General features: G+C 43.9%; 3 protein-coding genes and 1 long non-coding RNA gene across 6 annotated transcripts in view; 2 read left to right on the forward strand and 2 right to left on the reverse strand.

Moving 5' to 3' along the window:
• Positions 1-2973, reverse strand: part of CCDC116 (coiled-coil domain containing 116) — a 7032-nt gene extending 4059 nt beyond the window's left edge. The window contains exons 1-2 of the mRNA XM_081338665.1: positions 2823-2973; positions 1020-1619 (exon numbers count right to left, since the gene is read on the reverse strand). Coding sequence (XP_081194791.1) covers positions 1020-1619; positions 2823-2882 — 660 coding nt within the window. The 5' untranslated portion in view covers positions 2883-2973. The remainder of the gene's footprint in view (positions 1-1019; positions 1620-2822) is intronic.
• Positions 2974-11187: 8214 nt separating this feature from the next.
• YDJC (YdjC chitooligosaccharide deacetylase homolog) lies at positions 11188-17924 on the forward strand. The gene is made up of 5 exons (XM_081339300.1): positions 11188-11557; positions 13876-14035; positions 15009-15108; positions 15232-15409; positions 16148-17924. Exons 1-5 carry the CDS (start codon positions 11394-11396, stop codon positions 16503-16505), a joined length of 960 nt encoding a protein of 319 aa, XP_081195426.1. The 5' UTR covers positions 11188-11393; the 3' UTR covers positions 16506-17924.
• A 214-nt stretch (positions 17925-18138) lies between these two features.
• Positions 18139-21938, forward strand: LOC308674342. The gene is made up of 2 exons (XR_014027866.1): positions 18139-19638; positions 19934-21938. It is a non-coding gene; the product is annotated as an uncharacterized lncRNA (long non-coding RNA).
• UBE2L3 (ubiquitin conjugating enzyme E2 L3) lies at positions 21500-41664 on the reverse strand. Of its 3 annotated transcripts, none has more exons than XM_081338724.1 (4): positions 41571-41664; positions 27156-27251; positions 23512-23698; positions 21500-21919 (listed from the first exon to the last, which is right to left on the reverse strand). In XM_081338724.1, exons 1-4 carry the CDS (start codon positions 41595-41597, stop codon positions 21765-21767), a joined length of 465 nt encoding a protein of 154 aa, XP_081194850.1. In that variant the 5' UTR covers positions 41598-41664; the 3' UTR covers positions 21500-21764. The 3 variants fall into 3 exon arrangements, with proteins under 3 accessions (XP_081194850.1, XP_081194852.1, XP_081194851.1); XM_081338726.1 differs by lacking the exon at positions 41571-41664 and adding an exon at positions 39685-40967; XM_081338725.1 differs by lacking the exon at positions 41571-41664 and adding an exon at positions 32158-32278.
• Positions 41665-70807: the final 29143 nt, after the last annotated feature.

The raw sequence follows: 70807 nt of genomic DNA on the forward strand, positions 1-70807 counted from the left end.
CAAGTGGGAGCGCACTGGACGAAGGGAACTTGATGCTGGCAGCAGGTGTTCCCTAGAAGAGAAGAGAAGAGAAGAGAAGAGAAGAGAAGAGAAGAGAAGAGAAGAGAAGAGAAGAGAAGAGAAGAGAAGAGAAGAGAAGAGAAGCTGGAAGGGACCTTGGAGGTCTTCTAGTCCAGCCCCCTGCTCAAGCAGGAGAACCTAGACCATCTCAGACAAGTGAATGTCTGATAAGAGCCTGATAAAAGACAGAGCCTGTTTCATATATGGGTAGTCCTTGATTTATAGCAATTGGGACCAAAATTTCTCTTGCTAAGAAAGGCTAAGTGAGCCAGACCCAATTTGCCTCTTCATCCCATTCCTCAAGATTATAGGTAGACCTGGACTTACAAACGCTCATTGACTGTTTGAAGTTACAACAGCAGTGGAAAAAGTGACTTATATCTGTTTTTCACACTTAACGACCGTTGCAGCATCCCCATGGTCAGGTGATCAAAATTTTAAGTCTTGGCAACTGGCTCCTATTTATGACAGTTGCCGTGTCCCCGGGAGGGTCACGTGATCCTGTGGCCAGAGAGGTCATAAAATGGGGCAAAACGCACTTCACATCTGACTGGCTTAGCAGCAGAAATTCAGGGCTCCATTGTGGCCGTAAGATGAGGACTGCCAGCATTCCCATTACATCATCTGATTTGCAGACTTACCACCAAACCCAGGCTGATAATGGCCTGGCTCCTCTATGCCAGGAGTCTCCTTTAAGACTTGGGGACTCCAGTTCCCAGAATTCCCAGCCAGCCAGGCATGGGTGGCTGTGGAACTCTGGGAGATGAAGTCCACAAGTCTTAAAACAGCCACGTTCGGATGCCCCTGTTTTTTTTTTTTTTTTTAGTACCAGGGATTGAAAATTTAAGGCCAAAAAAAAAATTCCTTTTCTGGCACTGGGTTCCCTCACACAAATCCGAACCTCAGAACTTTGGGCCCCCAGGACTCTTCTTACAAAATGGCCTCGACTTAGAAAATACCTCCGCATGGATTCTTCCCGACAGCTCCTGACCAGCTTGTTTTCCGACTTTGGGGAGCCTGGAGACGTATTTATCCAAGAGGCAAATTTTGCCCCTTGCCTTTGACGACTCTGAACTCAGGAAGTGCTTGTCCCGGTCATCGTCCGAGCTGGACACGGTGGTGGTGGCTTGGTACTGGATCTGGGAACGCGTGGAAGTGTAGGAATAAGACCAAGTCTCGCTCTCCACGCTCGAGGCGGATTCCTCCTGGAGGTCAAAGATGGGCTCCCCGCTTTGGGACGTCACATCGCGGAGCTTCTTGACGGCGTCCTCCACGATCTGCTGAAGGCTCTCCAGGACGTCCTCATCAGCTAAGAAGTCCACAAATTCGGAAAATTCATTGGCCAGGTCGCTGGTTCTCTGGTTGCTGTGGTGGTGGTTGTTGCTGCTGTTGCTGCTTTGGTGTCGTTTTCGCTTCCCTTGGTCTCCCTGGGAGAAACTGTGGAGGGGCCTGGTGGAGCTGGACGACTCTGGGCTTCGGTCTTGACAGCGAGACGGAGGCCGAAGCATGCTCCTCCAGTCGCAGGGACCTCTTCTAGGACTGGCGTGGTCGTTGCCGTCCTGCAAGGCAGGCAGAACAGCTGGTAGTAAACAAACACAAGCACGGGAAGGTCTCAACTTACAATTATTCCTTTAGTCACCGTTCCAAGTTACAACGGCGCTGGAAAAAAAGGACTTACGACCGTTTCTCACACTTACGACCGTTGCAGCCTCCCCAATGTCACGTGATCAAAACATATCAAAACATAGCAATTGACTCGCATTTATCTTACTTATATATGTCAAATTCCTTTCTCTCTACCTCGTCTTTCTAGCCATTGATCAAAGGTATCCCATCTTCTAAAGTATACCGAATCTTCTTTCTCTTTCATTTTCAATGCCAATCTATCCATTTTTGCACAATCTAAATTTTTTTTAAATTAACTCTTAACTGAAATCTTCATTTTTTCCCACGGTTGAGCAAATAGGATTCTCGCTGCAGTTAATACATGTAATATTAGATATATACACTCTTACTCCTACAAGTATGCCTAACAAAAATAATTCTGGCTTCAAATCTATATGTCCTTTAGTAATTTTCTCTAACTAGATGTGTGTTCTTGACCAATATCTTTTGGTTTGAGGGCACGTCCACCAAAGAGGGTAGTAAGTGCCTGGTTTTGGTCTACGTCTCCAACAGTTGCCGGATATGTTTTAATACACTTTTGCTAACCTCAATTGACTCACTTTTATGAGGATCAGAAGCTGAGGTGCCCACGTGTCCAACCTGGAACCAAAGGCTGTGATGGATTGATAAGATTATTACAGTAAATCTGGGCTTTTCAACCTTGGCAGCTCAGAAGATGTGTGGACTTCAACTCCCAGAATTCTCTGGGAAACGTGCTGGCTGGGCAATTCTGGGAGTCAAAGTCCACACTGCCAAATTGGGAAGAAATGAGAAGGCACGATTGCCGCTGGGGACCAAACTCTTACTGGGTGGGTTGAGTTGGCGACAAACATCTGCAGAAGTTTAGTAGGCTCCTGGCAGAGACTTAAATTCCTGGATCTGGATCTACATTTTTGTTTTGTTTTGTTTTACAGTCAGGAAACTGATTTTCGTGGAGAATTTGGCTTTCCCAAGAAGCTAACGGGTGATTTTTTTTTTCTGTGTTGATGCTGGAGACTTTTATAAGTGCCATCTGCTCCCGTAAGCTCCCAGTTTGGGTAGTCCTGTTTCTACAAAGGCATGTGAAGGGAAGCCCTTGGTCCTTCCTTGGTCCTCACCTGAGGTCTTCTGAAGCTCTCGTCATCAGCTAGATAGCCAGAATATTTGTGACCTTCCATAGTGCTGAAAGAACAGCTCCTTAAAGATCTTCACACCTCCTTCCTGGGGAAAAAAGATCATTTTTAGTGTAGCCCTCTTTCAGCGTGTGAATATTCCCGGGGCCTCTTAATAGGAAAGTCCTTTTTTGGCCTGATCGACATAAAATGGAATTATTTCACAAAGCGAGACACGGAGAGTGAGCAAGCTTTGCAATAAAAAACAACAACAACAGAGAGGTGCTTTTTTTATTTATTTATCAAAAGCTCCTAACGTTTTAAGCTGCTGTAATCACAACCTTTCCCTCTTCTGAGTTTTGCACATTTGAGCGTATATTTGGATTCTTTTAGGCAGAATGATCTGATTTGCTAAAATTGGTGGTCAAAACGATAAACTGATCAATTAGTCGGTTAATTGATAGTGTGTGTGGTTTTTTTTTTTTTTTACAAATAAGAATTTCAAAAGTTGGGAGAAATATCCTGAGAAATATCAGTTCCACCATCCCAGGAAGGTCTTTCCTTCCAAAGAATTGGGAGATGCTGAAGGAATAAAATCTAATGAGAAACAGAAAAAAATTATCCTCTCATTTTCCTTCCTTCCTTCCTTCCTTCCTTCCTTCCTTCCTTCCTTCCTTCCTTCCTTCCTCCCTCCCTCCCTCCCTCCCTCCCTTCGTTCCTCCCTTTCTTTCTTTCCTTCTTTCCTTTCTTCCTTTCCATCTCCTCCCTTCCTTCTTTCATCCCTCCTTCCATCCAAGTATCTCCATAACAAAAGACCGTGGAAAAAAAAATGCCAGCAAAATACCGAAGTACTGAAGCAGAAAATGAACAAAAAAAATGAGAAGATTACACCGTGCCCAACATCAACGGATGAAGTACGTTTAAATGAACAAACCACAACTGTTTGGTTGACTAAACCACCACTGGCTGGGTTCACACAACCAATGCTAAGTCAGAAACCATGGTCTAATACAGACCCACCACTGCCTTCCTATGAATACTTATTGCTAGTCCATGTATGATACGCCACATGCTCAATCCATCAATCAATCAATCAATCAATCAATCCCCCTTTTGAAAAGAATGAAAAGCACCGTGTATCCTCCTTACCAATGGCCTTAAAGAAAGTTAAGGCATTTGAGAATTAAAGAATGGGTGAGGATTTCTAATCTCCGGAGCTCTTCGTCGTGTTGAAGAGTAGTCAAAAGTTTCGCCGAGGAGAACAAATCGATTCAGACTTCAAGCTTTAGAGATGAGACAAAGAGTGACTTACGGCTTGAAAGAAGAAAGAAGAAGAACAAGAAGAAGCAAGAAGGAGAAAAGAATCTTCTTCTCCTTTGTTACATCAGCAGTTTTGTTGAAGCGTTGGCGATTCCACCCATTTGCATAAAACATGCTGTTGATGTCCCAAAGAGGCTTTTTTTTCACGAGGCAACTGAAGAAGCTTCTCGGATGAGAAGCGAAACGTCTTCAAAGAAAAAACAAACAAACAAGGAAGTGCAGTTGCCTCTTTGGAAAAAAAAAAGCCTCTTTGGGATAATTATGACTTGGATGACTTGAGAATCTCCATGGACGTTTACGTTGCTGATGCTTAACCTGTACACAAGACCTCAGAATCCAGAACTTGCAAGTTTTCATTCCAGGTGGCAAATGGTTCGGGGATTTTTTTCAATTGGTTTTTTTTTAAAAAAAGATTGTTTTTGATCTTTGATTGCAGTGTTAACCCATTGTTTTATGGAGTCACGGGACTGGGATAAGGTGATTGAAAATTATGGACCTTCCGATATAGAGATTTTATTGTCTTTTTTTTTACTGTGGGCACACAGGCACACATTAAAAATGAAATTCTGTTGCCTGCTCTCAAAAATGTACACATACATAACACACATGTAGACATAATATATACATACATATGTATATACCTCTGTGTGTGTATATGTATGTATGTATTTATGTATGTAAGGGACGCGGTGGCTCAGTGGGTTAGGATGCTGAGCTTGTCGATCAGAAGGTTGGCAGTTTGGCGGGTCGAATCCCGAGTGCCGCGTAACAGAGTGAGCGCCTGTTACACGTCCCAGCTTCTGCCAACCTAGCAGTTCGAAAGCACATAAAAATGCAAGTAGAAAAATAGGGACCACTCCGGTGGGAAGGTAACGGCGTTCCGTGGGCCTTTGGTGTCTAGTCATGCCGGCCACATGACCACGGAGACGTCCTCGGACAAGCGCTGGCTCTTCGGCTTTGAAACGGAGATGAGCACCGGCCCCTAGAGTTGGAAACGACTAGCACCCGTGTGCGGGGGAACCTTGACCTTTTTATGTATGTATATATTTCCATTATTGAAAAAGCTTTTTAGTTCGGTCAGGACAAGGAGTCCTCAACTTACAACAGATTACTTAGTGACCGTTGGAAGTTACAATAGCACTGAAAACACTGACTTATGACCCCCCCATGGTCACATGATCAAAATTCAGGTGCTTGGCAACTGACTCGTATTTATAATGGTCGGAGAGTCCCGGGGTCATGTGACCCCCTTTTGTGACTTTCCGACAAGCAAAGTCAACGGGGCAAGCCTGAGTCACTTAACCGCCGTGTTGCTAACTCTTCACGAGTGCGGCAAGAAAGGTCACAAAACGGAGCAAAACCCGCTTAACAACTGTCTCGCTTAGCGACAGAAATTCTGGGCTCCATTTGTGGCCGTAAGCCGAGGACTAGCTGTATTGTACCTAAGCTGCCCGGGCTGTCTTAGGTGAGATCAGCTGTATAGCAATGTGATAGACAGATCAATCAATAAGTCAACCAACCAACCAACCAGTCAGTCATCCATCCCTTCCTCCATTCATCCCTCTCTCCATCTACCCATCCATCCATCGCTCCAAACCCCCCTCCCCCTGTGGCTCCAGAACTACAACTCTCAGCAGCCTCCACCCAGCGTGGCTCAAGGCGAGGAATGCTGGGAAATGTAGTCCAGTATCCTCTGCGGTGGGGGAGGGGCGCTGAATCAGAAGCCCGGCGACTCCGGCGCTTCCTTTGGCAGCCGCCCGCAGTTCCCGTCGAGGCCACCAGAGGGCTCCCCCGCGCCTTTGCCGGGTCGCTTTCGCTTTTTCCCGGGGCTGAGCTTGCAAAGGCGCTTCGGGCATGGGAGCTGCGGCCTTTCGTCATGGGTGAGTGCCAGGATCCCTGATTTTTTGGGGGGCGGGATGGGGTCCCTTCCCTTTTTGCAGCCGGGAGAGGCCGTTGCATGGCCCGCCGGGTGCAAATCTTGAAGCAGAGCGGCTCTCCCTTCTTGCCCTTCCTCGCCCGGCCTGGGCACCGAGGCTGACTTCTAGGAAAGAGCCGGTGGGTGGGTGAGTGGGTGGTCGTGGGTGGGGGAGGAGGTGAACGAAGGGAAGGAGTAGGTGCAAAGCAAGCTGCGATCCGATCCTGCTTTCAGCGACTAGCCAGGGCCGGATAGATGCCCCCGGGCTGCCCCCCGCCCCCCGGTGGCAATGCACCGTCCGCGCGGAGGGGGGGGGAAGGCGAGGTTGCAGACCCCGATCGAGTCTCTTTGCACCCCTAGAGCTGCCGGCCCTGCCACCCCCGCCGCCGGTTCAGATGTCCGCCTTCTTCCGTGCCAAAGCGGATGTGTCGAACATCTGGATGCCACGCTGCTTACTCCGGCTTCGCGTTGGAGGCCGGCCCGGAAGGGGTGGCATCCCGGCGGCAGATGGGATTCGGAGTGGTTTGGGAGAAAGCCCGGCAAGTTGGGACGGAATCCGGATCGGGAGACTGGGGTAAGGCTGTTAATCTGGGATGGGATGAGGAAGAGTCTTGAGCTGGGCCGGGCTGGATGACCTCGAAGGTCCCATCCAAGGGAAGATGCAGGAGGGGGGTGATGGGCAGAGGGAGCAGAGGATCCCCTTGGAAAGGTGGGCCTGTTTTCCCACATGCCAGGCTTTTCTCCCCTCCCAAATTAAGCTGAGTCGGGGCTTGGATGGGGCACCACAAGGAAACCTCAGGTCTGGACAGTAGACGAGATCCAGGTAGTCCTCGACTTGCAGCGAGAATTGCGCCCAAAGTTTATGTTGCTACGTGAGACAGGCAAGTAACTTTTGCTCCATTTTTACGACCTTCCTTGCCACAGTTGTTAAGTGAATCACGACAGGTCTTAAGTTTGTAACACGGTTGTTAAGTGAATCTGGCTTTCCCCCATCGACTTTGCTTGTCAGAAGGTCGCTAAAGGAGACCCCTTGACCCTGGGGGCCCAGCGATCGTCATAAAGACGAAGCCAAGCGTGTGACTTTGGATGACCTGGCCGTGAGGATGCTGCAGCGGTTGTAAGTGTGAAAAACAGTCGTGAGTCAACTTTTGTCAGCGCCGTTGTAACTTGGAGCAGTCACTAAATGAACTGTTGTTAAGTCGAGGACTATCTGTAGTAGGAGAAGAAATTTAGCCTGGATACGATTGCCAAGAAAAGCTTGACTTCAGAAAACCAGGGAACGAGAAGAATCAGTTATTTTGTTATATAGACCTTGACATCTTACCCCTTCTGATGCTTAAACCCCACTTTAGAATGACTAACCATAATTAGAACGAATGTAACGAACATCTAAGGCCCTGAGAAGGAAATGGCAATTGCAAGATTCCATAGGATTCAATTTAACGAGAATTGCATTTCAATAGTGGTTTGTGTTCCTGGAGAAGCACCCTTGGATCTTGCTTTAAGCCCAAACCAATTAACAATGGGCTCCCTTCACCCCAAATATGTAACCTATCTTATGGTTTCTAATTGCAAGGTCTGAATTCACACATCGCCCTAAGCCAAACCTGCATGAATCGTTTTCGTGTGCTGTGTGAATTTGACTGTTCTGTTACAGGACACGGAAAGCTAAATTGTTCATTTGTGATTTATCTATGGATCACATTTATATGGCCGCCCGTCTTCGGCAAGAGTACAACGAGCAATCGATATGTAACTGCAAAAACGAAAACAATGGAAAGACATGAAAGAGTCAAATTACGAACGAAAAACAAATGTGTAAAATATACAAAACTGCAAGGGAGAGAGTAAAAAGATCAGCCTGAATGGGGAATTTCTCTGAGAGTCTAGAATTCCCAAGCCTGGTGGTATAATCGGGTCTCAAGGTATTTCCAAAATGATGGTGATGATTTAATAATATAATATAATAATCTCATGCCAGACATTTTGTGGATCATAAAATAATCCACGGTTATGGTCAAGAATCCTCAGCATGAAAAGCAGACAAGCAAGGAATAATAATAATAATAATAATAATAATAACAATAACAATAATAATAATAATAATAATAGTAATAATAATAATAATAATAATGTTGGAAGGGACCTTGGAGGTCATCTAGTCCAACCCCCTGCTCAGGCAGGAAACCTTATACCATTTCAGGCAAATGGCTGTCCAGTCTCTTCTTAAAAACCTCCACTGTTGGAGCATTCACCACTTCTGGAGGCAGGTTGTTCCACTGGTTAATTGTTCTAACTGTCAGGAAGTTTCTCCTTAGTTCCAGGTTGCTTCTCTCCTTGACTAGTTTCCATCCGTTGCTTCTTGTCCTGCCTTCGGGCGCTTTGGAGAATAGCTTGACTCCCTCTTCTTTGGGGCAGCCAAAAAGAATCCAAAAGGCGTAGATTTATTTTCCGGAAAGACCACTGCCTTCAGCTGAACCCATTTTTTTATTTATTTCATTTACTTGTGTGTGTGTGTGTTTTTTTTATCCCACGTTTTTATTACTTTTATAGGTAACTCCAGATGGCGAATGTACCTAATGCTCCTTTGTCCTACTTTCCCCACAATAACCCTGTGAGGTGGGTTGGGCTGAGAAAGAAAAAGGACTGACTCAAAGTCAACCCAGCCAGATTTCATTTCTCAGGTGGGACTAGAATTCCCAGTCTCCTGGCTTCTAGGCCGGCGGCTTTGAAATAATTATTTTGGAAGCATTTGAAAAGAGGGGAAAAATAATGTAGGAAGCCCCCTGCTTCTTTTCTGTTTAAAATCAGTTCAGAATATTTACTAGAAACTTTATATGCAGTGACCTTAACGGACACTTTTAAGGTGTGGCAGCGAAAATATTTCCATTTTAAGGAGCAAAGGAGGAGGCGATGAAAAGGATTCTTTTCGTCAAGGCATAAATTTATATCCTCTGCAGTGATCGGTGTCACTTGTCTATTGCAGTTGATTTTTGTAAGGGCTTTTTTTTAAAAAAAAAAATGCTCCGCTGATCTCTTTCTGGCTTTCCTTTATGAAAACCCAGCTTCCTAAACTTGCTAGAACACGTCTGAATTGTTTTCTAGCCTTGCTTTTCACTATTTGGGGTGGGGGGTTGGATGAAGATTAAAGATAAGATAGAATGAAAGAAAGAAGATAGATAAGTTTGAAAATTAAACCTATCATCTTGTGTTGGCTTGCAACCGACACTGGAGAACGGGAGTTCCTGCCAACCGTTTCCAGTGTTGCACCGTTTCTGGATTTTCAGTTGGTTACTTCCTGATAGCACCCGGATATCTTCAAGAAAAACCAGTATTTGTAGACAGCCTGTGATCTCAGCTCTGGAAGCCAAAGGAGACCTGGTCAGTTTTTGCTAGAGAAAATTCCCTGGTTAAAAAAAAAATAAAAATAAAAATTGGTCGGTCAGTTGCATCTTTCTCAGATCAGAATTCTGCCTTTCCCCGCAGCCCAAAGACTAAACTTGGGAAGAAATTGTCAGTATGGCTTTCCTTCACCCGTGAACACATTGTAGGAAAGGAGAAGTGTGAGGACGAAAATTCAGGCAATTCACCTTTTTTTAATTCAAATATTAGCTCTTGAATTCACGGCCTTGGACGAAGCCACCTGTAGCTAACTAACTGGGTTAGTTAGTTAGTCTGGGTTAGCGTAGCCTCTTTCCACCGGATCTGTTAAGATTTCTACATGCAGGAGTGTTTGAAAGTTTCTGTGAGTTTTCTGGACGCTGCCCGTTTTTCAAACCCGGATTGAGCCGAGTGCGATTTTACGAGAACTGAATCCTTAGAAGCCTTAGCCCTGTTTAAGAAGTTGTAGTTAGATTGGAAAAAATGGGAGGAGCGGGAATTTTTAATATTGGCTTTAAACCTGTCCTTGTTCTGTTTCTTTTTCTGCCCAAATCCGTCAGTATACGGAGTTCATTTAAATCAGGTATTATTTATTTGATTTTATTTGATTTTATTTAATTTTATTTCCTGCCCTTATTACTTTTATAAACAACTTGCAATGGGGAACACACTTAATCCTCCTTCCCCCCTCCTATTTTCCCCACAGCAACAACCCTGTGAGGTGGGTTGGGCTTAGAGGGAGCGACTGGCCCAAAGTCACCCAGTTGGCTTTTATGCCTAAGTCGGGACTAGAACTCACCGTCTCCTGCTGATTGGCTCAAACTCACCCGGTTGGGTTTCATGCCTAAGGCGGGACTAGAACTCACCGTCTCCTGCTGATTGGCTCAAACTCACCCGGTTGGGTTTCATGCCTAAGGCGGGACTAGAACTCACCGTCTCCTGCTGATTGGCTCAAACTCACCCGGTTGGGTTTCATGCCTAAGGCGGGACTAGAACTCACCGTCTCCTGCTGATTGGCTCAAACTCACCTGGTTGGGTTTCATGCCTAAGGCGGGACTAGAACTCACTGTCTCCTGCTGATTGGCTCAAACTCACCTGGTTGGGTTTCATGCCTAAGGAGGGACTAGAACTCACCGTCTTCCTGGTGATTGGCCCAAAGTCACTCAGCTGCTTCCATGCCTAAGGTGGAGCTTTTTCACTGTTTCTTCCTTGCTTGATCTTTTACAACAGCCCTTTGAGGCAGGCTAAGCTGAAAGAGGGCAAAATCCGTGCCAAAATCAGGTTGGTTTAAAAGTCACCAATTCAGCATTTCCTCCCCCATTTTGTTAACGGCCTCTGCTAAGGTGTTAGAGCTCACTCCCTAAAGCTTCTGGGTTTTTTTTATTTTTATTTTTTTTAGGACAGGACATTTTATTGTTCTCCCATCTCCCCCCCCTCCCCCCCACACCTCTTGAGTTAAAAATTTTGGTGCCCGAACTGTACAATTCCCCACCTGTTCCAAATGACCTTGCCTTAGTTGAAACGGGCTGGGCTGAGTTATAGGACACCTTTCTTTGGTGTCCATTCTCTGCTGCACAAATTGTTCCCACGAACAATTCCCCCGTGTCGAGGGTTAAAAAAACCAAACCAACCCCAACTCAAACCCCAACCACTGTGCTTTTCTTGCTTCATCCAGAAAGGCGAGTTTGGCTAATCCTCTTAAGTTACGTTGCCTGTGGCGGTACTTACTTCCCACACACCCCTGCTGACGGCGAGATTAACAGCAGAAGCGAGCAGAAGACGTGTCCTTAGATTTATGCTTCCTTGGGACGCTGGAACGGTTAGCCCCGGCTGTGGGCGATAGGTCCCGCGGTTCATCGCTTCCTTCTTTGCTCCTGTCTTCCCTTTGGGGGAGAGGAAGAGATAAGGGGCTAACACCAGGACTTCTGGCTAAATTTTGCTCCCAGGGTTGACTCCTAAGGATGCCCAAAGCCAGGGTGAAGCTCATCGTAACCGGAGACGACTTTGGCTATTGCCGAAGGAGGAATCAAGGCATTGTGGAGTGTTTCCTGGCCGGTGCCGTCTCCAACGTTTCGCTTCTGGTCAACGGGAGTGCCGTGTCCGACGCCGTTCAGCTGGCCCAGAAGTGAGTCTCTCCTTTTACCTTTCTTTGGTGTCAGCCAAACAGATCTTTAGACCCCAAAAGTGGGTCTACAGGTACTTAACAGCCCTACATTTAGTGACCATTCAAAATTACGGCATCCAAAAAAAAAAGCGACTTATGACCATTTTTCCATGCTTGCGACTGTTGCAGCATCCCGTGGTTGCGTGATCAAACTTTTTTTTTTTAAATAAAGTTTTATTGATTTTTTCCCCCAATAACAATTCTTAGTACCTGGTGTACGGCGTGTCGTCTTGGTTCATAAGTTTTTCTGGAAAGAACGTACAATCGATCACGGTTGATTAACAGTCCGTAATTAACTTTTATATTTCCGTACTATATCAATTAATAGGTCAGGCGATCAAACTTTGGATCAAGCTTGGCAACTGGCAGGTATTTAGGACGGTTGAGGCACGTGGTTTCCCCACGGTCAAAGTTCAGAAGCTTGACAACTGGCATGCCCGTGATTCTTGCTGAGCAACAGAAATTTTGGACTCAGCGGTGGTCGTAAGTAGAGGATCACCTGCGTTACAGTTTTGAGACGGACGGACTTTCAACTCCCACAGTTCCCCAGCGGCTGGGAATTCTGGGAGTTGGAAATCCACCCGTCTTTAAAGTTGCCAAAGTTGAGAGAAGAACTGCATTACCGCCCGCACCAGTTTGGGCTGCCCTCTGGAGGTGTTGATTTCAGCTCCCAGAATTCTCAGGGATTCTGGGGGATTCTGGGAGTTGAAATAAGTAACTGGGGCCAAGATTGCAAGGCAGCGCTAAATTCCTAAGGCCAAAGGACCCTGCCTTTCTTTCTTTTTTTTCATGCAGCCCCCAAACAGACACAGCTCAGAAAGAAATGGGAGGGAAACAGGAAAACACTTAAGAAGTTGGAATAAGGGAAGATTTTGGTTACCCAAATATAACCTACTTTGACATGATAAACAATAGAGACACTTTGAACACTGATGGGAAATTAAAAGTTGGACATTTAAGGGCAAACGCAATTAAGATACATTTTGAGAAAAGTCATCAAAAACTGGTATTATTGATATTATGAGAAAAATGTAACAAAGATGTTGGCATTCAATTGGATATTTACTAATAACAAGAACTGTATTTGCCTAGTGTGGGTAAAACAGGTACTACTGGTAGAAGAGAGGAACCATGTGATGGTGCAATAACGGATCTAGATTGAAGAAGTTAATATATATCACTGAATTACTCATGGACCCAGACAACACGTCTATTAAGTACTTGATTGTAAAACTAGAAAATTAATAAACTATTTATATATGTATAAAAAGAAAGAAATGGGGAAGGGTAACTAAAGATGCTGCACAATGAAAATACTCTATATTTTTTGAAGAGGTAGAAGCAGTCCGATGGCAGCTTTTTTTTAAAAAAAAAATAATAATAATCCTTGAGTGTTTAATCAGGTGATTTTATCTAACTTAATCCTGGTCTGCTTCTGTTCCCGTCATCTCAACCAATCTAAGATAATTTATTGCGTTGTGTTGACTCTTCGCAAACCTTTTGAGATTCCTCCTGCATCAGCTTGAGATTGTTCTCTTTCCCTTGTTGCTAATTTCTTCCATACATACTCTTTTTAAGTTTCCACTGGGAGCTCATTATTATATACACAACAGTGTGAAATCGCAGCAGCCGGCTCTTTTGCTGGTATTCGTATGCCTAGATTTTCCCTAGCACGTTGTAAGGCATCGGCGTTAGAAGATGTGCAGATTTCGGCAGCGGAGCCTTTTGTGATTGACAACGATGGACGTTTTGTCAGTGCCCAGATTTTATCCGTGACTTCCAAGAGGTTTTGATACGGTCCCAGGGTGGGATCTCCTCCAATTCTATCCTCATCACAACACCTGTGAGGGAGTTAGGCTGAGAGGCCATAATTAAGTCCAGTGTTATCCCAAGAAGCTTCATGAGCAAATGGAAATGTGTACTGGGGTCTCTCCTTGTCCACCCTATTATGTTAGTCTTTATGCAATCTTCTTGTCTATATCCAAACTCTGGAAATCTGATCTGTCAGAGATGGCCCTTCATATTTTCATATCCTTTTTGATGGTGAGGCAATAGGTATTGCTCACACTTCAACCACATCCTGGAAATATGCAAGGAAAAGTACAGTTCCTGCTACTAACGCTTGATCCCACAGACTATGTCACAGAAGAGGAATCTGATGAGTCACCATCTTGAACTGGGAATGGGTTCAAAGTCAACAGATCCTGCAAAGTTTTTCTCCTTGGCAGATGCTCAAAAGCTGTTGAGGGTTTTTCATTTTTTTCTCTCTGTCTCTGTAGGCACTGCATTCCAATAGGACTCCATGCCAACCTTTCTGAGGGCACCCCAGTGTGCCCAGCACTGAAGAAAAAGTCCAGCCTACTCAACCCAGGGGGCTTCTTCCATGGAAAGATGGGAATTCGGACATGTTTAAACGAAGGACTTCTAAATATGGCCGAGGTGAGGGGAAGCCAAGGAGACACCCCTCCATCTGCTCTTTCAAAGGTGGTTGAGATACGTTGTGAAGGATGCCAACTTTGAGCCAGGCAACTCAAAAATGGTTGAGTTTGGTCTTCTTTTCGGTGTAGGCCAAATTCATCAAGGAGATGATGTTTCTAATGCAGGGCTCTTCAAACCTGGCAATGTTAAGACTTGTGGATTTCAACTCCCAGAATTCCTCAGCCAGCCCGGGAGCTGAAGTCCACAAGTCTTAAAGTTGCCAAGTTTGAAGACCCCTGTTCTAGTGGGTCACGGGTTTCTCTTTTCCTGAATTGTACAAAGCCTGTTTTTGAGTCCACACAACAATTTGCGTGTTTTCTGCTAAGAAGGGCAGGAAATCACAAGTGCTCTTTTGGGTTAGCGTTGTTCAAAGAGAATTTCAGAGCTTTGTAGCACGGAGTTGAAATGAGGGGTCCTTGGTGCTCTCCGAGCTGGGTGGTTTTCTTGCAGACGTTTCATTACCCAACTAGGTAACATCATCAGTGCCAGAAGGGAGCAGGGTGTGTGGAGAGGAAGAGGACTGTGGTGCCCTTGGTGCCTTCTGAGCTTGGTGGTTTTCTTGCAAATGTTTCATTACCAAACTAGGTAACATCGTCAGTGTTAAAAGAGAGTTGGATGAGAGGAGGAGGAAGAGGAGGACTGTAGGGTCTTGCGTGCTCTCTGAGCTGGGTTGTTTTCTGGCAGACGTTTCATTACTCAACAACAAGGGAACAGCACGGATAATGCTACCTAGTTGGGTAATGAAACATCTGTGAGAAAACAACCCAGCTCAAGAGACCAAGAAGGACCCCTCATTCCAGTGCTTGCCACGATGTCCCTCAGAAGCTTTCATTGTGCCCGATTCATTTCGTAGGCTTCATCCAATGATTCCATTTTTACAAAGGAGAATATTCGTGCAATTAATTTACAGCTTCTCCTCCTTTTCTGTGCTTAGGTGAAACAGGAATTAATAGCACAGGTTGAGTTGTTCTGTGAACTGACCGGCCATTTACCGCATCACATGGATGGACACCAACATGTCCACGTTCTCCCAGGTAGGTAGAATCTGCTTCGGTTGGTCTACCGCCTCCCTAATGCTCCTCAGAACCTTGGAGGCTTGCATTTCTCGGAAACCGGTTCTTCTTAACAATGCGCTTCCTCTTTGGTGACTCTTCCAGAGATCAGACAGGTATTTGCAGAGGTGCTGGAAGGTTACGGGATCACTTACACACGCGTTCCCATTGAACCAGATCTTCCACGCTGCGGCTGGATAGAGCCAACTTTGATGGATTTCTATTTGGGAGTGGAGAAGGATTCGCTGAACACCATCGAGGTCTTTCAAAAGCATGGCATAAGGTGGGACATGGATAAAGCAGGTCATTTTCTAAGTGAAAGAGTAGAAAAACCTAATTCGCAACCAGGAAATGTGTAATTTTTGAAATGACAGTCCGGCTACAGGTACGTGTTCGACTTAGGGTCGTTCGTTTAAGCAACTGTTTGAACTCCCAAAGGTGGACTTTTCTTGCTTGAAAACGTTTCGCTTCTCGTCCAAGAAGCTGCTTCAGTTCTGATCTAGATTCTTGAATGAGAAGAGAAACATTTTCAAGAGGTGGGTGGGTGGGGGAAAAACAAACAAAGTCCAGTTGCCTTTTGGAAAAATATTGATTATTAAGAAAGTCTTCAGCAAAGGATGCCTTATACAGGCAGGGCTCAAAATTCCCGTTGCTAAGCCAGACATTTGTTCAGCGAGTTTTGCCCTCTTACATCCTGTCTTGCCACAGCTGTTAAGTTGTCAAGTTGGGAACACAGTTGTTTCAATGAATCGAGTTTCCCCATTGACTTTGCTGGTCAGAAGGTCGCAAAAGGGGATCCCAGGGACGCGGTAACCGTCGTAAATGCAAGCCGGTTGCCAAGCGTCTGGATTTTGATCATGTGACCGCGGGGATGCCGCAACGGCCATTAAGAGTGAAAACTGGCCACCAGTCCCTTTTTTCAATGCCGTTGCAACTCTGGACAGTCGCTAAACGAGCTGTTGTAAGTTGAAGATTACCTGTATGTCGGAGATTTAAGCAGGTTTTTGTCTACCGCTTCTAGGTGGCCAGATATATATATAGGCCTCAGCACCATGGGGAAAAACATGTCCGTCCAGAGCATCTTAGAGGCTATTGATAATGCCACCACCGCTCATCGGGCCAAAGAGGACTCGACGTCTCCTCCGCCATCTTCATTCTTATGTCCTGATCAAGGACTCCGGACGGTGACGCTCGAACTCATGACTCATCCAGGCTACCCCAGCATCCCCCCGACTGGAGGTTGCGGAGAAGGCCCGGATGACTTTTCGCAGTCGTGGGAACGCCGGCACGAACTCGAGACCTTAACCAACCCGGAGCTCCAGAAACATTACAGGATCAGGAATATTCAGCTCTGTGCCTTCAAAGATCTCGCCATCTGACCCCCCTCGGCGATGGACGCTCCCGTGTTGAACTGCATCCTGGGAAGATGCTGGATCAGGGATGGTTCCGGTGGGAGCAGAAGATCTTCGGGAACTTTTTGCCCTCTCTGCAGGCAAGAGAGTGCTTCTTCCTCCCGTTTTATTATTATTATTTTTGCAACTGGAGAATCTCAAGAGGGAGAACTCGGGACTGTGGTTGTCTTCACGCAACGTGCGGAGCGGGATCTCCAGAGATGATGGTTATAGAAGCAGGCGAGAATGACGGCGTTGTTCTTGACAGAAATGCCAGCATAGACCTGGCATTTTAGGGTATATCGAGAGGGGAGAATATTTAAGTAACTCAGGGTTGAAATGAGGGGCGCTTGGTGCCCTCTGAGCTTGCTGCTTTTCTTGCAGACGTTTCGTGACCCAACTAGGTAACATCATCAGTGCATTCCTGGATTGTGCTTTAACGTGACAATTGTTTTCATGCCAGAGGCAAGCTCTGGGGCCTGGTTCCAACAAATCACAATTAAAACAAGCCTAGGCTTGGCATGATGTACGAACCCAGCCAGGTTAAGTCTCTCTTTCTGCATCGTATTCTGAGGCAGAAAGGCATTTGGAAGAATCAAAATGTTATTTTTAGGTTGTTCTCGCTTAGTAACACGGCGATTTTTCTTTAAGGATTAGCGGGGGGGGGAAACACCCCCCAAACCCAACCATTTGAATAGCAAATAGAACAGGTCGAATCAAGTTATCTCTTCTATCTGTAAGACATAATCGAAACGTTACGAATGCTTGTTAGGAGGAAGAAAAAGGGTTTGGAGTGTTCCGAATTTTTTTTTTTTTAAGCCTTGGGTTGATGGTGGTTTAATCTCAAAAAATAAAGAAAAGCAAGCTGTTGTTTAGGTAAGCCTTCCCAGGCTTGAAAAATAAAATAAACCAGTCTTTGGGTAATTGAATGCTCCCCCCTTTTGCACGCTCAGTTGCTTTGTGCAAACCCTTTTACACAGATGATCCTTTCTCAAGGTTTGTTTCACCGCCCGGTGAAACAAACAAATTTCCTGTTTTAAAAGATGAAACTTAGCCTGGACTTCCACAGGAGGTTCCTAATCCCAGCTGTGATCCAGTAAGTATAAAAAGGCTGCTGTTACTTCTCTTTCTTATTTCACATTGCACAGGTGAGCCTCAACTTACAACTGCCTTTCTAAGCAATGGAAATTCTGGTCCTAAACTGTTGGAGGTCCTAAGTTGAGTATTATCTGTAATAGGTCTCCAATATAATGTTTATACTTTGAGAATTACATTCCTTTGGCTGATTGTTTAAACATTCAAATCAATTCTGGGACTCTTGTTAATTCCCACAAGCTTCTTGGAGTTCTCTATTGACACTGAATTATTATTTATTCATGTAATTACTCTGGGGCTAATGGTGAATTAAACTAGATTTTTTTAAAACACACACACACACACCCTCTTTTCTATGGATAAATAACTGCTTACTAATTAGCTCTGCATTTGGTTGGGAGCAGTTTGGAAGATTTGAGTTTCTTCCAGTCACTCCTCTGGCCTGCAACTAGTTGAAACTAAAGGAGCATTAACAGCGGTGGCAGAATGTGCCAGCATTTAGCCATGTTTTAAGATGGATGAAAGAAAAATCTACCTCTCCTTTCTAGCTATCTTATGTACTATATACCAACCTAATTTGGCTAGTTTGTTCTTATATAACAGAAACAAAAGAGAGAATTTGCTGGGCATTTTAACTAGTGCTACTTAAATTATGTTGACAAAACAAACAAACATTGGCCAGGATAGATGTCAAGAAAGTTGATAAGCTTGGGAGGTGAGAAAGAAAGAAAAGAAAGAAGAGAAAAAGAAAGAGGAGAAAGAGGAAAGGAAAAGAAGAAAGGAAAGGAAGAGAGGAAGGATTGATTCAGCTTAGCACACAGAAGTACAATAGTGTTATTTAGTTAATCCATTCATCAAAAAGTCATTATTTCAAAAATACCGTACAGGTAAAATTCTCAGCTTACAACTATTCATTTAGTTAAAATGGGACTTTAAAAAAGTGAGTTCCAGTTGGTCCTTCCACGTAAGAGAGCATCCCCACATGGGGTCACCTGGTCAAAATTTGGTCATTTGCCACCGAAGCATTTAAACCAGTCAGTCCATGGCTTCAAAATCTTAATTCTAACAAAGCTAATTTCTTCCTACGTCCAAACAGCCAGAACGAGACAGCAAGACCGGTTAACAAGCCAAGTGTCAGAAGCAAAAGAATCAGCAAGCAGCTGGAAAATTTGGTTTGGGCAAATCCATCTGCTCACCTCTCTTGCAGAAATGAGAACGGGAGGTTTTCAAACATAGACCTGGACAACCTTTGACCCGGGATGTATAAGGTCTCCTGCCTTGAGCAGAGTTGGGACTGGAAGACCTCGGAGGTCCCTTAGGATTCTATGTTCTAAATCGCCTCTCGGGTACATCAAAACAGGCCCTCCGCTATCAATCTCGTCTTCAAAACTTCCCTGGTTTGAGGGGTTTTTTTGGTGAGGATCATGCCATTTTGGAGTCCTATGACTTTTGAAGCCAGGAGGTGGATGAATAGAAAAGGAAATGGGGAATCTCATAGATATCGGAGCAGGGTGGGCTGGGATATTTTAAGATGTTCTTTGAGAGAAGCAAGCCTTTTTTAGCTGCAGATCTAGCCCAGGAGATTACATTTGGGTTGCCAGGAAAGATAATAAGGGCACTCTCTAGATCGGTAGCAGAAAATCGAGGAAAAGGCATCATTTGCAGACCTTTATGGGTTGAATGCAAGAGTCTGACCCACAGGGGAAAAGTTAGTAGATTGTTTACATTCCCTGTGGTTCAAATTAACCAAGATCAGAAGGAGATTCTGAATGCGAGCTGCTTAAAATTATCCAAATTTGTGCTTTCTCTGCTCCGAAAGCATCTGTCGACATGTTTGCAACTCAACCGGAGATATCTGCAATATAAAAAAGAAAGATTGACTTTCCCCCACCACCACCACTCTCAAAGTAAAAAAAAGAGTACAGAGCTGCATGTGGAACAACTTACAAAAAAAGAAAATAAGAAAAAGACATGCTCTTTTTCACGTCATGCAATGCAGGATTTTACATACACTTCAGTTTGACAGGTAAAATTTGGCATTTTTTTTGTTTATTTTGAATCTGAGTGAGCGTGAATGAAACAAAGTCAGTTCCAACTTTCTGCAAATGAAGACACAAAAGTTGTGGAGATTTCGGTAATAGACAGTGCTGGTCACCAAGCCTACACACACAATTAAGGAAATGCAAGTGTCCAGTTAAGTTTTTTTTTAACTTTAATTGCCTACCAAAGAATGTGTCTAAGAACACTTAAAACAGATGTTTCATACCCCAACTGATAAGGAAAAAAAAAACCTGCCTTTTTTTCCCCTACTTTTCCAACAGAGGTACTTGGCTGTCAATCTTGAACAGTTTAAAATCAAAAGCTGGAGTGGAGAAGACGGAAGGGTGTACGCAAAAATAATTAAAACCTGAAATGCTATTTCTACTGCTCTCCAACCGTACATTTGTCCCTAAAGACGGCAAAGACCGAACAAGGATTCCAGATTCCTGAAAAATTAAAACCCAACGAAATGCTGAGCGAGCTATGAAAACAAAGACATGCCAAACAGAATCGATACCTTTTTTTTTCTTCACTGCGTTTTTTTTTCCATCACAGAAAGCCAGGCATTTTAAAACTGAGCAGCCAGGGGGTGGGTTCATCATTGTGTCACGTAACCAAGTTGCATTTTGCCCACCCTAAAACGCAACACTACATTAAACAGGGCAGTTGGGATCTCCGGGGAAAAAAACTTTATCCCCTTAACTTGGGTTGGGTTGAATCAAGGCCCCCCTGAATCAATATTAATTCTGTGGACAGGTTAATTTTTTTTTTTGTAGACAGGTAATTTTTTTTTTTTACGCAGAAAGGCCACTGCTCAATTTCACGATGGGTGGGTTATTGCTTAATGGAAATTGCTTACGTCTTGGACGAAGGATCGAGCAAACCAACCCATTACTAGGAGAAAATAAGCTTTGTCGTTTGCACAGGGAAAGAGGTTAGGTTGAAGAGACTTTGTGACTAGGTTTTCTGTTTCTCAGAACTTTGAAGTTTTTCAAGGATTTCTCCAGTTAGGTTTCTCAGCTTGGAGGCGTACAGGACAGGGAACTGGGTTTTGACGGGTTGGTAGACTGATTGTTTCGGTACCTCTTGGTCCCCTATTTGAAATTCTTGCAAATGGACTCGAGTCCTTTATTCTAGGTAGTCTGCATAGATACTTAAGAATAAAGGTGACGAGTAAAAAAAAAATTTTTAAAAAAAAAAAGGGGGGGGAGGGGGGAAGAGAGAGAAAATTACACTTCGCTTATTCCTTTGCTAAAGAATATTTTGTGCCGAAATTTCCTCCCCCTAAACAGAATGTAAGCCAGGTGCTACAATTCATTCATGCGCACAAATCTTGGCGTTCTCCCCATTTAATAAACGTTATTGTAACCACTTCAGCCAGATTTACGAAAAAGATCTGGGGGCCAATCCTGGTGGTACGTAGTACATGTGGCCCGGATTTTGACACGGCAAAACTGAAGTCGAGAGAAAACTTGGACCCACGTCCGCGAAACACAGTGCAACGTTTTAAGACAGGGAAAAGGGGAAAGAAACAGCTCATTTTTCCCCCAAATGTCTTTTTTTTTGGGCTAAGTAGGTGTGGTTTTGCTTTCGTCTTGGGGGGGGGAGCAGGGAGGAGGGAAGGATAAGGGGCAACCCAAAAATGGGGGAAGAAAAAAAAAGAGAATTGCAAAGGAAAATAAGAAATAACAGCCATGACCTTCTGAATTTTTAAGGGCAAGTTATAAGCCTAAGACTTTTTTTTTCTTCCTGATAAATTGTGATGAGGAGAAAAAGAAAAAGAAAAAAAGAAACAGCATTCTTTAAAAGTACATTAAAGCAGTGATTTTAAACAAAGAAAGCAGAACTAGAACATCTTAAATTTTTAATCCTTTCTTTACAGATTACCTAGACCACTTTTGATTAAGAAATGGTAGAAAGTTAGTTAACAGCCACAAGTTAACACCAAGAGGTGACACTTGTCAATTTCCATAGAGAGTCCTGCTTTGTGGGTGTGTCTGAAATGCACTTCTTCAGCTCTTCTATCACACATTGCTGACATCAACTCGGTCAGGTGTTGGATTTTGTTGTTGTTGTTTTGTTGTTTTTGTTGTGTTGTGTTTTTTGTTTTTTTTAGTCCACTGGTCGCTTTTCACCATATTTCTTTGTAAACTCTTCGGCATTCTTACAGAATTTTTTACGGTCCTTAGAGTATTCTTCGGCTAAGTCAGCCCGAAGGGGGTGTTCTGGCTGGGGGTCGTTCACCAGTGCTATGAGGGACTGGATTACTGTCGAAAGAAAAAGGGGGAGGGGGAAAGAGGGAAGGAAGGAAGAGAAGGAAAGAAGGAAGGAAGGAAGGAAGGAAAGGAGGAGAAAGAGAGAGATCAGTGTGGCTGTGAAAGAGAGGCAGAACCATCGATTCGCTAAGGACAGATTCCCAAGGCTGTGGATTCATTGATTTGTACATAGGTTATCAAATTTATTTGCCACCCCCCCCCCCATCTCGCAGTTCAGGCGATTGTGAGCAGATGGCACTCAAATCTTTGGAAATGGTAATAATACTTAAGTCCTCCGGACATGTTTTCCAAATTCTATTCTTTAACGAAAGAGAAACTGGGCAAGTTTCCGACGCACGTATCGAACACACGACCGAAAAGCCATCATGTAAGCGATCGTGTTTAAAATCTGAACTGAATGCCAACGGAAATGAAAGCATTCGCACGAACTGCTGCTTTTTAGGCTCTGGCTCAACTTTGTCCTTAAAAGGTTGAATGCAGCCTACAAGCCAAGCTTTGGCCACGGCTGGCTAAATAAACCCACCATTGTCTGGGTTTGATGGGACCTGTTTCAAAGCAAAATGGAACAGCTACGTTACATCTGGAGCCATTACATGTGACAATCATCACTGGTTTATTTGATTAACCGGGTCAACCACCGCACGGGCGGTACATTCAGATTTATGAATGGAGGAACTGCTCTGTGTGTGCAAAATAATGGGTGTGTAAAGCTTTTCCTTTCCTGAAACACAAGAGAGAAACTCTTCTGAGACCACACTCAAGTAGACGTGCAAATAAAAGACTGCTGGCTGAGGAAAATCAAGCTCATTTTGGACTATTAGAACAAACCATTTAAGAATTGGCTGAAAGGGTGCTAAATCTCTCCTTTTTTAAAAAAATTCTTTGCGATCAATTTGTTGTGATTCAGGGTCAGCCTGTGGGTTCAGCAGTTGGGTCGGACGACTCAGAGAAGGAGGAGGAGGGGGGTGTTGAAGAGCTTGCTGAGGGGGTTGGAGAGCTTGCTAATGAGAGCCCTCAGCCAGGCCCCTCCCACCTGGTGGAGACCCAGCTGTGTGAGTCTGACAGCGTGGATGAAGATGACCCACAGCTGGCCCTGTTCAAGAACGCCCGACGCAGGAGGCAGTCAATCAGGAGTAAACAGAGGAAGGCAATGGGGCACCTCGGAAGGAGGCAGAGAGAAGCCACGCCCTGAACTGTATAAAAGGGGAATGCGTGGGAGGGCTGGTTTGCTGAAGGCAACTGCTTGAATAGCTCCTGTTTCATGGTTCGTGTCTTGTTTTGCTCTGTTTTATGTTAATAAATTTGGCAGGCTTAGTTCCAGCCTCTTGCCGTTTGTAAAGGGGTTGTCCCTGCCTTTTCTGCAGGGCCGGTAGCAGGCTGGTACAGAACACAATTCAAATTTTAAACTTAAGATAGGGAGGGAAGGAGAAGAAAAAATCCAGAATTCCTTTGCCCTCAAAGATGATTCCATTAAAGATTTAGACGGCCCAGCACGCTTGTGGCTTGTGCTTGGAGATCCAGGACAGAGAACCCCTTCCCAAAAGGAGATTTAGTATGGCAATCAATTCCTCGCGGTCTCTTACCTTGATCGGTTTTAGTGGCCGGCTTCCAGTTTTCAGCACTAATTACAGGCAGACAGACCTGCCCCTTTTCATCAATGTTAGGGTGATAGATCTTCGTTTTAAATGTGATCTTGGGAGGTTTGAATGGGTACTCTGCAGGAAAATTGATTTCGATTCTGAACGCACCCTTGTCGTATGGAGGATTGTCCTACGGGGAGCAACAGAGAAGGTATGAAAAGCGGCCCCAGGCAATAAAAGAATGAATTCAGAGGAAAGCTGAATGAAGAAGTGCTCAGATATGCAGGAAGTCCTCGACTTATGACCGTTCTTTTAAGCCACCGTTTGAAGGGACAGCATCACCGAAAATTTATGACCGTTTACCACACGGCCACTGCAGCATCCCCAATGGTCACGTGATCAAAACTTCAGATGGCTCGGCAACTGGCATGTACTAATGACCCAGGGTCACGCGACCCCTTCGGCGACCTTCCGACCAGCAAAGTCAATGGGGGAGCCAGATTCGCCAACTTCACGCAAAGGTTGCGAGGAAGGTTGTTAAAATGGGGCAGAAGTCACTTAACAAATGTTTCGTTTGGCAACGTACATCTGGGGCTCCGTTGCGGTTGCAAGTCGAGGATTACCTGGATGAGATCCATCACTTAAAAAAATAAAAAGTTTTTAAGGATTCTTTTAAAAGGATTCTTGCAGGGCCACAGAAGGATAAGTTGAGAACGAAGGAAGCAGAAAAACAGAAAAAGAAAGAAAAAAAACTTTGGTGGGTTTGTGTTACTATTAGTGATATGTTTTTAGACCTAAATCTAGTCTTTTCAAAACCATCCTCACTGGCCCTTTTCTTAAAGTCTCTCTTCCCTGCTTCCCCCCACCCTCATTTTTAGCAATGTGACTCACTTTATTTTATTTTATTTTTAAAATCTGATTATTATTTTTTTTTAAAAACGCACATATTGCAATCTTTATCAGCAAGAGCCAGTTTTATGCAATCTCCTGAAAAGCTGGGAAGGTGGGTGTCTTAACTTTGGGCTTTTTATACTGTTTCTCTTGTTTTTATTGCTGTATATATCGTTTTGTTCTTGGGTGGTAAGTGGCCCAGAGTTCTGGCTTTGAGAAGGGTGCCTGCACAACAACTGCTTGAAATGAAATAAAAGTTTACCACAAAGGAGTGTTCACACCCATGCAGATTCAATACGATTTACAGAAGACAAAAAAGATTATGAATGTACTGACAAAAGCTGCAGGAGGGATTATCTTGTAATAGTAGCATCTGGGCAAAACAGTTGAAGGATTATTATTCTTTAAGCAGTGACTTGTTAAAAAGAAATGGAAGCCACCCACAACAGAACTGCAAGATACAACTGGACAATTTTTTTTAAAGTATCTCTATTCAAAGACAATGGAGAATATTCACTCCTTCATTCTGGGAGTGTAACACATTCAAGATTTAGGATTGGGGGAGGTGGGGGGGGGGGAAGCCTGGGGGAATAGAGATAAATAAGGAGAAACTTCCTGGCAGTGAGAACAATTAACCAGTGGAACCACCTGCCTCCAGAAGCGGTGAATGCTCCAACACTGGAAGTTTTTAAGAAGAGACTGGACAGCCATTTGTCCGAAATGGTATAGGGTTTCCTGCCTGAGCATGGGGTTGGACTAGATGACCTCCAAGGTCACTTCCAACATTATCATCATCATCATCATCATCATCATCATCATCATCATCATCATCATTATTATTTGTGTGGAAAAAAGAGACAGAAAATATATCCTTCAGAATAAATTATTCACTCATGGACACAACTTTTGAATACAAGCAGTCCTTGACTTATGACAGCTGATGCTACTATGGTCATAAGTCACTTTTTTCAGTGCCGTGGTAACTTTGAATGGTCACTAAATGAGCTCCTGGAAGTCAAGGACTGCCTTTATTTAGGAGTTAAAGGAGGGTCCAGGTTTGGTGCATTAAAAGTGGTCCTTAGATGACACCCAAGATTGCAGGGTGAGCACATTCTCCCCCCCCAAGTGCCTTTTGAGTTCCACCTGAAGGGCAAAGATCAAATGACTTCAGTTGCTGACGGATGGTTTCTCGGTTCAACACAAAGGTGGTGAGCACCACGCGTTTGTGTGCTGCAAATGTGTGATGTATATTAGGAGTTTCACTTTATCTTTCTTTGTCCCAGGCATCTCCTGCTACATATCAGGTTGACCCTCCAACCTCACAGCCTTGATTTAGGCTTTGACAAAACCATTCTTGCCTTTATCAGAATGAAATCAAAGCCTTTATCAAATAAAATCATCATAACAATAATAATAATAATAATAAAAAACCCTTGGGAGTGAAAGGAGCCAGAGCTGAGTTCTACTTTTTCCTATCAAGTAACAGCTTGAAACCTTGCTCATTTATTTGAAATTTCCTTGTTTGTTTTAATAGCAGGGGAAATTTGATCGGGTCGCTTGCTTGCAAGGAGGGAGGCAAGGGAAAAAAACAACAAAAACTCTGTGACAACTGAGGCTGTTGCTTCTCCAAAGAGACACAAAGCTTGAAATAAATAAAAATGGGTTTTAAATTTATGTGGGGCAGATCTTTAATCCTGGAAATTAGCTCTCTGGCCACGCAGCCAGTCCTCATGTCCTTTACCATTTGGAAAAGCGACTCTCGGGGGCCATCAAGGAAGTCACTTTTGAAACCAAGAATTACAAGTTGGTAGTCCTCAACGTACGGCTGCAATTGAGCTCACATTTTCTGTCGCTAAACGAAGCAGTTTGTTAAGTGGCTGGTGCTGCATTTTATGATCTTTTTTTTGCCGCGGTTCTTAAGTGAATTACTGCAAGCATTAAAGGAGTCATGTGGTCATTAAGTGAAAAGGTTACGAACGGTGATCATATGACCCCAGGACAATGCAACAGTTGTTAAGTACATGCCAGTTGCCGAGTGCCCAAATTTTGATCATGTGATGCAGTTAACGGTCCTAAGTCATTTTTCAGTGTTGCTGTTAACTTTGAATGGCCACTAAATGAATGGCTGTAAGTCAAGGACTACCTTATGAGAGCATTTCCTGTCCTGCCCAAAACCTGTGGGATGTGAGGGACAGATATAAATCAAATTCTGTGCTAGGGAATGAAATCTAAATTTCTTGAAATAAATTCTACGTAGGTTTCACATACCTACATTATTACACTGAAAGCTGGGATTCTCTGAGGTGCTAACAATAAACCCACATCACAGTCTCCTTAGTTGCTATTTTGGCTGGCTATTCTAAGGCCCACTTTGAAGTTTTTAAGAGTTGTGGTGTGCTTTTCGTTTTTCCTTCACATCCATTTTTTTCCTTTGCTCTTGTGTCTTGTTAACTGCACAATGGGGACCTCCCTTTCTTTTTATTTTTTTTAACCACTGCACAATTATTTAGAGGCTTAAGGGCTTTCTAAATTATAAATACTATTTTTACGCAAAGGTGGATGGCAGCTAATTTAATTATCGGGGTGGCATTCCTCCGAAACCTGCAATGGAAATATATATTTTTTTTTCTTAAGAAAATCGACTGATTTGCTCCACCAGTTCTGCAAGGACCAACTTAAAACATTTTGGGGTATTTAGGAAAATTAAGAGCTCCTGATGCATTTTAACAATTGCAAGAGGTTTCTTTCACACTCACGGGAACGATAAGCCCTTGCCAAGTCAATAAGTTAGCTTCATCAACTTGGATATTACGGAAGTTCTTCATTCCACATTTGCGGATTTCTTCAAGCTCCTACAAGCCAAGCAGAGCAGAAAAAAAAATCACATTAACCACATCAGCCAAAATAATCGGTTGTAATATTCAGGAAAACATGTACATTGTTTTTACTTTCATACTGTCTTAGTTGAAGTCAAACTGTCTCCCCCTTTTTCTTCCTCTTGTTATGCCATAATTTTATTATGGGGGGGGAAATAAGCTAAAATTTGGAACAATTTGGAAAAGGCCCCCGTTTTGACTTTCACAGAGAATTCAGACTTAATAGCAACCAGCATTCTGGCACAACGTTATACAGTTAGTCCTCGACATATGACCACAATGCTGTTTATGTTGTTAAGCGAGACATTGGTTGAGTGAGTTTTGTCCTGTTTTACGACCTTTCTTGCCCAACTTCTTAGGTGAATGACTATAAGTGTTAAATTAGTAGTGTGGTTGTTAAGCTGGCTTCCCCCACTGACTTTGCTTGTCAGAAGGTCGCAAAAGGGGATCATGTCACCCCTTGGGAGGCTGCAACTGTCATCAATGTGACTCAGTTGCCAGGCCTCTGAATTCTGATCACGTGACCCTGGGGATGCTGAAATGGTCGTAAAGGGTGAAAAATGGTCGTGAGTCACTTTTTCCGGTGCCGTCGTAACTTTGAATGGTCACTAAATGAACGGCTGCTGTAGTTACTATCCAGTAACTTCAACCCTTTACCCTGGAAGAGAGAGGAACGCTCCACAATTTAATACGTCTCCCCCCCCAAAAATAAAAAATCCTGACAAGTATTCCCCCCAAATTAAAAAAATAAAAAATACAATACAGACAACCCCACCGAGGCAGTCCTGTTATCAGCTTCTCAGCCTCAAAAGCCTGGCGATAGGTTGTTTATTTACATTGTGAGACTTGAAGGCATTGTGGAGGTTAACCAGTGTAATGGGATTAAATAAGAAACATAGAGTCACCTTCCGGAAGGCAACACTATGCAGGATAAAAACTCAAGTTATTTGTGTCTCTGATAACTTGCTTGCTTTCAGCATGGTTGGAAATTCAAAACAAAACGATAGGATAGGATAGGATAGAATTAGAGCAGAATGGAATGGAATAGAATAGAAATTAGAATAGACTAAATAGAATAACAGAAAGAATAGAATAGTACAATAGAATAGAAATTAGAATAGAATAAATAGAATAGGAAAACAAAGAATAGAATAGAATAGAATAGAATAGAATAGAATAGAATAGAATAGAATAGAATAGAATAGAATAGAATAGAAAATATGGAATGGAATGGAATGGAATGGAATGGAATGGAATGGAATAGAATGGAATAGAATAGAATAGAAAATATGGAATGGAATGGAATGGAATGGAATGGAATGGAATGGAATGGAATGGAATAGAATAGAATAGAATAGAATAGAATAACAGAAAGAATAGAATAGAATAGAATAGAATAGAATAGAATAGAATAGAATAGAATAGAATAGAATAGAATAGAATAGAATAGAATAGAATAGAAAATATGGAATGGAATGGAATGGAATGGAATGGAATGGAATGGAATGGAATGGAATGGAATAGAATAGAATAGAATAGAATAGAAAATATGGAATGGAATGGAATGGAATGGAATGGAATGGAATGGAATGGAATGGAATGGAATGGAATAGAATAGAATAGAATAGAATAGAATAGAATAACAGAAAGAATAGAACAGAACAGAACAGAACAGAATAAACCTTATTGTCACTTTGAATGTACACTAATCGGCATACATTAAAATGAAATTTCGTCACACTCAGCTCTCAAGGGGTCACCACCACCTCCAATATACACTACACAAATATGACAAAAATACATACAGAATTATGCATATACCCACATATATTACAGGACAAAGAGAAACAACAGTCTAGTTCTGCATGGCGGGAAAAACGAATCTGGCGAGTTTACCAGACGGGTGGCGTAGGGAACAAAGCTACTACACAATCGGGGAGTCCGGCTAGAAATACTTTGAAACCTCCTCCCAGGAGGGAGCAACACAATCTATGCGTTCCCGCACACCCCTTTCTTTCCATTAAGCAGAGTGTGCGAAGAGAGGTTAAAATTTCTGCGCAGACTTTTAAGCGCGCTTGCCTCAATTAAGTTTTCCCCTTAAAATAGCTCTGCCTCTTAAAACACAGAACACTTCTTATAATAACCGCTTTACGGGGTTTTTTTTTTTAAAATCTTCCCTTTTTTAACCGCCTGGTTACTACACGCGACAAATTTCAATCGAGGCATTCTGCTTTAACGGATCCGTCTGCTTCCCTCTCTGCTCCAACAGGCTGAAGGAAGGTGGCAGGAGCCTTCTTTAAAATCGCCTGCTTCCACTATTCTAAATTTGGCCTGTCTGAATTTTGAATACAAATACTGGCTTTCAGAACTGTATGGTGGATTTATTTTCTTGTAGAAGAAACATACGGAACACTTTGGATTATAAATCCTGATGGTTAAAACAACCTTCAATGGTTCCTTTTTTTCCTCCCTGGACAGAAATGATATATTTCTTACTGGAGAGAAAAAACTGAATTTTATTTATATCTGCTATGGGGAGGTTTAGGAACGGCTAGTTGGTTGGATAAATTTATAAAGGCTACTTTATATAGAACCCTAACCTCCAAGTTCCCTTCCAGCTATTCTATTCTATTCTATTCTATTCTATTCTATTCTATTCTATTCTATTCTATTCTATTCTATTCTATTCTATTCTATTCTATTCTATTCTATTCTATTCTATTCTATTCTATTCTATTCTATTCTACTCCTACTCTATTCTTCTACCCTACCCTATTATTCTATTCTATTCTATTCTATTCTATTCTATTCTATTCTATTCTTGTTATTCTATTCTATTCTTTACTCTATTCTATTCCACAGTGTTCTGTTCTGTTCTACTTTACTCTAATTCTATTCTATATTTTACTCTATTCTACAATCTGTCTGTTCTATTCTATTCTATTCTTATTCTTATTCTTATTCTTTCTATTCTCCAGAGCATCTGAAGGCAGGACAAGAATAACAGATGGAAACCAATCCAGGAGAGAAGCAACCTGTAATTAAGGAGAAATTTCCTGACAGTGAGGACAATTAACCAGTGGAACTGCTTGCCTCCAGAAATCGTGGGCGCTCCCATCACTGGAGGTTTTTAAGAAGAGACTAGACAGTCACTTGTCTGAGACGGTGTAGGTTCTCCTGCTTGAGTAGGGGGCTGGACTAGAAGACCTCCAAGGTCCCTTCCAGCTCTATTCTATTCTACCTTCAAGGTCCCTTCCAACCGTTATTCTGTTATTCAGATTATATTATATATTTTCCACCGCATATCGCACTGCAGCCTGAAAGAAGCATCAGATAGAAAGGCAGCACCGTTCCCTACAACTGCAGCCAACGTAAGGCAGTCAACTTGGCCAGAACTACAAAGGAAACAAACATTTTAAACAGGAAAGGAAAAAAAAAAGAGGAAATTAACCCAAATAAGAGTTATGCCCTTAGCTAGTAAAAAAAACACAAAAAAACACCTCTCCTTCAGCAAATGAGCATGCGACAGTCCTCCCATCCTAAGAAAAAGGAAAGGAAGAAAGACTGTTGTTTTTTTCTTTCAAATTGAGGTCACCACTCCTATCCCAATATTGAATATAGTTAGCAAAGGCCCAACAGAGCAACAAAAGCTTGAAAAAGAAACATCAAGAATAACACACAAAGGAGATGTTGATTGTTGTTGATTGTTCGGCTACAAAGATAACCACTTTACCTAGGACACACATTCAGACAGATGGATGTCCGTGATGACACACGGCGTACATGGATCAGCAAAACCACTTGCGCAACCTTGGTTTCCACCGTTAGTGGCTGGCACCACAAGAGTTTGCATTGCATTTGGGCACTCTCTCTCTCTCTCGCCCCAACACGCCTCATAAGGTTGTTGTTGCGGTGGGGAAAATTGGGAGGACGAAGGTGTGCCGGATACGTTCACCACCTCGAGTTATTTGTAAATAAATAAAAATAAATTTAAAAAATACATCTTTTTCACTTCCAGCAAGTGCTTAAAAGTCACTCCAAGGGAATACGCACAAGGGTAAAGGTAGGATGATAAAGACTGCGATACAGCCGATAACGGGGACTGCCAATCGGTAATAAATTTTAATGCAACAGAAGCATAAATGGAAGGCAGGATATCTAATTTAGGAGAATCACCACTTTTTTTTCCCCATCAGAGCGACTCCATCCGAGACGGACTTCCCAACTGACAATTCTAACCTTCAAAGAGGTTTTCAGGTCAAGAGAAGACCATTTACAATATAAACATAGAAACAAACTTAACTTTGTATAAACCTGAGTGTTAATTTATTCTGCTCGGAAGGTTAAAAAAAAAAAAAGACCAGAGCAGCCAATAAAATGTCAGTTAAATAAATAGACTTGAATTAGTCTATGCTGTTTTTGGAGAATATATCTATTCTCCAAAACACTTGAGGACAAGACAAGATGGAAACCGATCAAGGAGAGAAGCAACCTAGAACTAAGGAGAAATTTCCTGACCGTTAGAAGAATTAGCCAGTGGAACAACCTGCCTCCAGAAGTTGTGGGTGCTCCAACACTGGAGGTTTTTAAGAAGAGACTAGACAGTCACTTATCTGAGGTGGTATAGGTTCTCCTGCTTGAGCGGGAGGGTTGGACTAGGTGACCTCTAAGGACCCTTCCAATTCTTATTCTCTGATTCTGTTTTAAGCTTGGGTCAAGAACATCACCATCATGAATTCACATGATTTGGTGAAGCCATGAAGATCTGGCTGGAGCAGGAGACCACCCACAAAATACACATAGTAATATGGATATAATTAGGTACGACTATTAATTTTACTACTAACAAGAATAGAAATCTCTCATGAGGGTTCGGACATACAGTGTACAAATCTTGGTTCGGTTTCACGGGTGTGTGCCTGATGCATTCAAGCTTCTGCAGAAGGTCAGCCGAGTAAATGTTTGACCATTTAGTTGTGCAGGCAAACACTAATAAACCAGCTTGCTGCTTCCTTGTCTTTAAGGCAAACTTTCAAAGCCAAACTAGAGTAAGTCTTTCAAACCATCGAGTGCTCCAAATTCAAGAAGTGAAAAAAAACAAGACGGAGATCTTAAAACTTAGTCACTGGGCTACGTTCAGCAGTCAGGAATTTCCCAAGGAGTTGGCATCACCCCGGTAGAATTAAAGACGATGTCGTAATATGTGGCTAGGAAAGTTTTAGGAGTGTGTCACGGTTTACTGATCGTATCCAGTGTTCCATACTTTTACACTTTCTGCACAGGTTTACACAGAGTTTCGTCAGAACCCAGGCCAATTATCTTGCTTCTTTTAGAAACTGCAATAAAAAGAAAATGCCAACGGATAGTCATATATCACAAGACTCATGGGAGAATCTGTGACCTTGGGCGGGGATGAATTCTCCCAGGATTATTGTTGGTATATCGGCCACATGAAATATCTCCTGAGTCACGGTTAACCACCCATTTGGCTCTCCCCACTAGTGATGACTGTAAGCAGGAATAAACCAGCATTATATCAGATTCTACCTTTTCGTGGCTCTAAAGGCAACAACCGTTAGCCAACTTCAAACCCTGGTGCATCTCTGGCTTGCTAAGGAAACCACTATGATTCTTGCTTCAGTTGAAAGGCTATGTTGCTCTACGTTCTAGATCCATTTCTAAGGCCTGAGGCCATTCCCGTCTACTATTTATAAAACATTTTTTTATTATCAAATTTATTTGCCACCCATCTCGCAGTTCGAAGTGACTATGAGTAGCTAATTATGATTTAATTAATGCTGTAAGCTGCCCAGAGTAGTTTTGTTACAAGATGGGCAGCAAATAAATTAGATACAGATAGATAGATAGATAGAGACAGAGCTAGATTAGATAGATTTAGATAGATAGGGATGGATGGAAAGATAAATAGAGCTAGATAAGATAGATAGGTGTAGACAAAAAGGGATAGACAGGCAGGCAGGCAGACAGACATAGATAAAATAGATAGGTGTAGATAAATAGGGATAGATAGCTAGAGCTAGGTAAGATAGGTAAAGATAGATAAAGATGGTTGGATGGATAGCTAGATGATGTATGGATAGCTAGATAGATATAGACAGATTCCATGAGCTTAGCTAACAAAGCTTATTCAATAAACCATGTTTTAAAGTTACAACGCTAGGCCAAAACTAAACAGTGCCACCATTATGCCAACAATCTTCAGTTCTGTATTTCCTTTCCATCAAACTGCTGAGTTCCAAATTAGGATCTGTTTTTAAAAAAGGTAAAGGTTCCCCCGCACATGTGTGCTAGTCGTTTCCAACTCTAGGGGCCGGTGCTCATCTCCGTTTCAAAGCCAAAGAGCCAGCGCTTGTCCGAGGACGTCTCCGTGGTCATGTGGCCGGCATGACTAGATGCCAAAGGCGCACGGAACGCTGTTACCTTCCCACCGTGGTGGTCCCTATTTTTCTACTTGCATTTTTTACGTGCTTTCGAACTGCTAGGTTGGCAGAAGCTGGGACGAGTAACAGGCGCTCACTCTGTTACGCGGCACTCGGGATTCGACCCGCCAAACTGCCAACCTTCTGATCAACAAGCTCAGCATCCTAACCCACTGAGCCACCGCGTCCCTAGGATCTGTTTTTAGCACAGGGCAAAAAGGAGGTGCTCAGATCCAGGCATATGGACTCAACTTCAGCTGGACAAAGTTACCCTTCAATTCAAGATGCAGGTTCACAGCTTGGGGGTGCGTCTGAATTCAGGCTGAAATGCCATTCCATATTCGAATATGCCTGAACAATTAAGACCAGTTGGTCAGCTACACCCGTGGCTGAAAATATCAGCAGTGGCCACAGCAAGATGTATCTAAGTTACGTCTTATTTGGAATGATTAAATTCTGAAGCGTTGAGCTTCTTCTAGAAATATTTATAAGCTTCAATTGGGCAGGAAGGTTACAGCCAAACCAATGTTTCTCAACCCCGGCAGCTTCAAGACGCATAGACCTCAACTCCCAGAAGTCCCTAGCTGACTGGGGAATTCTGGGAGTTGAAATCCACGCAAGGTAGAGAAATTGAGCCGCACAACCTGCCTATAAAAAGTGTGGTTTTTTTTTGTTTCAGTATCTACTGTTTCTTAGATCTAAGGATTACCTATGGACTAAAAATCTGATTGGGGGGGAAGGAGTGGCCACAGTACAGGCAGTCCTGTTGCAGTATCGCCTATGGTCATGTGATCAGAATTCAGATGCTTGGAAACTGGCATGTACTTATGACGGTTGCAGTGCCCTGGGGTCGTGTCAACCACCCTTTGTGACCCGGTCTGACAAGCAAAGTCGATGGGAAAGCCGGATTGACTGAACAAACCGTGTTACTAACTTAACTTACGGTGTAATTCACTTAGCCACTGTAGCAAGAAAAGTCGGGGCAAAACTCACTAAGCAGCTGCCTTGCTTAGCAACGGAAATGCGGTCGTGACCCGAGGATTGCCTGCATTTTATCGAGAGTTTTTCCCGTGCCTTAACGTTTTAATCCACCACTAGAAACGCAAATCCTGGGGATACAAGAAAGGACCTTAACACTGATCATTTAATACCTGTGGGAGGCATTGGAGTTTCCCCTTTATTGTCCTTCTGCAAGGGGAAGAATTCTATTTATGTAGGTTTTTTGAAATGGAAACATTTTGACTGCTGCGATGCCAAAAAAAAGGGCTGACTGCTTGTGGGTGTTTTTTTTTTTTAAAAAAAAATAAGGTTACATTTGCTGTTGTTGACTGTATTAAATAGGAACAATTTTTTAAAAAAAGCTCAAAGTCACTTGGTTTCTCATCAATTTCTAACACTTAAGCAGGCATGAGGATTTCAGGGAGCAGAGTTAAAATGCAAACAAATGACTTCACCACCAGGTAACATCAATTTCCTAGCTCCAGTGTTCCTGTTAGGAAAATTAAGTAAGTGCAATCTTCAGGAAACATTAGCTGCGCTGTCTAAAGTCTCCTATTCCGAGAAGGATGCTTCTCTTATTATTTGGAACGCTTCTACGGATTTCTGCCATCCGTTTCGATGTGGAAAGTTTTAAAAATATTTTGCCTTCAGATGTGGAATTTCTGATCACACAGATTATGTTTAGATTGCTCAGCCTGCTTCATTCCTGGTGACTAACCACGATATCTAGGCTTGTATGTATGCCGGAGTGTCTCACATCTCCAACTGCTTGCCTAAAGGAGGCTGGTTTTTAATAACAAGGTTTAGGAACTTCTACTTTATCATTAATTCCACCACTTTCTGTTCTCCATATAGAAAGCGAGATCAAAAATCACCTGTAAGAATAACTATTTCAGAGCGTACTTCTTTCGGAAAGAGAAATATTTCAAGTACATCATTAAGTAGGGGATTGGGGATAACTTCTAAACTCTGGATTTACTGGGTAATTCTGGCTGGTAACCTTGTCTCCGCCCAACTGTGATCTTACAGTGTGGTCACTGTGAGGCTAAAATGATGAGTAATAATGCTGCTGCGAATGCCTCACAGGAACCGTAAGATATAAATGTGATAAAAGTAAATAAACCTTCATTTAGGCATCTGTATGTAAATGAGTGTGTGTGTGTGGGGGAAGGATAAACTGCAGAATTACCATCCACTTTATGAGAGGATCCCAAACTTTTACAGCACACATTCTTCTTTGTGGCATTAAAAAAAAACCCATCACAAGTTCAGGAGCGGGAATACAAGCCAGGTATGTATTAAAACAGGTTCCTATAAAGTGAGCCAAGGCTTCAGAAACATTCCAGAGGTTTTGATCATCCTGTAAACTCTGCCTGAAATTAATATTAACACAAGACAGGCTTAAATTACAGAACTAATGAACAATCAGCTCTTTTAATATTCTGTGCTACTGAAGGGCACAAAGATTAAAGGGAGGGTGTTGTTGTTGTTTTTTTAAAAAACAACTCTCCGTTCAATTAGTCTACAATTCACAGATACTATTAAATCGACAACTGCACCAAAAGAAGGCCGGAGAGGAACATTACTTCTCCTAGCTCACAGAATTTTAATAATACAGTTTCGTTTTCAGTTAGATTAAACACAACACGGAGCTGCTTCCTTTGTGTTAGCAAAAGAAAAAGGAAGAAAAAAGACACGCCTGCAACAAATGAGGGAACACAAATCCAGTAATAAAATAAACCTGCAAACTGTATTACATTAACATCCAAAACCTAGTTTATTTATTTATTTATTTATTTAGTTACAGTTATATACCGCCCTTTCCCTGAGGACTCAGGGCGGTTTACAGGGAATTAAAAAATCCAACATACAAAAGTTAAAACCGAATTAAAAAATATTAAATTGACCCTGTACACAATTAAAACCCCAATTAAAAATTTCTCCTCAGCCTGGGCCCGAGAGCTCAAAGAGCCAGGTCTTCAGGCCCCGGCGGAATGATCGGAGGTCGGGGGCAGTTCTCAGCTCCACCGGCAGCTGGTTCCAGAGGGCAGGCGCTCCCACTGAGAAGGCCCTATCCCTGGGTGTCACCCGCCGGCAATCTCTCACCGGCGGAATACTCAGTTTGGGGGGGGGGTGTCCAGTTATAGGACTATAGGTTATTGGGGGGGTGGGTTGTCCAATACACTCCAATATTCTGCAAAATAAGCAATGTTTGATTTATTTATTTATTTATTTTTATTTATTTAGTTACATTTATATACCGCCCTATTCCCTGAGGACTCAGGGCGGTTTACAGGAAATTAAAAAATCCACCATACAAAAGTTAAAAAACCAAATTAAAAAATATTAAATTGACCCTGTATACTTAAAACCCCAATTAAAATTTGTTCATGCATCTATCTGTATCCCACAGTTATTGTTTTTATAAACAGCTCAAGGCAGCAAGCATATCTTTCATCACAATAACAACCCTGTGAAGTGAATTGGTTGAGAGAAAGTGAATGGCCCGAAGTCACCCGGTCAGTTTTCATGCCTTGAGGCAGGACTGGAACTCAGCTCTCCAGGTTTCTAGCCTGGTGCCTTAACCACTAGACCACTAGACCAAACTGGCTCTGTACTCCAGCTCTGATGAACAAGGTTTGCATGCTTGTTTTAATGCTTAAATATACTGGCAGTGTTATGAACTGTGTCGGTTGTATGTCACCCTTGCGTCTGGGTTGGGAATGTATAAAATCCAGCATATTTTTGCATGTGGTTTGAAGTATCTTCTTGCTTTCTTTTCAGGAAAAGAAAGATAAGATAGATAAGATAATCTTTATTGTCATTTTTCTTTACTGTGGGAACAACGCCACATATCAAAAAATGAAATTGAGCTGCCCGCTCTCAAAGTGAAACACATACATGACACACACCTAAAACGTTCGGTATATTACAGGTGGTCCTCGAATTATGACTCTGCTGCCAAGTAAGAATTGTCCCATTTTATGGCCTTTCTTGCCACAGATGTTAAGTGAATCACTGCAGTTATTAAATTATGACGGTTGTTAAGGAAGAATCTGGCTTCCCCATTGACTTGGCCTGTCAGAAAAGGGGATCACATGATCCCAGGGCACTGCAACCGTCATGAGTCAGTTGCCAAGCATTCGAATTCTGATCCCATGAAATGGGGAGGCTACAACAGTTCCTAAATATGAAAAACAGTCATAAGTCAGGTTTTTTTCAGGCCGCTGTAACTTCGAGCGGTCACTAAACTGTTGTAAGTTCAGGACTACCTGTTTTAACTATAAACATGCAAGTAAATAAAGGGTTAAAAACAGAAAGGGCCAAACTCTAATTTTGCTGCTAACTATAAGGATATGACTTTGACACACCAGTGTCCAAACAAGCAATTACAATAAAGTACAGAGTACATGACAAAATTAATAATATCTACTATATTTGTAAAATCAGTTTTTCCCTTCTCAAAGTTTACAGAAGCACCAACCAGGACTACTCTGTAGGTGGATGAATGTGGGAGAAATGTTCCAATTTCAGGCAGCATTTGGACAATTATATCCAATTAGTGACATCATTACTTAAAGTCCAAGTATTTCTTGAATTCTTCTAACTAAATCTTGTTCGTGGAGTTTAAAACGTTAAAAGGTTTATCCCAAATCTAAAATCGTATGTAAAAATATATTAAGAATGAGAGATTTAAGCCTTCCAAAACAAAAAGGTCAATCAAAGTGTGGTAGCCAACTTCACAACTCTCCTTATGATGCAATGCTAGCAAACGTTTTACCTGAAAAAAAAATATGTATGTATACACACACACACACCTATTAACAGCAAGGAATATACGATAAAAGGTCCATTCCAAGAGAAACTTCTAATCTAGATATTTTAAGAGCCACGAACAAAATTTACAACACAGCAACAACAGCTTGGTTGCAAAGTATCTTCCCATTTCCCAAACCTCACATGCTAGACAGGATGAAGTTAGAAAGTGAAAACATAAAGTAGATAGCCTGCTATAAAAAGAACAAAAGAGAAACTGTATCTCAAATTCATTTAAGTGATGCCTAAGCAAGTTCTGACATTGACAGGGTTTATGCTGTTATTACGTTATCTGGAAATAAACCTCACTGGATTATTTAACACAAACGTGTACAGATTGTAACATGTGTAAATCCCATTCAGCGCTGTGTAGTGTTATGTCTATATGACTTGCAGTTCTCCCTTGCCAGCTTATTATTTTTAAGACCCAAATGGACCACTTTGTTGCCTCTATTCTGCCAAATCTGTTCTTATGAATTTTCCACTTTACACAATCCGGGTAGTTAATAAACGCAATCCTTTTGCCTTGTTTTCCTGTGGCTGAACAAAGCAACTTCAGAGACCTGAAAGTTTTAGGAGCACATTAAATAAATTAAGACCAAGCCAACCATCTCACCTGCAAACTTAACTTTCAACAATAGCATTAAGCAGGGCAGTTAGGGTTACGTAGCCTTAACCTTAGTTTAGGAGAGATTTTTTTGGAGGGGGGTGATTTAGCATACTGCGTGAAGCAGACGATTCGGTTACGGTGTGATTCCATTTATTATCTGATCCTAGAAAACAGATTATTTAAATTTAAGGAGGAGCTGAGGATGGGGGAAGGTGACCCCCCACTCATCCCACACAGAGACTTGTTTTTTTGTAAGCAGACTTCAGTTGACATCTAAATTTGGGGATGCTTTCTCACAGTGTGCTAAATTGTTTTAATTTTAACCCAGATTTCTGTTTCTGGATGGTTCAGCAAGATCCACCAGATACAGCAGCACACTGATTTGTTCACTACCTTGTAAAAGTCTCCAAGGGGAGAAGGGGGGGAAATCCATAATCCAAAGCCATGCACTGAAGAAAGAGACCTTTAATCAATTTATGAACCCCCTTTTATTAGAGTCAGCAAAAGACCTTAACCCAGAAACCCTTCAAGTACCCCAGCAAACCTTGTTTCTGTGAGGGGGGTTCTTCTCGCTTCTTGAGCTTGGTTGTTTTCTTGTAGACTTTTCGTTACCCAACTAGGAAGGGTCATCAGTGCTAAAAGGATGTGGGGTTTGCAATGCGGCGGTGGTGGTGGTGGAGGACGACGACTGTGGAGTCCTTGGTGCTCTCTGAGATTTGTTTTCTTGCAAATGTTTTGTTAAGTCAACTAGGTAATCCCACAATCCCCCTTTTCCTCTCCTCCTCCTCCTCCTCTCTGCAAACCCCTCTCCCTCCTAGCCTTGATGATGTTACCTAGATTGGGTAATGAAACGTCTGCAAGAAAACAAGCAAGCTCAGAGAACACCCAGGACCCTGTAGTCTTTTTCTTTTTCTTTCTTTCTCCTTCCTTCCTTCCTTCCTTCCTCTGCATAAATTCCAATCCCTTCTAGCACTGATGATGTTACCTAGTTTGGGTAATGAAACGTCTGCAAGAAAACAAGCAAGCTCAGAGAACACCCAGGACCCTGTAGTCTTTTTCTTTTTCTTTCTTTCTTTTTCCTTCCTTCCTTCCTTCCTTCCTTCCTTCCTTCCTTCCTTCCTTCCTTCCTTCCTCTGCATAAATTCCAATCCCTTCTAGCACTGATGATGTTACCTAGTTTGGGTAATGAAACGTCTGCAAGAAAACAAGCAAGCTCAGAGAACACCCAGGACCCTGTAGTTCTTCTTTCTTTTTCTTTCTTTCTTTCTTTCTTTCTTTCTTTCTTTCTTTCTTTCTTTCTTCTTCCTTCCTTCCTTCCTTCCTTCCTTCCTCTGCATAAATTCCAATCCCTTCTAGCACTGATGATGTTACCTAGTTTGGGTAATGAAACACCTGCAAGAAAACAAGCAGGCTCAGAGGGCACCCAGGACCCCATAGTCAGTCCTTCCTTCCTTCCTTCCTTCCTTCCTTCCTTCCTTTCCTTCCTTCCTTCCTTCCTTCCTAAATTCAACCCCTTCTAGCACTGATGATGTTACCTAGTTCGGGTAACGAAACGCCTGCAAAGAAAGCCACCAAACTCAGAGCGTACCTTGAAACCCCATAATCCTTCCTTCCTCCCTCTCCCCAAACCCCACTCCCTTCCAGCCCCGATGAAGTGACCTAACTGGCCCATGAAACGCCTGCCAGAAAACCCCCAAGGGGAGCCTTCTTCAACCGGAGGATCTCCTGGTGGCTCCCTTTCCCCTGCCAGACAGGGAGGGAACCCCCTCCGAGGAACCGGAGCCAAGGGAAGGACCTTCCAGCTCTGTGTGTGTCGCGGGGGGGGTGGGGGGCTGGGGAGAGAGAGAGGCCGAGCAGCCCAGCCGGGCCGCCGCTTCGCCCAGCGCCGCTTTCGTAACGTCAGAAGGCGCCGCCGCCCATCCGAAGCCGCGGGGGGGGGGAAGAGGAGGAGGAGGGGGGGCAGGAGTGGGGAGACGCCCCTCCCTCCCTCCCTCCCTCCCTCTCCCCCGCCCTATTTTTGCCCCCTCCTCTTCGGGGGGGGCCCTCCAGGCTCAGATTTATTTATTTATGCCCCCCCCCCGCCCCGCCTTGCTTAGTCACCCGGCGGGACCCCCCCCTCCTCCTCCAGCCGGGGGCCGAAGCGCGGGCCGCTCCCCTCCCCCGCTTAGGCAGCGGGACCCCCCCTCGCCCCCCCCCGGGCCATCGAGGCGGCGCGAGCCCGGCAGGGGCGGCGGCGCGCTCGGGCCTCCTGGCCCCCCCTCAGGCACCGGCGGGGCGGAAGCGCGGCCCCGAGGGCGAGCCGGGCCCGAAGGCGAGGAGGAGCCGGCCGCCCCTCCGGCCCGCTCGGCCGCCCGCCCGCCCGCCCGCGCCCCGGCCGTCCCGCGCCCCGCCTGCCGACGGCCCTGCCCGACGGCCCGGCCTGGATGTTACCTTCATCAGCCTCCTGCTGGCCGCCATCTTGGATCTGCTGCCGCTGCCCCACAATGCATCGCGGCGGCGGCGGCGGCGCTTCCTGGAAGGCCGGGCGGGCGGGCGCGAGAAGCGGGCTGCTGGCCCGCGCGAGGCGAGTCTGGGGGGGGGGGCGGGGAGAGAGAGCGGTCGGGAGGGCGGAAATCGGAGGAGGGTGGAGAAGAAGAAGAAGAAAGGGGGGAGGAGGAGGAAAGGAGGGTGAAGAAGGAAGGGAGGAGGGAGAGGGTGGAGGAGAAGAAGGAGGAGAAGAAAAGGAAGAGGGTGGAGAAGAAAAGGAGGAAGAGTGGAGGAGGAGAAGAGTGGAGGAGGAGAAGAGGAAGAGTAGAGGAGAAGAAGAGGAAGGTGAAGAAGGAAGGGAGAGGGTGGAGGAGAAGAAGGAGGAGAAGAAAAGGAAGAGGGTGGAGAAGAAAAGGAGGAAGAGTGGAGGAGGAGAAGAGTGGAGGAGGAGAGGAGGAAGAGTAGAGGAGAAGAAGAGGAAGGTGAAGAAGAGGAGGAGGAGGGGAAGAAAAAGGGTGAAGAAGGAAGGGAGGAGGGGGAGGGTGGAGGAGAAGAGGAGGGTGGAGGAGAAAGTGGGAAGGAAAGGAGGAAGAGAGCGAAAGAGGAGGAGGGAGGTGAAAAAGCGGAACAAAGTGATGGCAAAGATGAAGCAGAAAAAGGGATGATGAAGGATGAGATGACAAAGAAGAGGAGGATGAAGGAGCAAGTCAGGAGAAGAGGATGGAAAAAAGGAGGAAGATCCTGAGGATGGAGGAGGAGGAGGAGGAAGGCGAAGAGGGGCAACAACCTCTAGATGGTGAAGAAGAAAGAAGGGATGACAAGTGGGAAGAAGGTGGAGATGAAGACAAGACGATGGAGGAGCAAGCAAGGAAGAGGAGGATGGAAAAAGGAGAAGAGGAGGAGGAAGGGCGAGAGGAAGAGGAGCAAAGTGAGGGTATTGATGAACAGGAAGATGGGGTTGAAAGATGGGAAGAAGGTGGAGATGACGAAGAAGAGAGGATGACGGTGAAGGACCAAGCGGGAAGAAGAGGAGGGAGAAAAACGTGAAGGTGGAGAAGGAATGAAGCCTTGATGGTGATGAAGAAGAAAGAAGGGATGTAGAATGGGAGGAGTGTGGAGATGAAGAAGACAAAATGATGGTGGAGGACCAAGTGAGAAGAAGAAGGTGGAGGGGAAAAAAGGAGGTAGACTGAATATGGAGAAGAAGAAGTGGAGAAGAGGAACAAAGTGACGGTGAGGAAGAAGGAAGAGGAAAAAAGGAATGTGGAGATGATGAAGGAGGAGGCAGGGTGATGATATGGGAGCAAGTGAGGAGGGGGGAGGAAGGAGGAAGCTGAAATAGAGGAGAGGAGGAGAAAGGTGAATTAGAGGAACAACATCTTGATGGCCAAGAAGAAAGTGAGAAAAAAGTGCAAACTGCAAAGGAGGGGGAAGAAAGTGATGAAGAAAAAGAACGAAGGACAATGAAAAGGAAGAATGTAGAAAATAAAGAGGAAGAAAATAAAGAGGAGAGTGAAATTGATTCAACTATTCCTCCAGTAATTTAAAAGTGAACCGTTGTTTTGCAATCTTCTGAAACTCGTCCCTTTTTCCTGTTGGCTTTCTGATTGCGTTAGATTTGATTTGATTTGCTGCCCTCATCTGGTTATATCTCCGATTAATTTAGAGCAAAACATTTTTAAAATGTGCATTTGATCAGGCCTGGAAAACTAAACCCCCAAAAGCAAGCAATATTCTTTCTCCTTTGCACCGTGGACTGAGACTGTCTTGTAAAATAATAAATTGCCTTAAGAGTATGATGTTTTTCATTGTTCTTGATGGCTTTGTATACAATATGCAGAAACATAGGGTGTAAACGGAAATATAGGTAGATCAGCAAATTCCTAAGGCTCAACTCCGGTTGATAAAGGTTGGTTTGTTTTGATTTTGATGTGTATTTTCTTACCGGCTGCTTTTAGATGCTTAAAAATACAACTCTGTGTATTGATAGGAGAGTAGTGGGCAAGGATAGCATCAGTGCTTTCTTACTTAGCAGCCGGTGTAAGATTTTGAAGCCATTAATAATCCATGTAACCTATTTTACAGACTAGCTTAAATTAGCCGGTGAAGCAAAAATAACGGACGGCTTTTTGATTATGCAAGAAAGATGCACGTTGCTTTTCCCGGCACAGACAATTCCCTTTGTAGTTGTCTTGGCATTCTTCCTGCAGTAGAACGGCAGGGTATAAATGAAATAAATAAATTAGCAATTAAACACCAAAGAAGCACAGAGTGGCATTAGCAGATTGCTGCAACCGTCGATTGCCCAAGAGCCCGAATTTTGATCATGTGATGTGGGGATGCTGCAACAGTCAGTAAGTGACTGTTTTCAGTGCCGCTGCAACTTCAAATGATCGCTAAACAAATGGTGGTGAGTCAAGGACTGCATGTATTGTTTGAGTCACCCAAAATAAAAAAGTGCCTTTGAGTTCTCAGGATCTTAAGGGCTGCTTTGATACTCTTCCAACGGCATGTGGTGCCTTTAATTTCCTAAGTAATGCTCATGTGTGCCACTGGATGGCAGAAAACCCTCAAAAATAATCTAGGGGACGCTCTCTTTTACAACCGGAGCTAAGTTTTCCTCTTAAGATAACAATAACAGAGGTGGAAGGGACCTTGGAGGTCTTCTAGTCCAACCCTCTGCCCAAGCCAGAGACCCTATATTCCATCTCAGAACAAATGGTGGTCCAGCCTCTTCTTAAAAACATCCAGGGATGGAGCGCTCACAAATTCTGGAGGCAAGGTTAATTGTTCTCACTGTCGGGAAATTTCTCCTTAGTTCCGGGTTGCTTCTCTCCATGATTAGTTTCCATCCATTGCATCTTGTCCCCCCTTCAGGTGCTTTGGAGAATACGTTGACCCCACTTTTGGTGGCAGCCCTTCAAATATTGGAAGGCATGCTATAATATTTCCCCTAGTCCTTTTCATTAGACTAAAGGTAAAGGTTCCCCCGCACGTGCGTGCTAGTCATTTCCGACTCTAGGGGCCGGTGCTCATCTCCGTTTCAAAGCCGAAGAGCCAGCGCTTGTCCGAGGATGTCTCCGTGGTCATGTGGCTGGCATGACTAGACACCAAAGGCGCACGGAACGCTATCGCCTTCCCACCATAGTGGTCCCTATTTTTCTACTTGCATTTTTTTACGTGCTTTCGAACTGCTAGGTTGGCAGAAGCTGGGACAAGTAACAGGCGCTCAACTGTTACACGGCACTCGGGATTCGACCCGCCAAACTGCCGACCATCTGATTGACAAGCTCAGCGTCCTAACCCACTGAGCCACCACGTCGCTTAAACACCGCGTTCATTAGACTAGACATACCCAATTCCTATAGCCGTTCATCATGTTTTAGCCTCTGCTCCCCCCCCCGCACACAAATCATCCCTGTTGCTCTTCTCTTTCCAGAGTCTAAACATCTTTTTTATATTGTGGTGACCAAAAGTGGACATAGTATTCTAAGTGTGGTCTTACTAAGGCTTTGTAAAGCGGTACTAGAACTTCACGTGACTTTGATTCTGTCCCTCTGTTAATGCAGCCTAGGATTGCACTAATTGAAGTGAGCCAGGGGAAATCCACGTTTCCTGGACGATGTTGACATTTGTGGTGGTCAAGTGGCCTCAAAAAGCCCATCTTCCATGTTCTTTTCTGCTTTCCCCACCACGGCCGCCGACTCAAGGAAGACATCTCAATGGCGTCTGTCCGTCAGGATTTTCCTCAAATTGAGAAGGGTGTATTTCTGGTCTGGCTTGCTGAAAACACACAGGATGTTTTTGTCTGGATTAGAACTGAGAATCGGGTCTGTCTAGTTTAATGAAAAGAAGGGCTAGGGGTGACAGGATAGCAGCGTTCCAGTATTTGAGGGGTTGCCACAAAGAATAAGGGGGTCAACCTCTTCTCCAAAACGTCTGAAGGCAGAACAAGAAACAATGGATGGAAATCAATCCAGGAAAGATCAAACCTAGAATTAAGGTGACATTTCCTGACAGTGAGAACAATCGGTGGAACACTTGCCTCCAGAAGTTGTGGAAGTTTTTAAGAAGAGATTGGACTGCTAAATCTTTTAGCGGGGGGGTTGGACTAGAAGACCTCTCAGGTCCCTTCCAACTTGGTTATTCTGTTCTGTTACTCAGAAAACCTTCAGAGAGATGAAATCAAGAAGTCCATCCCTTCTTCCTTCCAAAGTCAGGAGAAAAAAAATCTAAAACCATCCGAGGTAAGACGCAAAAACAGATGTCTCGCTCGGAGGGGTGAAAAACTTTCAGGACATTTCAGCGTCAGATGAACCCAGCTGGAGTCCTGTCTCTAAATCTTTGATCTTAGATATATATTTAAAAATACAAAAAAAAATACCCACCACCAATCTTGCCTCTTTGTCAGAGATTTATCTCTCCCGTTCCTCCCCCAAGACTTTGGTCACACCTGCTAATTCCACTCGACTCGCTGGGGAGACGTTACGTCAGGCCCTCCGCTAAATCCTGTCACTTCAGAGCCAGAAATTGTGATAAATAATAACAACCATCGTTCTCTTTCCGTGACTTTCACAGGCGAACTTTTTTTTTCTTTTTCCTTTTCGGATGGGGGAAAACGGATAGGCATTTCCACATGGCTGATTCCGAAGAGATTTTGGATTGCTTGAGTTTGCTAGAGCAATGTGGTTTTGGGTTTTTAAAAGAATCCTCGAGGTTGCGCAAGAGTTTACTAAGCAGTTACCTTGATCAACCACAGGAAGTCCTTGAGTTACAACTGTTCATATGGAATGGAATAGAATATAGAATATAGAATATAGAATATAGAATATAGAATATAGAATATAGAATGGAATAGAATAGAATGGAATAGAATAGAATAGAATAGAATAGAATAGAATAGAATAGAATAGAATAGAATAGAATATATAGAATAGAATAGAATATAGAATAGAATAGAATAGAATAGAATAGAATATAGAATAGAATTAGAATAGAATAGAATAAGAATAGAATAGAATAGAATAGAATAGAATAGAATATAGAATAGAATATAGAATAGAATTAGAATAGAATAGAATTAGAATAGAATAGAATAAGAATAGAATAGAATAGAATAGAATAGAATAGAATAGAATAGAATAGAATAGAATAGAATAGAATAGAAGCTGGAAGGGACCTTGGAGGTCTTCTAGTCCAGCCCCCTGCTCAAGCAGGAGAGACAAGTGACTGTCTAGCCCAGGGGTAGGCAACCTCGGCTCTTTTATGACTCATGGACTTCAACTCCCAGGTTGCCTACCCCTGGTCTAGCCTCTTCTTTAGTGACTGTTCAAGGTGACGTATGACCATTTTTCACACAACCGTCGCAGCAACCCCAGTGGTCACCTGATCAAAATTCGGGCGCTTGGCAGCTGGCTCACATTTATGACAGTTGCATAACGTGATCCCTGGGAGGGTCACGCGATCCCCTTTTGTGAGCTTCTGACAAGGAAAGCCCATGGGGAAACCAGATCCACTTCACAACCGTACCACTAACTTAACGACTGGAGTGATTCACTTTAACAACGCTGGCAAGAAAGTTCGTAGAATGGAGCAAAACTCACTGGACAAACTGCCTTGCTTAGCAGTGGAAATCTGGGACTGAACTGCGGTCGTAAGTCGAGAACCTACCCTGTACTCCGCTGATCTATTACGATATCCTAGGAGGTTCTTGGGAAGAAGGCAGTGCAAATTACCGCCAACACCATCTAAAGAGCCAGCAGCTGCGTTTTCACATTGTCGTTTATATAACAACGATCATAATTCTAAACTCACGGGTGTGCCTGCAGTGAAAATTTGCATTGCAATCTGCTTTCACTAAAGCGTCCCCAACCAGATAAAGGAGGTGATAATTTTCCAGGCACTTCCAATAACAATTTTCTTTGCCATTCCAGCAAGATTTCTGCAATATATATATATATATATATGGAAGAGGGAGGCGCTGAATCTCTGCAGACCGTGTGTGTGTGTGTGTGTGTGTGTGTGTGTGTGTGTGAAGTTGCTGGCCTTGCGTACATACTGCATTTTCGTGTCAGCTTTGGCACCAGTCCTCAATTGATGGATGTAAAGTTTCCTGGCTGGGCTATCCAGTTCCTCTCCTGCTCACAGTTCTGGATCGCTGCCCGGACTATGTGAGCGTAATATGTAAAGCTGTCGGATGCCTTGGACTGAACTCTTGAGACAAACTCTGAACTCTTGAGACAAAAGGTAGGGGGGGGGAAAGAGAGGAAAAAGAGAAGCAAATTCCAAAAGACACAACGGAGTGGAAGGCCTCAAGACTCCATGCGGATGAAATCCTCAAAACTCTTCCAGATCTTAGAGGAAAAAGGCAGCGCTTACACACTTCACAGAGGCCAACCCCACGAAGCAGTTTTTAAGCTTAGTTTTCATGCAGGGCCAACGACATTCAATCAGCCTGGACCTCACTTATTTTTTTAGGAGAGACTTCTTCGCTGCCTGTCAACATAGTCCTCTGAGAAAATTGTCTGACTCCTGAGTTGCGTTGCTTATAGACATGCTTGGCTGATATTCTAAAAAGAATGAACTTCCCTCGGAGTCTTCAAACACACACACACACACACACACACACACACACACACAGCACAAACACCCCTTGATCTTTAAAACACATCCAATTATGAATTATACTTCAGGTGTGCGGAAATGACAAAAAGGCCAGAAACACCTCCTTGTCAGCAATCAACGTCCAGATTAATAGAGATGAACACCAAGATTCAACACCAGAGCAAAAATCAAACCGTAAACAATACCCCAAACAAGGAACTACCAACTCAGACCATCACAGTAAACAACAGCCTAATCACTATTGACAGGGCAAGCCATTGTATAAAAAGAGAGAGCAAACCCCACTCCCTTCTAGCACTGATGATGTTGCCTAGTTGGGTAATGAATTGTCTGCAAGAAAACCACCCAGCTCAGAGAGCACCAAGGACCACTTATTTATTTATTTATTTATTTATTTATTTATTTATTTATTTATTTTTGGGACTTATATGCCGCCCTATCTCCCAAAGGACTCAGGGTGGCTTACAACAATAAAAAACAACAATACAAAAATTAAAAACGAATTAAATAACAGCCCCAAAATAAATTAACTAACTTGTCTGAAATGGTATAGGTTCTCTTGCTTGAGCAGGGGGCTGGACTAGAAGACCTCTAAGGTCCCTTCCAGATTCTATTCTATTCTATTCTATTCTATTCTATTCTATTCTATTCTATTCTATTCTATTCTTCTATTCTATTCTATTCCATTCTAATTTCTATTCTATTCTATTCTATTCTATTCTATTCTATTCTATTCTATTCTATTCTATTCTATTCTATTCTGTAATTCTATTCTATTCTATTCTCCATTCCATTCCTTATTCTATTCTCCATTCCATTCCTTATTCTATTCTCCATTCCATTCCTTATTCTATTCTATTCTATTCTATTCTATTCTATTCTATTCTATTCTATTCTATTCTGTAATTCTATTCTTCTATTCTATTCTTTCTGTTACTCTATTCTATTCTATTCTATTCTATTCTATTCTTCATTCCATTATTCTATTCTATTCTATTCTATTCTATTCTATTCTATTCTATTCTATTCCATTCCATTCCATTCCATTCCAATTCCAATTCCAATTCCAATTCCTATCCTATCCTATCCTATCCTATCCTATCCTATCCTATCCTATCCTATCCTATCCTATCCTATCCTAATTCTTCACACCTCAAGAAAGCAACCAAGCTTGGAGAGCACCAAAGACCCCATTTTCTTTTATTATTAGGACCCAGGTTCTAGCAAGCCTCTGCCTGCTAAATGCAACTTCTTAGAACGAAGGAGTCCAATCCTATTTTAACAAGACTGCATTCTTAAGTGTTGAGGCCTGCCTGTTGAAGAAAAGCCGGCTCTCATTTCTACATTAAATGGAATCAAACCCAGCTTCCCAGACTGACGTGTCTGAGTGGTTACCCTGGGTCAGAGTTCAGGCATCTCGAGAGCCTCCCTCCCTTCAGGTTGTTTAAAGCTGATTTGGGAGCCAGCTAAGCTGATCTGAATCACTTTCCGTGCCAAGGGTGGAGAGCTGAGCTGGGCCCCCTTTCTCTGCTGCTGCCCTCACGGTGACTCGATCTCCCTCCGTTGCTGCTTCCAACCCGAGGCGGCTAAGGAGTTTTAGCATTTGGCTGGCCGGCTGCCAAGTCGCCAGGGCTGCACTTCGCAGCCCGCAACATCTGCAATGCATTTGGGACCAACAACAGCAGTAACGATAAAGCAAATAGTCCTGGCTGTGCCAAAGGCAGTGAACTTTCTTCCATCATGGCATTACAGCACGGTAATAATTTGCCAGTCTGAGAAAAGTTCCAGTCTTGCAAAAATGATGATGATGATGATAATGATGATGAGGATGATAATGCAAAAGATCTAAACCAGACGAATAAATGTGGTATTCGCTAAGCCTTGGCTGATAACGAGAGGAATCCGGTTGCGGGGGTCCCCTGGAATGAACAAGGGTGAGGTTGGCCTCTGAACTCGCCCTGAATTTTGTCCTTTTCTTCGGCGTTCCAACAGTAGGTGGACATCTTTTGTGCAAAGGGATGGGCGAAAAAGGGCAGCCCAGGTTTGAAATGGATCTGGGAGGTTTGCATCCAGAGCTGTACGGGGAGATAGGCAAGTGTTCTTTACTTTTGCCATCTTTCCTGGGAAAATTTGTTTCCCTCTACATTATGCAGATAGAGGGGGTGACGGCTCAGGGGTTAAAGATGCCGAGCTTGTCAGCTGGAAAGCTGACAAGTCTGGGTTTGAAACCCAAGCAGAAGTGCCTCCAGAAGCGGTGAATGCTCCAACACTGGAGGTTTTTAAGAAGAGACTGGCCAGCCATTTGTCTGAAATGGTATAGGGTTTCCTGCCTGAGCAGGGGGTTGGACTAGATGACCTCCAAGGTCCCTTCCAACTTATTATTATTACTTTCTACTACATGATGGGGTGAGCTCCTGTTCCTCGCTCCGGTTCCTGCCCAACCTAGCAGTTCGAAAGCAGGCAAATGCGAGTAGATCAAATGGGTACCACTTCAGGGGTACCGTGTGCCTCGGCATATAGTCATGCTGGCCACATGAACGTGGCGATGTCTTTGGACAATGCTGGCTTCCCTCGGCTATAAAAATGGAGACGAGCATCTTTTGCAGAAAGATCCCCGGAGTTCTTTTCTACAAACAGCCCCCCTCCCCCCACTCTTGACTGGAAGTGGCCAGGTTAGGATCCAGACAGGACGATGTAATGGCATGTGAGAAAGACCTTGGGAGCCTGGGTGAAGAGCCAAGGGAAGAATCAGCTAAGAGACGGCATAGCCCACTGCTGCATAATGGGGAGTGAAATGTACTCGCAAAATTCTGTCGATGTACCTTTGTCAATTAACACGCGAAGGACGATTACCGCCTTATAAAGCCCTAGTAAGACCCCACCTGGAATACTGCAGCCAATTTTGGTCACCATATCACAAAAAAGAGGTCAAGAGTTTGGAGAAAATTCAGAGAAGAGCAACTAAGATGATCAAAGGCCTGAAGGCTAAAACATACGAGGGACGGCTGCGGGAGTTCGGTTTGGCTAGTGACTAAAGAAAAGAAGAAACAGGGGTGACATGATAGCAGCGTTCCAGTACTTGAGGGGCGACCACAAGGCTGAGGGGACCAGGTTGTTCAGAGCACCAGAGGGAAGGACAAGAAACAATGGTTGGAAACTGATCGAAGAGAGAAACAACCTGGAATTAAGGAGAAACCTCCTGACAGTGAGGACAATCAACCAATGGAACAGCTTTGCCACCAGAAATCGTGGGCGCCCCATCACTGGAGATTTTTAAGAAGAGTCTAGACAGTCACTTGTCTGAGAAGGTATAGGTTCTCCTGCTTGAGCAGGGGGCTGGACTAGAAGACCTCTAAGGTCCCTTCCAGCTCTTTTCTATTTAACTCATCCACTCTTGCTTCTCATCTGCTTGGCTATGCAAGGCCGACAGATGACGGCCTCAAGGCGTGTCGCCGCCTGTTCTCCATCTACTCCGAGGTGTCCGGAAGGCGGCAGGCTCGGAGCGTTGGCTTTCTCTGCTTGGACCGAGTGACAAGATGCAAGACACGTTTCTCCCATCTCTTCTGGCAGAAAGTGGAGTGTGAAATATTTGAGATTTAGCTTGTCGGCTTTCCTGCCATTTGTGAATGGGGAGGGAGGGAGGGAGGCGCAGAGCCAGATGTTGTGATCAATGTCACACCTGGGACTGATTAGTGAAAAGAAAGAAAGAAATGGAATGAGCAAAACAGCTAGGGCCAATTGCATTTGGGATGTTTGATGAAAAGCAAAAAAAGGAAGAAGAAAAAAACCCCTTCCCAATAACTAGATCTTAAATCTCGCAAAAAAAGAGATGTTATTACAGTTCATGACTTCCCACGCTTGTCCTTTGGACCTCTCTCTCTCTCTCTCTCTCTCTCTCTCTCTCTCTTTCTCCTCTCTCTCTCTCTCTTTCTCCTCTCTCTCTCTCTCTCTCTCTTTCTCCTCTCTCTCCCCTCATACCACTTCCGACAGATTCCTAACTCTTTTCTATTTTGTGAAGCCCCTTGACGATCCGTCATGGAGAGTGGGCGAAGAAGAGGCAGCCATACGGTCCTCAAGGCTCCTAGAAGTCACTTTTGAACAGGTGGCTGTAATTTTAGGGGCAAATTGCCAATTTTTGCTAGATTTAGCAAATGACCAGGTTGAGCCCGAGGACAGGGTCAAACAATCCTGGAACAGAGGCATAGAATCAAGGTCATGCGAAGTATCCTTCCTTCGGCAAATCTTTGGAAAAAACAAACCCAGAATCTGGTGTAGCCCCCCATATCCTTTCCTACTCCTCTGAGAAGAATAGCAGAATGAAAAGGGACCTTGGAGGTCTTCTAGTCCAACCCCCTGGCCCAACAGGAGACCCTATACCATTCCAGACAAATGGGTGTCCATCCCTTTGTGTTGTGTTGTGTTGGAGCACCTGCAACTTCTGGAGGCAAGTTGTTCCATTGGTTAATTGTTCTAACTGTCAGGAAGTTTCTCCTTAGTTCCAGGTTGCTTCTCTCCTTGACTAGTTTCCATCCGTTGCTTCTTGTCCTGCCTTCAGGGGCTTTGGAGAATAGCTTGCCCCCCATCTTCTCTGTGACAGCCCGTCAAATATTGGAACACTGCTATCGTGTCGCCCTTAGTCCTTCTTTTCATTAAATGAGACGTTTCCAATGACTGGAACTGTTCTTTATCTTTACTTTAGCCTTTGGGGAGCCATGCCAAGCAGCATGCATGCTCAGAGGCTAGACAATAATAATAATAATAATAATAATAATAATAATAATAATAATAATAATAATAATAATAATAATAATAATTTTATTTGTATACAAGGGGCGCTCTGCTCTAAAACCAAGCTTGGAAATCAAAGAGAGTGGGCCGATCTTTCCCACCCAATTCCTAATCCGTCGCTCGGGCGAGATGCATCAAGCACCACCGCCGTTGCAGTCCTCAAGGGTTAAAACCTCTGAGCAAGGTGGGGAAACGTTGGCTCACATCAGCAAGACTTTTGTCTGGGATTCCCACCCCACCCTGTTGAGAGAGAGAGGTTTGGCAAGGGGCACCAGATGAAGGTATATTTCTGGGAAGGGCTGCAGAAACAGGTGTCTGCAGTGGGAAAAAGGCCTCCGGATTTTGGCTGGGTGGGGAGGAGAAGCCCCCATGCCAAGCTCTCGCCTTCTCTCTCTTTCTCTCTCACGCACAAATAATTCCCAGGAGACCCTCCGGTGCAATTTAACCCTTGCTCCACCCTTTCCAAGCTGCTTTACCAGCTGTGGGAACCGATTTTTTTGTTAGGCTGGGAAAATGCCAGCTCTGGGTTTTGCACTAACCCTTAAAACCACAATTCAGGGAACGGTGGCTTGAGCGGAGGCGGACAATTTTCTGAGAGCCCCCGAGACAGAAGCTGAAAGACGTCGGCGGAGATCCTGTAGCACGCTGCACGGAAATGTGGTTTGGGTCCTTGGCACGCAAACTCAACCGGTGTTGTATCGTTCATTCTCACAAGGCCCTTTTCTTTTTTCTTTTTCTTTTCTTTTTTTTTGCCCCCCAGGCACCGGCGAGGAATTTATAGGCCCAAAGGTGGACGGAGACATCTGTTTTCACCCTGGAAGAAGGGGTGGTTAAAGGGGATGGCACGGCCAAAGATGAGAAAATGGACTGAGAAAGGAGAATTTATTTAGTTTTCGTTTCCACTTACTTGGAAACTGCTTCTGGACTTTTTATGTTTGAAATGGGGGGCGGGGGGAAATGAAATTTGGAGTTTTGATGATTAGATTGACATGTCAATGGTTTAAATGAAGGAGAAATGCAAAGCAAAAGGTTGAAAGTGTAATTTTTCTGTATACTATTGCACTGAAAACCGTTAGAAGTCCTTCCTTCCCTCCCTCCTTCCTTCCTTCGTTTTTCCTTCCTTCCTTCTCTCCCTCCTTCCTTCCTGTTTTTCCTTCCTTCTCTCCCTCCTTCCTTCCTGTTTTTCCTTCCTTCCTTCTTTCTCTCCCGCCTTCCTTCGTTTTTCCTTCCTTCCTTCCTTCTCTCCCTCCTTCCTTCCTGTTTTTCCTTCCTTCTCTCCCTCCTTCCTTCCTGTTTTTTCTTCCTTCCTTCCTTCTCTCCCTCCTTCCTTCCTGTTTTTCCTTCCTTCCTTCCTTCCTTCCTTCCTTCCTTCCTTCTCTCCCTCCCTCCCTTTCTTCCTTCCTTTCTTTTTCTTTCTTTCTTTCTTTCTTTCTTTCTTTCTTTCTTTCTTTCTTTCTTTCTTTCTTTCTTTCTTTGCTTCCTTCCTTCCTTCCTTCCTTCCTTCCTTCCTTCCTTCCTTCCTTCCTGACAACTGTACAAAAATGGTTCAGGAAGAGTAATAACAAGATCATCCTTCCGCACAGAGGCTAAAAGAAATATACTTATTTCCAATATTTTTCATCAGTATGTATATCCCACTCCAAGCCTTACAGTCTCTAGATACAACCCAAAAGTGTTCAAGACTGGGAAGGGATTAAACAGATTTTGAACTATGTCTGCTTTTTGGCGGGGAGAGGGCGAGTGTGTGGAGAAGCAGGAACAGCATGATTAAAAAACGGAGGGGGTTAGAGTTGCTTTGTTCCGTATCCTTGGCCTATTTTACAAATTAAAATAATCTTTTCTTTCTTGTTTGCCAGTCCTTCGCCCTGTCCAGATCTTCTCTGAAGTGTGATGTAACCTATCCTTGGATCAGGAAATGAGGATTGTTTTGCTGTAGCAAATGATCCCGTGGCCCATCCCTTGTGATTTAGGATGTTGGAGGGTGGAAGAGGAAAAGGGATCCTCGGGAGAATGGTGTAAAAATAACAGGGAAAATTCTACAAGTAATTTGTTGTTGTTGTTTAGTTGCGAAGTTGTGTCCGACCCATCGCGACCCCATGGACCACGTTCCTCCAGGCCTTCCTGTCCTCTACCATCTTCTGGAGTCCATTTAAGCTCACGCCTACTGCTTCAGTGACTCCATCCAGCCACCTCCTTCTCTGTCGTCCCCTTCTTCTTTTGCCCTCAACCTTTCCCAGCATTAGGCTCTTCTCCAGTGAGTCCTTCCTTCTCATTAGGTGGCCAAAGTCTTTGAGTTTCAACTTCAGGATCTAAAGAGCAGTCCGGGTTGATCTCCTCTAGGACTGACTGGTTTGATCGCCTTGCAGTCCAAGGGACTCGCAGGAGTCTTCTCCAGCACCATAGTTCAAAGGCCTCCCTTATGATCCAACTTTCACTGCCATACATTGCAACTGGGAAGACCATAGCCTTGACTATATGCACTTTTGTTGGCAGGGTGACGTCTCTGCTTTTTAGTCTGCTGTCTAGATTTGCCATGGCTTTCCTCCCCAGGAGCAAGCGTCTTTTCATTTCTTGGCTGCAGTCCCCATCTGCGGTGATCTTGGAGCCCAGGAAAATAAAATCTGTACAAGTAATAGTAAGAAGAAATAAGAGTTTGGAGGACTAGGACTAGGGTGGGATCTAGACCTGTTGCAGATCCGATGAGAAGATATGTAGGAAGCATGTTTGAGCCCTGTATTTTCAACAGCCCTCAACCTCCCTAACTGCAAATGCAAATATTGCACAATGCCGTGATGGTTTTCCAAAAGGAATCACAACTCACTCACTTCAACAGGTCATCCCAGGAAGTCCCCCCACCCACCCTTCCATTTGCAACTCAACGAAGTGACATCGTCTTTGGGTAGCAGAAGAGCTGAGATCAAAGCAAAGTCGGTAGAAGAGGGCGGGTGGATCTGAACGGCCTGCACAAATTCCAAATTGACATGTCCGGACCTAAACCATTGTCGCTTCTTGTCTAGATTGCAGCGATGCATTCTGTTTGGGCAGGGGCCTTCAAACTCAGCCCTTTTATGACTTGTGGACTTCAACTCCCAGAATTCCTCAGCCACTGTACCAGGGGTGCGAGACGATATTCCAGGGGTGTGTGAAAGCTTGGGTTTTCAAAATTACAGTGTATATATACATAATCTAGTGCTGTTATTTCACACTTTTGTAAGGGGTGCGAGAATATATCAGAAGCGTACTAGGGGTGCAGAGTATAGAAAATGTGGGGAGCCGCTGGTATAGGGTCTCCTGCATAAGCCAGGGGTTGGACTAGAAGGCCTCCAAGGTCATTCTGGATTCTGTAAACACAGAGAATCAAACCATTAGACTTCTCAAGTTTGCATTGCGCGAATCCTTGGGAAGAAGACAGCAAAAACCAAGACCAAAACAGCACCTTGGACAGTTCCATAATGCTTGTTGACTGACCTTCCTTTTGGAAGTCAACTGGGGGGATGTTGTCCTAGCCAAATTTCTAAAGTAAATGAAGGTTCTATAAATTGTCGGATTGTGTAACATGGCCCATCACTGTTGCAATCCTCAAGGGTTAATTACAAAAACAGATGTTGAGACTTTGGGGAAAAAGTGCAAAGAAGAGAAACTAAGATGATTAAAGGCCGGGAGACTCAAACGTATGAAGAACGTTTGCAGGATTTGGGTATTTTTTTATTTATTTTTTTAATTCCATTTATATCCCGCCCTTCTCCGAAGACTCAGGGCGGCTTACAAGCTTAGCATGGCCAGTCTAGAGAAAAGAAGGACCGGGGGGGACGTGATAGCAGTATTCCAGTATTTGAGGGGCTGCCACAAAGAAGACAGGACCAACTTACTTTCCCAAGCATCCGAAGGCAGGACAAGAAGCAACGGATGGAAACTAGTCAAGGAGAGAAGCAACCTAGAACTAAGGAGAAACTTCCTGACAGTGAGAACAATTAACCAGTGGAACAACCTGCCTCCAGAAGCTGTGAATGCTCCAACACTGGAAGTTTTTAAGAAGAGTCTGGCCAGCCATTTGTCTGAAATGGGATAAGGTTTCCTGCCTGAGCAGAGGGTTGGACTAAATGACCTCCAAGGTCCCTTCCAGCTGTATTCTGATTCTGGCCTGGCTCTGTGCAGCTTCCTGCATTTCTCCCCACCCCCCACCCCCCACTTCAACTTGTTATCAAAGCAACAACGGCCCTAATGAAATCAAAAGCATTGGCAACAAAGCAGAGGTAAGGGCAGAGATGGGAGCCTGTTTTTCAGCCAAGCAAATCTACCAGATGTGCCTGATGACATTTCCTGCGTTCTTTGAATCTTAAACACAAGACAGAAATGGCTGTTTTTTTTCTGATCCAAGCTTTTCCTGATCCAAGAGTGCTTTGTCATTTTTAAGAGGGGAGAAAGCCCTCCGCTCCGGGACAGTTTCTCCTCCCCCCCCTCCCCGCCCCACCGCCAGCCTTCAATTCTGGAAAAACCAGCCCTTAAACTAATCGCCTCTTTAAATCGGGACATCTCCCTCTGCTTCCCTGTCCCTTTTGCCTCTATAATGGATTCCTCCTTGTTTTAAATTAACATCAGCCGTGCCGCAACACATCGTTTTGGCTGAGTCGGGCGTCGGGCTGTGCCAGGTTTTCACATTCCTCAAATACACAGACCGCCAGCGCTGCAGACTCAGCTCGGTGGCTAAGAACTCTCTGTAAATAGCCGGGCAACCATCCCAGACTGCAAACGCCTTCCAGGAAACCGTAGAAAGATACAGGCAGCTCTCCGTTTGCGACCGAGCCCAACGCTTCTGTTGCTAAGCGAGGCATCGGTTAAGTCAGTTTTGGGGGGCCCTCCCCCATTTTACGACCTTTCTTGCCCAGGTCGTAAAGTGAATCGCTGCCGTTGTTAAGTTAGTCGCATGGGGGTTAAGTCAATCCGGCTCCCCCATTGAGTTTGCTTGTCAGAAGGTCGCCAAAGGGTTAGGGGGACACCGCGACCGTCATAAATACGAGTCGGTTGCCAAAGCGGCTGAGTTTTGATCCTGGTATGGCGGTCGTTAAGTGGGAAAGCTGGACATAAAGTCGCTTTTTTTCAGTGCCGTTGTAGCTTTGAACGGCCTTTAAACGAACTGTTGTACGTCGAGGACTATCTGCCAAGCTGGATTTTACAGACATTTAGCGGACAACCCCTGAGAGACTCTATTAATATTATTAGTGTGTTATATAGATTTTAAGGCAGAATTGTTTCTGTTAGGAATAATAGGAGCAAACCGTGAGAAAGATTGTATATACTTAATTTTACACGTATTAACTGCAGCAAGTATTGTCTTTGCCCAATATTGGGAAAATGAAAACCTACCAATGGAAGAGGAACTAATTAAGAACATTTTAGACTGTGCAGAAATGGACAGATTGACATAAAAGATAAGAGAAAGAAGACTCAGTGCATTTTAGAACATCGGATAATTGTTATCAATGGCTAGAGAAACAAGTTAGAGAGCAAGGAACGTGATATGTACTATGTAACACTGAAGTAAGAAGACTATTGAGTAAGAAGACTATTGAGCGATTAACGAACATATTGTTTATGATAAGAAATTATTATTCATTGTTTTTCAAATACATGGACCCAGACAACATGCTGTTTAATAAGAATGTTATTTTAAAAAATCCTAACCCTAACCCCAATCCTATAAAATTATATATATATATGGCTGACTGATGAGAACAAAGTTTGAAATGATCATATCAGTCTCCCTTTATTCTTTGTTAGCAAGCCAAAAAATTTACACAAATATGAGCTGCCACTGCTGTGGCTACTGCCTGTAGATGGCCTTGGGCTAGGCTGAAACAGGAAATAAGATTTGTCCCGTGTCTGGTGATGAATTATTGTTGATATATAGAGATAGAGATGGATGGATGGAGAGATAGAGATAGAGATAGATAGATAGATAGATAGACAGACAGACAGACAGACAGACAGACAGACAGACAGTGTTATGGTGTTAGCAGTGTTGACAGATATAGATATACAGATATAGATATAATATAGATATAGATACAGATATATACATATATACATATATACATATACATATACATATACATATACATATACATATAATATACATATAATATACATATACATATACATATACATATACATATACATATACATATACATATACATATACATATACATATAAAGGTAAAGGTAAAGGTTCCCCCGCACATGCGTGCTAGTCGTTTCCGACTCTAGGGGCCGGTGCTCATCTCCGTTTCAAAGCCGAAGAGCCAGCGTTTGTCCGAGGACGTCTCCGTGGTCATGTGGCCGGCATGACTAGACGCCAAAGGCGCACGGAACGCTGTTACCTTCCCACCGTAGTGGTCCCTATTTTTCTACTTGCATTTTTACGTGCTTTCGAACTGCTAGGTGGGCAGAAGCTGGGACGAGTAACAGGCGCTCACTCTGTTACGCGGCACTCGGGATTCGACCCGCCAAACTGCCGACCTTCTGATCGACAAGCTCAGCGTCCTAACCCACTGAGCCACCGCGTCCCTACATATACATATATATATATATATATATATATATATATATATATATATATATATATATATATATATATATATATATATATATATATATATATATATATATATATATATATATATATATATATATATATATATATATATATATATATATATATATATATATATATATATATATATATATATATATATATATATATATATATATATATATATATATATATATATATATATATATATATATATATATATATGTATATATATGTGCAAATTATTCAAATTGCTAATAAAGAATTTGGGAGGCTAAGATGATCATTTCGAACTCATTTATGTTCTCATCAGTTAGTCATACCCTTTATCTGAGATTCGAACCCGGGCTGATTGTATATCAGGCAGTGTTTTTAACCTCCTGAGCCACAGGTTCTGTCTCTCTTATATTAGCTGGAAGGCAAGGCAAATGTATGTTTAAGTATTTGTCAAGGCTTTTTGAATGGACCTTGCTAATTAACTCTATAAACATGACTAACTGATGAGAACATAAATGAGTTCGAAATGATCATCTTAGCCTCCCAAATTCTTTATTAGCAATTTGAATAATTTGCACAAATAATGAGCTGTCATAAGTTGACTAGTTCCTGTGGATAAGCCCTGAGCCGGGCCAAAACAGGAATGAAAGAGTTAATTAGCAAGGTCCATTCAAAAAGCCTTGACAAATACTTAAACATATATATATATATATATATATATATATATATATATATATATATATATATATATATATATATATATATATATATATATATATATATATATATATATATATATATATATATATATATATATATATATATATATATATATATATATATATATATATATATATATATATATATATATATATATATATATATATATATATATATATATATATATATATATATATATATATATATATATATATATATATAGGAGATTCTGTACTCAAATTGTGGCCAGTACCGATTGCTACCTGCCTGGCAAACCTGCTTTGGCTCAGTTTTCAGCCTGATCTCTTTTCCGATTTCCAGTCCCCAGGACCTAAAGAGCTTCTTGTGAGGAGCAATCGGACCAGAAAAACCACTTAAGAAAGGGCTGGGTGAGAGAGCAGGATGAGTGAGGAGGGGAAGGAAAAGCAGTGAACCTGACAGCTTACCTGCAAAAATTCACCCCGGGGTGAAAGCTTGGCAAACAAGAGATGGGCCAGGTGTGGCTCGAAACAGGAATAAAACCAGCTCTACCTGTGAGACCCGGGGGACCCATGAACAACATTCACTCTCTGAGGGACAGTGCAGAGGAATAGGTGGTCCTCAAATTGCAACAGTTCCTGCAGTTCAGCACTAAAGAAGCGACTTGTTTTTCACACTTACAACCATGGCAGCTCTCCTTGGTCAGGTGATCAAAATTCAGAGGCTTGGCAACTGGCATGTATTTATGACTGTTGCGGCGCCCCAGGGTCGCGTGATCCCCTTTGGCGACCTGCCGATGAGCAAAGGCCACGGGGAAGCCAGCCCCTTTACAACCGTCTGTCTGTCTGTCTGTCTGTCTATCTATCTATCTATGTCTCTATACTTAAACTGTTCATCCATCCATCTTCTATCATATCTATCTGCTGTATCTACATCCATCCATCTTTCTATCTATCTATATCTATAATCTATCTCTCCATCCATCCATTTTCTATATTGTCTATCTGTTGTATCTACTGGTATCTATCTATCTATCTATCTATCTATCTATCTATCTATCTATCTATCTATCTCTGTCTCCATCAGTCTCTCTTTCTCTATCTCCATCCATCCATCCATCCACCCCACCTAATCTGTTTGTTCTGTCAATCTAGTTTGCATTTGTCTGTCTATCCATATCTGTCTGTCTCGGTTTGTATCTCTCTGTCCATCCATATTTATTTATATCTCTGTGTCTGTCTGTCTGTCTGTCTACCTAGAACTTTTCACCCAGAGAGATGAAAGACGAAAGAGCTGCAGAGCCTGGAGTTAGAGGGTTACGGTGGCCCATTGTAGGGTGGAAAATAAGATTGGCAAATTGACAGAGGGAAGCTGATTGCAACACCGCATCTCTTCTTACTCCAAAAGAAAATGTGGCTTTACCACTTCCCCTGAAATGTAAAAAAAAAACGAGCCAGATTTGAAGGGAGGGTTACTGCCTATCCCAAAGATTTTTTTTCTCATAAACTCCCGTCCTCCCCCCACCACACTCCCTAAGAAAGGGTGTTCCACCTTCAGAAATTATGTCATTTGAAGACATAATGCTGATTCTCATCCAGACGGTGACTCAGTATACAGCAATTTGGGTCTTTGTTGAACATTTCACCCTGAGGGAGGGGGGGGGCTTTAAAAAAGGGGATAACTGAGCTCATCCTCCTGGCCAGACCAGTTTGGGACTGCATCTCCCCACCTTTCTCCCCCCACCCTCCAAAAAAAACACCCCACCCACCGATAGGAGTTGTAGACCAGCAGATCTCAAAAGACCGGAGGGTTGGCATCATTTGTGCTGGCAAGGAAAGTTGGCCACAATTTTAAAAAAAAAACACCAAACAAACCCACCAGCTATGAGTAAGACAATCTTCTTCCTAAGAAGGAGGACTGTCATTTCCCGAGAATTTGGGCACAAATTGGGTTGTTTTTTCCTTTTTAAAATAATCCCAGCCCATCAGAGCATCCAGCTGGGGAAGTTGGGGTATGATTCACTGACCTTGGAAAGCAGAGCTTAGCAAATTTTCTCAGCTCAAGGGCTGCAGCGTTGAAGGGCCAAGGGCTTAATTGACCAGAAGGAGAACCTAAATCCTTAACAGATGAGGCGCTTCAAGAGAATACCACGGATTTAATTTTAATTTTAATTCAGATGTAACTCTTTTTCCCCACCCTCTATTCTGGGGGCGGGGGGGGGGGAGAGAGAGAGGAATCTCCTTCAAGCCTTGACGAGCTAGCTTTCTACAGGCGGGGAGCTTTGTTGGGTGCAAACCATCCCTAAGGCACTGCAAAGCCCGATCGGCTTACAGAAGGCCTCGGCCAAATATTACCCTTGCAAGAAACGCCAGGCTCTGATATTATTACAGCTGTCTTCCTGAATTTTCTTTCCACATGATTGGGGGGATGCACGGTGTGTGTGTATGTGTGTGTGTGTTGGGAGGCTGGAAAAAGGGGATTAGAAAAACACACCTCTGCTTTTGCTTGCGGCTGGTTTCGAAGAGAAGCAGCGGGGAGAAGGAGAAACTCGCCAAGTATTTCCTCTTAAGCACCCGAATATGGGGTGGGGGCTGGGAGGAAGGAAGGAGAGGAGAGGAGGGGGAAAAAGACGGGGTGGGGGGGGAGTGTGCCGTTGCAAGCCCTCCGCTGCAGAGTCTGCCCCAGGCTCATCTTGGCTTCTGCAAGCATCAGCCAAGATTGGCCATTGCCTCCACACAGAATACAAAGGGATTCCAGAATTCCAGAATTACGTCCTCCTGGTTGAGCCTGTTCTCTGCCAAAATTCCACCCACCCCCGCCCGAAACATCAGTGACCTGGGGATGGGATTATTTTTTTTTCTCATAAAATAAACCTCAGGAGGAACACGATGGAAAGGAAGTTCCCCCCCCTTCTTCTTTTGTTAAACATGCTTCCTACACCAAGATGGAAAACAGCTGTAGAGAAGAGAAGAGAAGAGAAGAGAAGAGAAGAGAAGAGAAGAGAAGAGAAGAGAAGGAGAGGAGAAGGAGAAGGAGAAGGAGAAGGAGAAGGAGAAGGAGAAGAGAAGAGAAGAGAAGAGAAGAGAAGAGAAGAGAAGAGGAGAAGGAGAAGGAGAAGGGAAGAGAAGAGAAGAGAAGAGAAGAGAAGAGAAGAGGAGGAGAAGGAGAAGGAGAAGGGAAGAGAAGAGAAGAGAAGAGAAGAGAAGAGAAGAGAAGAGAAGAGAAGAGGAGAGGAGAGGAGAGGAGAGGAGAGGAGAGGAGAGGAGAGGAGAGGAGAGGAGAGGAGAGGAGAGGAGAGGAGAGGAGAGGAGAAGGAGAAGAGAAGAGGAGGAGAGGAGAAGGAGAAGGAGGAGAAGGAGAAGGAGAAGGAGAAGGGAAGAGGAGAGGAGAAGAGAAGAGAAGAGAAGAGAAGAGAAGAGAAGAGAAGAGAAGAGAAGAGAAGAGAAGAGAAGAGAAGAGAAGAGAAGAGGAGGAGAGGAGAAGGAGAAGGAGAAGGAGGAGTGGAGAAGAGATAGAGAGATGGGGTCCTTCCTCCTTTCACTTCTTCCCTCCCTCTTTCTTTTCTCTTCTTTACAGCTGTTGAGAGAGAGAGAGAGAGAGAGAGAGAGAGAGAGAGAGAGAGAGAGAGAGAGAGAGAGAGAGAGAGAGAGAGAGAGAGTAAATAAAGGCAGTCACAAAATGTCAGAGCCCTCCTAAGCAATTTTTTCAATTGACAATGCCTATTTCATTCTCCAATTCATGGGGAAACCGTAGTCATCCTAAGTGGATTTGCCCCACAATGAGATTTCCCCGTGTCTTTTACCCGGAAACGTTAGATAAGGTAGGCTGGAAAAGCCAGAGCAATCCTAAGCACACCGAGGAATCTTCCCTCTCCCAATTCATGTAAACCCTAACCAGATTTGCGCCCCAATGGGATTTTCCCATGTATGTTACCACGAAAGGTTTTTTTCCTTCTCTTTCTATAAAAGGCAGATAAGGAGGGCTTGAAAAGTCAGCAAATCTTCTAAGCATACCAACAGGAATCCATTGGCAATGTCCGTTTTGCTCTCTGAATTCATGGGGACTTAACCTTAACTGTAAGTCAGGGGTCCCCAACCCCTGCTCCGTGGACCGGTACCGGGCCGCGGCATGCTAGCAACCGGTCTGCACAAACAAGCAAAGCCCCATCCGTGGGATGCAGGCAGCAGACAAAACCACGCACCCTCCGGTCCGTGGAAAAACTTCTCTCCACGTTACCGGTTCCTGGTGCCCCAAAGGTTGGGGACCTCTGATCTAAGTGGATTTGCCCCCCACATGGGATTTTGCCTTGTATTTAACAGGAAACCTGGATAAGGAGGGATCGAAAAGTCAGCACCCTCCTAAGCAGAGTCAATGGGGGGATCCAGATTTGTTCCGTGACCTCATGATTCACTTAACAACGGTGACAAAAAGGTCATGAAACGGGGCGCAACTCACTTAAAAATGGCCTGGCTTAGCAATGGAAATTCTGACCTCAATTTTAGTCTTAAGTCAAGGCCCATGCAATATATAGTCATGGCGTGTTTCCCCCATTAAACCGTCAAGGTTTGAGCCGGTTTATTTCAACTAGGTTAAAAAAAAAATAGAAAATGCAACACTGGAACCATTCCACAAAAATCTAAATTTTTAACTTGCCTTCTAAATGAAACTCCCGCTGGTAAAACGAAGCAGTTATTAAATAACCTTCTATCAGCTGAATAAAACAGTATTAAAATATAAGCCATGCTATTCTCGAGACTACGGCCAAGGTCTAACACATTTTTGATAAAGAAAGAACCTGAGGACCTGTTTTTAATTGTTTAGATTTCCCTCCAGAAAAGAAAAAAAAGCTTTACAATAGTTGCTTTCCTTGCCAAAATTCTGCAGGGTTCAAGAGTTCCCGACAGATGCTGTGTTGGCTGTTTGCGTGTCCCATTGCTGGAGTACAATTGGATGCCTTGCACAGCTCTGCTTTTTAAACCCGTTGGGTTTACCACAAGAATGCCTTCAGGATTTGGTACGGCCAGGTATGCACAGGTAGTCCTCAAGTTACGCCCTTAATAGTCAACTTCTGGGAGTTGAGGTCCACAAGTCTCAAAGTGGCCAAGTTTGAGGACCCCTGCCTTATACCATCTTGGTCAAATGGTTTGCCCAGTTTACTGCCCTTTGGGGCCGTTTGTGAGCTCCAGGAACATCTGGCTGGCCGCCGGAGCTGAGTTTGATCCACCGTAGCTCGATCCAGCAGGACGCATCTTGTTTCGCTCCGTTCCGAGAGTATCCAAGTCAACTTAAGACTTCGTTCCAAGCTGCATCTGGGCCACGTATGGTTCTTTCTCCTTGCCAGAGCTTTCCACTTGAGGGCTGATAAGCTTCCATCTGTAACCCTAATTCCCCAAACGGAGCCCCTTCCAAGCAACTTAAGGGCAGAGGAAGACCGAGAGCCAAGCGTGATCTCATAGCGCTTCTAAGAAGTCAAGGAAATGTACCCAAAGTCGATGGTTAAGAAAGCAACCATTGGAAACGGCTCTGGGAAGCTTTTCGTCGGAATTTTTTTTTTAAAATTCCATTTATATCCCGCCCTTCTCCGAAGACTCAGGGCGGCTTACAAGCTTAGCAGTAGCCTTCATTCTATGTATATGCCTGCTTATTAGGGCTTTCACACACCCCCGCAAGCGGCATTATTACAAAGTCAGCTTAATTGCCCCCAACAATCTGGGTCCTCATTTTACCTACCTCGGAAGGATGGAAGGCTGAGTCAAAATACCAGCAAAGGCCCAGAGCAGGAACCTTGGGAAAGATTCATCTAATATTTGGAGGCAACCGACGAGGGCCAGTGAAAAGCGGGCCAGAAAACCAGCGAAGAGAAAGGAGAACAGGGTGGCGCGGGTGAACCGGACCTCGATTTAAAGAAACCGAGGTTTAAAAGGCGTTCTGGGGAAGAGGCAGATTTTAACGGGCCATATTTCAAAGCCAGCAAGCATCCTGATCTAGAAGCTAGCAGCAGCAAGCAGGGGGCCAGGACAGATGCTGGCTCTTTGCAAAAAATGCTGACGTGGCAAAAATGAAAGGGAGGGTGGCGAGGAAGGGAATTGCTTTTAATAAGTGGATAATGAGAGAGCAGATCGCTCGGCACGAGGGAGGGAGGCTGTAGGCGCCTTTTCTAAAAGTGAGGGCTTCTGTTGCAGGTGTTGGGAAACGGCACGCCTTAAAATGAAAATATAGTAAAGGTAAAGGTTCCCCCGCACATGCGTGCGTGCTAGTCGTTTCCGACTCTAGGGGCCGGTGCTCATCTCCGTTTCAAAGCCGAAGAGCCAGCGCTTGTCCGAGGACGTCTCCGTGGTCCTGTGGCCGGCATGACTAGACGCCAAAGGCGCACAGAACGCTGTTACCTTCCCACCGGAGCAGTCCCTATTTTTCTACTTGCATTTTTACGTGCTTTCGAACTGCTAGGTTGGCAGAAGCTGGGACGAGTAACAGGCGCTCACTCTGCTGCGCGGCACTCGGGATTCGACCCGCCAAACTGCCGACCTTCTGATCGACAAGCTCAGCGTCCTAACCCACTGAGCCACCGCGTCCCTTACCTAAAATGAAAATAGCCCAGCCCAAAGGTGATTTTTTTTTTCAGGAGGCAACTGCTTTTTTTTTTCTTTGAAGTCGTTTCGCTTCTCCTCCAGGAAGCTTCCTCAGCTCTGGCTGGATGGTGGGGAGTGGAAGGATTTATACTCCTTGCAGAGAGCTGGTCCTTTGCATCCTTTTAGAGAGTTGGAGCTTTACCTGTGTCCTCAGGTTCAACTGAGTGGTGCAAATGGGTGTGGAGCCTTCCCACCATCCCCACCATCCAAGTCAGAGCTGAAGAAGCTTCTTGGAGGAGAAGTGAAACGTCTTCAAAGAAAAAAAACAAGGAAGTCCAGTTGCTTCCCGGAAAAAAAAACCCACCTTTGTGACAACCATGACCTGGATGACTTGAGAATCTCCACAGACAAAACAACCCAGCCCTTATTTATTATAGTTATTTTTTTTATCCTGCCTATTATTATTTTGGGATATACAGTAATTCAGGGCGGGCAACATACCTAACGCTCTTTCCTCCTCCTTTTCCCCCCCTACAACAACCTTGTGAGGTGGGTTGGGCTGAAAAAGTGAAGGACTGGCCCCAAAGTTACCCGGCTGGCTTTCATAGCTCAGGCAGGACTAGAATGCCTGATTTTTCTGGTGACTGGCCCAAAGTCACACAGCCGGATTTTGTGCCTAAGGGGGAACTAGAATTCCCAGTCTCCTGGCGATTAGGCGACTGGAGGCTAAAGCATATGATGGAAGGGTTGTAGGAATTGGGTCTGTCTAGTGACTAGTCCGAGGGACGCGGTGGCTCAGTGGGTTAGGACGCTGAGCTTGTCGATCAGAAGGTCGGCAGTTTGGCGGGTCGAATCCCGAGTGCCGCGTAACAGAGTGAGCACCTGTTACTCGTCCCAGCTTCTGCCAACCTAGCAGTTCAAAAGCACGTAAAAATGCAAGTAGAAAAATAGGGACCACTATGGTGGGAAGGTAACGGTGTTCAGTGCACCTTTGGCATCTAGTCATGCCGGCCACATGACCAGGGAGACGTCCTCGGACAAGCGCTGGCTCTTCGGCTTTGAAACGGAGATGAGCACCGGCCCCTAGAGTCGGAAACAACTAGCACGCATGTGCGGGGGAACCTTTACCTTTACTTTAGTGACTAGTCCAATGAAGAGAAGGACGAGGGGGGACATGATAGCAGCCTTCCAATATCTCAGGGGCTGCCCCAAAGAAGAGGGAGTCAAGCTATTCTCCAAAGCGCCCGAAGGCAGGACGAGAAGCAAGGGATGGAAACTAACCAAGGAGGGAAGCAACTTAGAACGAAGAAGAACTTTCCTGACAGCGAGAACAATTAATCAGTTGAATAGCTCATCTCCAGAAGTTGCGGATGCTCCATCGCTGGAGGCTTTTAAGAAGAGACTACGCAGCCATTTGTCCCGAGTGGAATAGGGTCTCCTGCTTGAGCATGGGGTTGGACTAGAAGACCTCCCAGGTCCCTTCCAACTCTTTTGTCGTTCTGTATTCTGTAAATGCCCAGCTTGACAAACACAGGCATGGCAACTTGGCCCGGATCTCGAAGACGAAATCAAACGTCGGTTGATCCATTTCAACAGTTCAAGGAATCCAAGGGTCTCATTCACGCCTGCTCTAAATCCTTTTCTCTGCATTTCTTTTTAAGCACAGGATCCCCAGCAGCCGGAACGGAGTGAACCTGAAGCGGCAGCCGTTATCGACAGCTGCATTTTAACAACGGAATATTTCATAATACTACAAGAATCAGCTGGCCTTTAGCTTTCGCTAACAAAAAAAAACCACTAGCATATCCCAAGTCCTGTGACAGAACGTAGCTATCAAACATCTACCAGATCCTTCTCTCTCTCTCTCTCTCTCTCTTTAATCTTGTTGGGCAAAAGCATCTCCCAAGGATAGATGAAGTGGATTTTCTAAGCAGGCCTGCTGACTTTGCAACTCGTCAGGCAAGCCAACCAACGTGCAGAGGTCCAAGCATCAGGCATTTTAAAATATACGCCACCCTTGAGAATATCTCCGGAAGGAAGAAAAAAAAAGAGAAGAGTTTAGGAATTTAAAGGAAGTAGGTTACAGGGCACCACATACAAAACTATTATCCTGCAGCTGGCCTGGAAGCTGAAGGAGAGAGGGGGAATAATAATAATAATAATAATAATAATAATAATAATAATAATAATAATAATAATAATAATAATAATAATACCGAAAGCCAACATTACAAGCAGCCCTCGATTTATGACAATTTATGTCACTAAGTGAGACACTTGCAGAGTTCTGCCCCATTTGACGACCTTTCTAAGTGAACCGCCGCAGTTGTCACGTTAGTAACACCGTCGTTAAGCGAAGCTGGCTCCCCCATTGGCCTTGCTTATCAGGGGAAAAAGCAAGCGTCCTAATTACAAACCAGTTGCCAAGCACCCCAATTTTGATCACCCGGCCATGTGGAGGCCACCGTGGTTGTAAGTGTGAAAAACGGTCTTTTTTCAGGGCTGTGGAAACTTCAGACGGTCATTAAACATGCTGTTGTAAGTCCAGGACTACCTGTAGTATATTGTTTGGAGGGAAGGGGGGTTAAATAGTCTGCTTAGTAACAACGGGGCTGAAGAGCCAATGATCCAGGAGGAGGGTGATGTAGGAGATGACCAGGCCGAGCCCGAGGGAGGGGTGGTCAAAGGTGTCATCAGTCACGAGTGCCTGCGCGCCCACAAGGGATCTAAATCCAGCCCACCTTGAATGCCTTTCTTATCTCCCGCTCATTTCCCTTGACTGTTGAATGGTCAGGTTCTTGCCAGAAGCTTAAGCTTGCAATAAATCTTTCTACTCATTTGAGCTGCCTGAATCTTTCAATTTCCCCGAGGCTTGTGGGGTGAGCTTGTTTCCTGGATATGCTCAAGTGCAGAGTAAGGACAATGATGTCTACGAGCGTGACCAAGGGACCGGAAAAAACTTTTTTTTTTTTTAAATCCAGAGAAACACGACAGCATTCAGAAGCCCCCGATTCACCAGCGTGTACGAAGGGGAGAAGGCCAAGACTAGTCAAACTTGCAAGATTGTCACTACACACATAGACCTCTACCTTCAACCGCAGCCAAGGCCAGGATTTCTACTGCTAAGCAAAGGTGGGTAAGCGACTCACCCTCAGTTTTGACCGTTTGGGCCGAGCTTACGCAACTCGCTGCAGCCGTTAAAGGAGTCGCAAGGTCCTTAAGAAAATCTGGCTTCCCCCATTGACTTGGCTTTGTCAGAAACCGGTTGGGTCAGTCAGGTTGCAAATGGGGAATCACGTGATCGTGGGACAGTGCAACCATCACAAATACAGCTAGTCCTCGGCTTATGACCATCGTCGAGCCCTAAATTACGACCTGTCCTGCCAAGGTTGTTAAGTCAATTGGTGCCGTTGATAAGTTGGTAACCCGGTTATTCAGCCAACCTGTCTTCTCCATGGACTTTTGCTTCTCAGAAGGTCGCAAAAGGGGATCACGTGACCTTGGTCATAATTAGGAACCAGTTCCCAAGCATCTGAATTTTGATCGCATGAACATGGGGACGCCGCAAAAGTCCTAACTCTGAAAAAACATGAATAAATCACTTTTTTCAGTGCTGTTGTTAGCTTTGAACACTCAATAAGCAAATTCTTTAAGTTGACAATCACCTCTACACACCGGTTGCCAAGTGCCTGACTTTTGTCACGACTGTGGGATTGCTGCAACGGTTGTAAGTGCGAGGACCGGTCATAAGCCAAGTTTTCAGTTGCTAAACCAACGATTAAGTTGTACGCTCACTAAACCCATGTTTTTAAGTTGAGGACAGCCAATTTAAATAAAATTTTGGCTTTCTTGTGGGATCGATTTTTTGCTCTGGTCTACCTCGTGGGACTGACTTCAAGCAGGCTTTGGAAAAACAGTCCTTGGTGATGTTTTAA

The sequence above is a fragment of the Vipera berus genome (genome assembly GCF_964194415.1).
Source record: "Vipera berus genome assembly, chromosome: 14".
NCBI lineage: Eukaryota > Metazoa > Chordata > Lepidosauria > Squamata > Viperidae > Vipera > Vipera berus.

What these genes read in the sequence shown, in the direction of transcription:
- UBE2L3 (XM_081338724.1), bottom strand. Translation starts at nt 41,597, where the DNA reads ATGGCGGCCAGCAGGAGGCTGATGAAG. An exon ending in GGCAAGGGCTTATCGTTCCC is followed by an intron (nt 23,699 to 27,155) that starts GTGAGTGTGAAA and finishes TGCTCCCCGTAG; the next exon opens with GACAATCCTCCATACGACAA. An exon ending in GGCCACTAAAACCGATCAAG is followed by an intron (nt 21,920 to 23,511) that starts GTAAGAGACCGC and finishes TTCTTTCGACAG; the next exon opens with TAATCCAGTCCCTCATAGCA.
- YDJC (XM_081339300.1), top strand. Translation starts at nt 11,394, where the DNA reads ATGCCCAAAGCCAGGGTGAAGCTCATCGTAACCGGAGACGACTTTGGC. An exon ending in GCCGTTCAGCTGGCCCAGAA is followed by an intron (nt 11,558 to 13,875) that starts GTGAGTCTCTCC and finishes CTGTCTCTGTAG; the next exon opens with GCACTGCATTCCAATAGGAC. An exon ending in TTTCAAAAGCATGGCATAAG is followed by an intron (nt 15,410 to 16,147) that starts GTGGGACATGGA and finishes TACCGCTTCTAG; the next exon opens with GTGGCCAGATATATATATAG.